The sequence below is a fragment of the Rosa chinensis genome, chromosome 5 (assembly GCF_002994745.2).
Source record: "Rosa chinensis cultivar Old Blush chromosome 5, RchiOBHm-V2, whole genome shotgun sequence".
Taxonomy (NCBI): domain Eukaryota; kingdom Viridiplantae; phylum Streptophyta; class Magnoliopsida; order Rosales; family Rosaceae; genus Rosa; species Rosa chinensis.
Window position 1 is genome coordinate 19642735 of NC_037092.1, and position 62273 is coordinate 19705007.

At 38.1% G+C, this 62273-nt stretch overlaps 3 protein-coding genes, 1 long non-coding RNA gene, 1 other non-coding gene and 1 pseudogene across 7 annotated transcripts; 4 read left to right on the forward strand and 2 right to left on the reverse strand.

Annotated features, from left to right (window-relative positions):
• Positions 1-1248: 1248 nt before the first annotated feature.
• On the forward strand, positions 1249-3404 carry LOC121049063. The gene is made up of 4 exons (XR_005799235.1): positions 1249-1441; positions 1537-1646; positions 2324-2444; positions 3361-3404. It is a non-coding gene; the product is annotated as an uncharacterized LOC121049063 (long non-coding RNA).
• A 9940-nt stretch (positions 3405-13344) lies between these two features.
• LOC112203381 lies at positions 13345-14672 on the reverse strand. Its single transcript, XM_024344357.1, has 2 exons — positions 13886-14672; positions 13345-13799 (listed from the first exon to the last, which is right to left on the reverse strand). Exons 1-2 carry the CDS (start codon positions 14670-14672, stop codon positions 13345-13347), a joined length of 1242 nt encoding a protein of 413 aa, XP_024200125.1.
• Positions 14673-29843: 15171 nt separating this feature from the next.
• On the forward strand, positions 29844-29950 carry LOC112168527. The gene has a single exon (XR_002924288.1). It is a non-coding gene; the product is annotated as a small nucleolar RNA R71 (small nucleolar RNA).
• A 2625-nt stretch (positions 29951-32575) lies between these two features.
• LOC112203382 lies at positions 32576-47096 on the forward strand (annotated as a pseudogene).
• Positions 47097-47532: 436 nt separating this feature from the next.
• On the forward strand, positions 47533-50753 carry LOC112203383 (transcription factor DYT1). The gene is made up of 4 exons (XM_024344358.1): positions 47533-47772; positions 47871-48044; positions 48163-48339; positions 50586-50753. Exons 1-4 carry the CDS (start codon positions 47533-47535, stop codon positions 50751-50753), a joined length of 759 nt encoding a protein of 252 aa, XP_024200126.1.
• Positions 50754-50935: 182 nt separating this feature from the next.
• LOC112165186 lies at positions 50936-60608 on the reverse strand. Of its 3 annotated transcripts, XM_024301620.2 has the most exons (17): positions 60190-60608; positions 59425-59623; positions 58576-58884; positions 58398-58487; positions 57764-58222; positions 57527-57634; positions 56355-56485; positions 56120-56252; positions 55200-55560; positions 54576-55099; positions 54284-54463; positions 54034-54192; positions 53684-53758; positions 52986-53133; positions 52258-52409; positions 51832-52047; positions 50936-51627 (listed from the first exon to the last, which is right to left on the reverse strand). In XM_024301620.2, the coding sequence occupies exons 1-17, from the start codon at positions 60375-60377 to the stop codon at positions 50995-50997; spliced, it is 4065 nt and encodes a 1354-aa protein (XP_024157388.1). In that variant the 5' UTR covers positions 60378-60608; the 3' UTR covers positions 50936-50994. The 3 variants fall into 3 exon arrangements, with proteins under 3 accessions (XP_024157388.1, XP_040362088.1, XP_040362089.1); XM_040506154.1 differs by lacking the exon at positions 58398-58487; XM_040506155.1 differs by lacking the exon at positions 59425-59623 and having other exon boundaries at positions 60190-60298.
• Positions 60609-62273: the final 1665 nt, after the last annotated feature.

Consider the following 62273-nt stretch of genomic DNA (forward strand, 5'->3'; position numbering starts at 1 on the left):
ATATTCAATCATTTTGGGACATACTCATTTGGCCAAGGTGGATTCCTAGTTGCCTAAATCATTTCCAAGATGTTAAAATTGAGACAAAGAGTTTCGAAAGATATGAAGCAAGTTCTAGAGATGCAAAGCAAATGAGATGTTCACTCATGAAGAAATTAGTGCCACTACTACAAAAATTGAAACACACAACACTCATCACACAACAGAAGTAAAATCTGATGTTGTGTATTAACACAAACTCTATCATACAACGGAACAAATATGTTTCTGTTGTGTGAATGTAAGCAAATTGAAAACTTTTTTTTTAGGAAGATATTGCACAATTGATTTAAGAAGTTTCCGTTGTATGAATGTGAGACCTAGATGGAGGGAAATGAGCACATAATTCCCTCCCAGAAGGAGCTCAATTTGAACCATCCACACAACAGTTTTTTTGATATCTGTTGTATAATGAAATGTTGTATGAATTTTTAGAAATCCTCTAGGTACACCTAGTGCAAGATGCACAAATTTGTACAACAGATTATCATAGCTCTGTTGTCTGAGCATGAAAGCAAATTGCACAGCGCGCGGCAAAATTTCACTCAAATGAAACCTATAGTCAAGGGCGGCAAATTTTCCCTCTCAACCTTCTTTGTCATCATATACTCATACAACAGTCCATTAATTTTATGTTGTTGGAGAAACTTGAAGTCTCCCACTAAACAACTTAAGTAGTCTTTATTGAAACCAATAGTCTTGATCAGGGTTCACTCCACCTTTTTTCTGCCACCTCCCCTTCTTCTTCTACTACCTTTCTTCCGTTCCCAATATCCCTCCCCCCCCCCCCCCCCCAAATCTCCCCCAAATTTTCAATCTTTGGCCCTAAAGCTTCGACCTGTCTTGAATCAACCATGGATCTGGCCCCAGAAGAACTTTAATTTCTCTAATCCCAGACATTCTTCGAGAATCGACCTCCACCCCCAAACAGTCACCCAAGACCTTCTACCTCATAAGCCTAACCCTAATTTCCCTCTCTCCTTCGCAATCCTAGCCCACTCTCTCTGAAGGTAGTGTTCAATTGGAGGGTTTTTCCCTGGAGGTTTAGCAATGGTGTATTTGTTCTAGGGTTTCTCGACACACTCAGTGAAACCTCCCTCCCATCCTCTGCACCACCACTGAAACCCTCGTCAACGACGCTAGAAACCTCTCTGTGGGCCCGCAAGCATCATCACCTGGTAGCGAATGGCGATGATGAGTCAGACTCTTCGTTCCAAGACGCTTCCTTTGCTCTTCCGCAGCCCCAAAGGTATTCTCTTTATCTATCTATCTATCTCACTTCTACACTCTGCGCTGTAAGGACAGTAAAATTGCTATGTGTGTAGTGAATCCATGTGAACTCTGGGCAGTTCCACCGCAAGCCCTTTTCTCCACACACATTGTTGGTGAAAAACCAGTTCTTGTAAGCCACTTTACTCACTCTTCCTATCATTTTCAATTTGGACTCTTCACTTTATGTAATTCAAGATAATAAAGCTCATGAATTCAATTGGGCAGGTTCGTGATTTCATTCATTCTACACTATATGACCCTAGACATGGTTATTTCGCTCAAAGATCGAGGCCAGTTGGAGTGCTTCAGAAAGCCACTAAGTTCAATCATTGAGGGTATATCTAGCTCAACCTTTTTGTTTAGTCTTTGATATTCTGTGTTGATTTTGATATGAGTTTGTTAATCATAACGATAATTATGTGGAAGTTTCAGAGGTTTTGGCTCTGTTTTTGTGATTATGCATTAACCATACTGGAAAATGACATTGGGAAAGATTGAATGTATTGTCGAGGATTCATTAATGGCTATTGAATCTTCACGTTTCTATATTAGGCATTAGCAGATATGTTCTATCCTTAGAAGAAACAATACTCCACCATTCTTCAGTTATTATCCAAGTAATCTCTCAGCTGAGTTGAACTCTATATATATGTAGCTGTTATATTGTTCTTCTCCACTTTTGTGTAAACACAAAACTTGTTGCATTATTTATTGTCTTGGTTGAAGTGGATATGTTATGAAGAAATACTTTCCATTTTTGTACTAATTGCAATATGAAGTATTTTTGATGTGTTGCGGTTATAATGATTAATTTCTTATTTAATTAGTTATGGCGGTCATTTTTGTAGATATTTGTATTATTGAAGGATTGACAACAAATTGACAGCTATATATATATATATATTTGTATATGTTCAAACTTTTGGTTGAAGGTCTATGTTCAAACTTGATGTTCTGTATATATATTTGTATATGCAGTGTCCCATTGTCACTGATTTGAATTACAATTTAGGTCTTTGATTTGAGGTTGGACTGCAGCTATCAACAATGTCGAATTCACGAAATCATGTAAGACCCAAGGCTCTGCATCCCAGTACAAGCATACCAGCAATGAGGAGTCATACCAATATATTGTAAGATCAAAACCTGTGCAAGATTCTGGTGCAGGTTATGATGAAAAATTGGTTGAAATGATAAATAGTGCCATAGTGGATAGAAGTCCATTAGTTAAATGGGAAGATGTTGGTGAGAAGATTATAGCATACTTTGATTTCTTGTGTGAAATCCTGAAACAAATTTTTTTCTTTTTCTTTTTTCTTAATCTGTTACTTATATATTTTACCTAAAGTTGTTTTTAGGATGAGTTCTTTTACCATGTTCTTTTACCTAAGGTTATTTTTTTGTTATTGATAAAGCTAGTTAGTTTTTAGATTAAGTTTATTTTTGTTTATTAAGCATCAGTGGATGCTAGCTTCACGTGTTTGACACCTAGAAGCCACCTAGCTCAAGGTCTTATCTCTTTCACCGTTTGACTTTCACCTTTTCTTCTTCTTCTTCTTCTTTTTTTTTTTTTTCTGTTTTTCTTCCCCATCGAGATACTTATTTGGGATGAGTACCTCTTAGTTCTGTTTTTTTTTTTTTTTGAGATTGCGGATTGAAGAGAAAACAAGGAGAAGAACTAAACTTCTTTCCGATTTGGGTTTTAAGAAGCTCGGTTATTAAGTTGAGGTGAGGGTTACAAGTTGCTACTTTGTGGTATTCTACATCTATTTTCGTACTTTGATAATCTCCTTATTGATTGCTCCTTTAGATTATTAGGTTGAAGTTTCTAGTATTGAATATATGTTCTGTTTTCGTCAAATCAGTAGGGATATGAATTGTGAATTTGCTCGATTTATTGTGCTGCAATTGTTTTTTGTTCATGATTTGAGAATTGCCTTAATTGTGTTTTAGAATCCTCTAGCCAACAAGAGAGTGGCTGATGCATAGTTGTAATTAGGTATCGAGCTTCTTTCATTGTTTGTAACTAAATTACTATTCCTTTTGTAGGTAGGTAGGGCTTGAAAGGAGTTCTGTTGGGCATTGGTGGCTGGATTGTTGGAAAGATTTTCAAATTATAAAGAAGATAAATTGAATTGTGACTGATATTCATCACAATTCAAATTTCAAAAAGGATCTCAGATATAGGAAGCAGCTGGACAGTTATATTGGTGAAGCATTGTGTTGCTTCACAAGCACCAATCTGTTGTTTAAATTAAGCAAACGTTGTTAACTTGTTAATTTCTACTGGTGACTTCTTGGGATATTAATTACATGGTTTAATCATCATCTTTCTTATATGAAAGGTTGCCACCCTTACGGAAGGGTTATCCCAATTAATTGAAGAGGCATATACATCCCTATATAAAGGGGTGATACCTGCAGATTAAAAAGATAACTTAATTCCTATATCTTGAGATACTCTCTGCTTTATTCTTTTAGTTCCTCCAATCCATTACTTCCCTGCTTTACAAAACAAATCTGGAAACTATAAACTGCAGTTTTAGTTCCAGAAACCTTGAGCCTCTTGTAACTTTCAATTGAGTGTTTGGCTGATCTTCGTAAGTGCAAGACGTCGATCAACAATAGCAGGACTGCTAGGCTTCATTGTATCCTAAAGGCTTATTTGATCAAACCCCTTTGCACACTTGTTGTGGGGCAAATAAAGTCTAAAGGAAAGCGTAAATTCATACGTGCCTTTGAAGCATTTTCCTTCACTAGCCATAACCCACAGAAACAGAAACTCAACAATCTTTAGACTTTATTTTCTGCTATGGCATCTTTGAAGGAGTTTACTGCAAACTTTGTTAAACTTGATCGTTTTGATGGAGCAAATTTCAGACGATGGCAAAAGAAATTGCATTTCCTACTTTCAAGCCTGAAGGTGGTCTATGTGCTTACTGCTCCAAAACCTCAAGAAATAGAAGATGAAACCCTTGCTGCACAGCGTGAACGAGTTAAGTGGGAACAAGATGATTATATTTGCAAGGGCCATATTTGCAACTCCATGTCTGATGCATTATTTGATATCTACCATGAGATGACTACTGCAAAAGAAATATGGGATGCACTTGAGGCTAAGTATATCTCACATGATGCTACCAGTAAGAAATTTCTTGTCTCAAAGTTTTTCAATTATAAGATGACTGATGATAGATCAATTGTTGAACAATTCCATGAGATTATGCATATATACAATCAGTTCAATCAATTTAAAATGCATATGGATGATTCTATAATTGTATCTGCAATTATGGATAAACTTCCACCATCTTGGAAGGATTGCAAAAAGAGCCTCAAACATAAGAAGGAGGACATGTCCATAGAGCAATTGGGGACTCATCTTCGCATTGAAGAAGAATGCAGAGCCCGTGAGAAAACTGATGAAGCTAATCCCTCCTCCAAAATTCATATGGTTGATGAAGGGCCTAAAAACCCAAAAATCAACCATGAGAATAATAAGAGGAAGGAAAATTTTTCCAAGAAAAACTCCCAAGGTCAGAGGGCAAACAAAAAGAAAAAAGGAGGATGTTTCTTTTGTGGAAAGACTGGTCACTTCAAGAAAGATTGTCGTCATCTTAAGAACAAACAAGGAATCAACAATGAAAAATTTGTGGCAATGATTTCTGAAATTAATATGATGGAAGATGCTGAAGCTTGGTGGATAGATTCTGGTGCTACAAAGCATGTTTGCAAGAACAAAAATATGTTCAAAACATATGAACCAAGTGGAGATGACAACGTACTCTACATGGGAAATTCTTCTACTTCAAATATCAAAGGCAAAGGGACAATTGAATTAGAATTCACATCAGGAAAAATCCTTACTCTTACTGATGTCTACCATGTTCCAGAAGTTAGAAAGAATTTAGTCTCTACAAGTCTCTTGAATAGGTTTGGTTTTAAGCTTGTCATTGAATCAGACAAGTTTATTCTAACCAAGGGTGGTACTTTTGCTGGGAAAGGGTATATGTGTGATGGAATGTTCAAACTTAATATTAATAAAGTATCTACCATTTCTGTTTACATGCTTGATTCTTTATCTTTATGGCATAATAGGCTAGGACATGTTAATACCAGAAAATTAAATAACATGGCAAATCTAGATTTAATTCCAAAACCTGTGAATGATATGCCTGATAAATGTTCTACTTGCTTGCAAACAAAACTGACTAGAAAGCCTTTTCCTAAGATTGAAAGAACATCTACTTTGCTACAGATTATTCATAGCGATGTTTGTGATTTGCATAGTACACCTACTAGAGGAGGAAAGAAATATTTTGTGACTTTCATAGATGACTTTAGTAGATTTTGTTATGTTTATCTTATACATTCCAAGGATGAAGTTCTGGAAAAATTTAAGATATATAAAAATGAAGTAGAGAATCTTTGTGAAACCAGAATAAAATATCTACGATCGGATAGAGGAGGAGAGTATCATTTTCCTTCGTATTGTGAATCAATAGGTGTTGTACATGAAACTTCAATAGCCTATACTCCACAGCAAAACGGAGTTGCTGAAAGGAAAAATAGGACCCTTGTAGAAATGGTTAATGCAATGCTTCAAAACTCTTACTTAAGTAAGGGATATTGGGGAGAAGCCTTGCTCACTGCTTGTTACATCCTAAATAGGGTACCTTCTAAGGTATTAAAAATCACACCTTATGAACTATGGCTTAAAAGAAAGCCCAACTTAAACTACCTTAAAATTTGGGGCTGTAGAGCTATAGTTAGATTACCTGAACCAAAGATCAAGAAGTTGGGACCAAAGGCAATAGAATGCATTTTCTTAGGATATGCAGAACATAGCAAGGGATATAGATTTCTTGTTATAGAACCCAATGATTCTATATCAGTTGACACTGTAATAGAGTCAAGAGATGCCGAATTTTATGAAAATAAGTTCACTTCTTTATCTAAAAATAACAATGAAGAGGTGGAGGTTTTGCCAAGAAATAATGATAGTGAATCAAATTCACCTAACATATCTAGACTCTGTAGTAAGTCTGATGAACATACAGAAATTAGAAGAAGTAAAAGAAGAAGGATAGAAAAATCCTTTGGACCAGATTTTATTGTGTACCTTGTAGAAGGTACAAGAGACTCACACAAAAGGCAAACAATGGTTACATCTAGTATAGAGTCTGATCCTCTCACTTATGAGGAAGCAATGAAATCACAAGATGCTTCTTTCTGGAAGGAAGCTATTAATGATGAGATGGATTCTATCATTGGAAACAAGACCTGGAAATTGGTAGATCTACCTCATGGTTCAAAAACAATAGGATGTAAGTGGATATTTAAAAAGAAAATGAAAGTTGATGGAACCATTGACAAGTTTAAAGCAAGGTTAGTAGCCAAGGGGTTTACACAAAAAGAAGGAATAGATTATTTTGACACCTATGCTCCAGTTGCTAGAATTTCCACCATAAGGGTACTTATAGCTCTAGCTTCTATCTATAAGTTTCATATACACCAAATGGATGTGAAGACGGCTTTCTTAAATGGTGAACTAGATGAGGAGATTTATATGCATCAACCCGAGGGGTTTGTCATGCCTGGACAAGAACAAAAAGTGTGCAAGTTAATTAAATCATTATATGGTTTAAAGCAAGCACCTAAACAATGGCATGAGAAGTTTGATAAGGTTATAATCTCTAATGGATTTAGAATTCATGAATCTGATAAGTGTGTCTACAGCAAGTTCCAAAATAACAAGGGTGTAATTATTTGCTTATATGTTGATGACATGCTTATATTTGGAACTGACATAGAAAGCATAGAATTAACTAAGAAATTCTTATCTTCTAGCTTTGATTTGAAAGATATGGGAGAAGCTGATGTTATCCTAGGTATAAGAATTACAAGATGTAATGATGGTTTGATATTAACTCAATCACATTACATAGAAAAGATACTTAGGAAGTTCAACCATTTTGATACAAAATCAGTTTCTACACCTTATGATCCAAACTTGAAGTTGTATCCAAATAATGGTAGAGCTGTAGATCAATTATCATATTCTAGAGTGATTGGATGCTTAATGTATACCATGTCTTGTACTAGACCCGACATAGCTTTTGCCGTAGGTAAGCTAAGTAGGTATACTAATAATCCTGGTTAATTACATTGGAATGCAATTTCTAGGATATTAAAATATTTGAAAGGTACCATTAATTATGGAATAAGGTACAGTGGATATCCTGCAGTTTTGGAAGGATATACTGATGCTAGTTGGATAGCATATCATGAGGATCATAAATCCACTACTGGCTGGATTTTCTCACTTGGTGGAGGAGCCATTTCTTGGGGCTCTAAGAAACAAACATGTATTGCATATTCCACCATGGCAGCAGAATTTATAGCCTTGGCTTCATGTAGCAAAGAAGCCGAATGGCTAAGAAATTTATTGATAGAGATACCAATATGGCCTAAGCCAATGCCTCCGATCTCTATTCATTGTGATTGTCAAGCAACACTATCACAGGCCTATTGTCAAGTATATAATGGCAAATCAAGGCATATTGGCTTGAGATATAGCTCTGTGAGGCAACTAATAACTGATGGTGTAATAACCATTGATTTTGTAAGGTCATGCCATAATTTGGCTGATCCATTAACAAAAGGACTTGCAAGGAATTTGGTGTGGAAAACATCAAAGGGGATGGGGCTAAAGTCCATTTCTAATAATCACCAATGATGGAAACTCAACTCGACACTTGAAACATCAAGTCCTTGAGTTCAATGAGCAAAGTACATCATATGTAGTGATTGCAAGCACTAATATAAATTGATTATATATTTATACATACATATATATATATATATATATATGATATATCTATCCCAAGGTAAGAGTGCTTGGTACCTGTAATGAATTAATGGTGGAGGTTGAGTTTATAAAACTCTTAATAGGCATGATGGAAAGTACTTTAGTTACAGGGGTGCTACATGCTTACCTATATGAGTGTGAAGGTGGTGACGCCTGCTATGCAACTTGGACTAGTGTCTAGAGCACTCATGAAAAGGATACAAGACACAAGGCCAATCCACGTGTCGGTTTTTAGAACACTCGAAAGAAGTAGAAAACTAGTGTGTGAAATATGTCCGGTTAAGTCACAATAGGATCACAAGTTCAAAGCAATGCTACTTCGCCATCTTGATTTAACTTTGATGTATTCTCACTAAGCTAAGGTTCAAGTCCACAAGACACCTTAGTTTATGCATTATGTTTTCCAAGATTTTGTTCAAGGTTTTTCCAAAAACATTTTAAACTTATATACTTTTATATTTTGAAAATGGTGGAGGATTGTTGGAAAGATTTTCAAATTATAAAGAAGATAAATTGAATTGTGACTGATCATCACAATTCAAATTTCAAAAAGGATCTCAGATATAGGAAGCAGCTGGACAGTTATATTGGTGAAGCATTGTGTTGCTTCACAAGCACCAATCTGTTGTTTAAATTAAGCAAACGTTGTTAACTTGTTAATTTCTACTGGTGACTTCTTGGGATATTAATTACATGATTTAATCATCATCTTTCTTATATGAAAGGTTGCCACCCTTACGGAAGGGTTATCCCAATTAATTGAAGAGGCATATACATCCCTATATAAAGGGGTGATACCTGCAGATTAAAAAGATAACTTAATTCCTATATCTTGAGATACTCTCTGCTTTATTCTTTCAGTTCCTCCAATCCATTACTTCCTTGCTTTACAAAACAAATCTGGAAACTATAAACTGCAGTTTTAGTTCCAGAAACCTTTAGCCTCTTGTAACTTTCAATTGAGTGTTTGGTTGATCTTCGTAAGTGCAAGACGTCGATCAACAATAGCAGGACTGCTAGGCTTCATTGTATCCTAAAGGCTTATTTGATCAAACCCCTTTGCACACTTGTTGTGGGGCAAATAAAGTCTAAAGGAAAGTGTAAATTCATACGTGCCTTTGAAGCATTTTCCTTCACTAGCCATAACCCACAGAAACAAAAACTCAACATAGATAATATAGGAAAGGCTTTTCAAGAAGGAAAACTCATGAATTTATGGGTTCTAGGAAGCTAGCAGGCTTGTTCATATCTCTTTGGTAAGTGATTAGTGTGAACTAAACTCTAGGAATTAGACTTTCACCTAATATAATAAGCCTGCAGTTCGTTGGCTTGTTTATTTAACCTTACTAATCATGTCCAGGCTCTATGAGAATCAGAGTCCATGATTAGATAATGTGCTCTGTGAACTGTCACTTGGCTACACATTTGGAAGTTGTCAATCAACGCAATGCTGATTTGATCACATGTATCGAAATATGGTCTTCAAATCGGTCATCTCTACTTAACACAAGAGTTGGTATGATACTCTTACCTGTTTTAGCAAGTCAACACCTTTCTCTATACTAATACAAATTAATCATTAGTAGTAGGTTGTGTATTAGCAGTTTCCCTTCTTGTTCTAAGCTTCCATCAATGATTGTAGTGAACTAGTGATGAACAAAAGAAGATAATTTTTGTTCTTTATTTTTCTTAGGCATAGGAACTTGTCTTGGAATTTTTTTTTTTTTATTTAGTTTTTCTCTACTCAGTGAGCAGGTTGTTAAAGCTTCAGGTCTGAAGATGCTCAGACTTTGACATTACAAACCTTAAGTTTTCTCTGACCTATATGTAGCCAATAAACTTATAGAGAGTTTGATGTAAACTGACTGGTCTTTGAGGTAGGATTAGATCTTTGTTTGAAATGTACATTTACCCTCACGATCTTGTCTTTCATGTATTTACATTTCCCAAATTTTCTAAAGTTTTATATGTTCTAGTTTATCTGGACAGGCCTCGTACTAGCAGTCTTGTGAATGCCTTTAGAAGGAACTTGAAGGATGCTGGTTTAATCATATCCCAGAGGTCATGAGAAATGAATGGGCAGGCTGTAAAGTAGGTACTTTTGTCATATCTCAGTTATTTAGATATGGATGCATCATTTGTTTCTTTTGGGGACAGTGTTGGTATCGTTGTCTCTTAAATTTTTCTAACAGTTTATCTATTAATCCTCTGTCTGCAGGCGTATGTTAAGAACTCCTTGTTTCCACACTCTCTTTCTTCTTGTCTCATGTATGAATCTTAGGTTTTTCTTGTTACTTTTTTTTCTGGTGAACTAATTGCTTCAGTACGTAGTTATCTTATATTGATATTCGTTTTGGGTATCAAAAGAATTATTAGCTTGTATGATATCTATTTGTTTCATGGATTCTTTTAAGAAAGAGTTTAATCTATTTGATTGAAAGCGTCTATTAGTTGGAATTTGCATGAATAGAATGATGAAGCATAAGGAATTGCATTAATATAGGACTAACAGAATTTGATCAAGCCCTTGATGCTGCGTTTTCTGTTACACATTTATATAGGACTAAAGGAAATGAGGTATTGAAACCAATTAAGAATCTGATACTTTGTTGGATTTTTGAGAGAAACAAAAAATGAAGGATTTTCCTGGGACTTTGACTGGGCTTCTTCTAAGGATTTCACAATGCGTCTTTACTGGTGCCTCTATTGCTTCCATGGCCACCACTTCCACCTCTTTTTTTATATTTTTTTAATGCAGAAATATGATGTTGACACAGCAACAAAGGCAACTGTCCTTGGCATCCAAGTTGGGTGTGGATTCAGGCCTAAGATTCCATGTAGGAGATGAATCTAGAGCTAATGCTGCACAAGATAATGAACTTTTCCATCAGAATCCTCAAGCATATGCTGCACAAGATGGAAATTGGATTGCTCGTATTGCAACATTGCTTGTGGGTGAGGATCGAACACAGTCTTGTATAGCTTATGAAATTGGAAGGCTTCATTCAATGAAATGTTTAAATGCTTATAAAATTGTATATAGTGAATCGATTGGAGTTTGTTTTTAGTATCTAAGTTACTTTTAGCATTAATATAAAATTATTGTTCATTGGTAATAATCTCTAGCATTGATTTTGTATGATTTCACCTAGCATTGTTCTCATACAACACAATACAAAACAATGTATTATATGATTGTAAACGAGTTTAAAATTAAGGCTTCTCCTACAACAATAATTGGCTATTAGCCAATCTGATTACAATATTCACACCACAGCTAACCAAATATATTGGTTGTGTGAACTAACAACCAACAACAAAAGAAAACAAAGTTCTGTTGTGTGAGATTCATAACACACAACAGAAATGAAATCATCTCTGTTGTCTATGTAATCAACAGACAAGGGAGATCATTTCACTTCAGTTGTGTGTTATTAATCTCAGACAACAAAGAATGAGTAATATTTGTTATGTGTTATATATCTCAGACAACAAAGAATGAGTTATATCTGTTGTGTGTTATGAATCTCAGACAACGGCAAATTCCTTCTTCTGTTGTCTGAATGTGTCGACACATCCCCTCGCATGTCATGGCAGGAACATGCCTGCGCAGAATTCACACAACGGAAACAGGTATTCTGTTGAGCAAAGTATTGTCACACAACGGTGAAATCACCGTTGTGTGATTTTTCAATCACACAACACTCGTTTAGACCACAGTGAGGCTGGTCATCACACAACACAAAATGTCTGTCGTCTGATTAACTTATTGTAGTAGTGTGCTTATAAGGATGCATGCACTTCAATTAAACTCAAATCTCACTATATGGCATGGAATAGCTCCCACAAGTCTCACTATGCTTTTCCAGCTCAATATATTGATATGACAAATATGGATATAAATGAAAGCAAACACTTGATCCATAATGATTTATTTTGAAAAATAAAGCTCGTAAGACCCAAACATGCTTTCTAGCCCACATTTATATTAAGCTCAAGTTCATCATTGGTGTTGGAAGGAACCTAAAATAAACACAAAAATACTAGAAAAGAATAAACTAATATATATATATATATATATATATATTTTTTTTTTTCAATTGAATACTAAACACTAACAAAACTTCCCCCCACACTTGAACTTAACATTGTCCCCAATGTTACAAAGTATTTTCTTGAAAGCAATTTCAATGAAAAGTCCAAGTATGAAAGAAAGAAACAAGCTATTTCTAAAACAAAAACCAACTAAACAATCACAAATTGCAAAAAAAAAAAATTGACGAGAGTAAGTTAGAAATTTCTCCCCCTTGAAGTCCATGAATTCCAAGCAAGACACCAACATATAACCAACAAGGCAAGGGCCTTGCAATCCAACTCCAATAGTGCCAAGCATCATCATTGAGCAAGAAATTCTCCATCAAAAATCAACATCAAACCCAACATTATTCAAACATTAAGGTGAAAAAGAAAACAAAAGTACCATCATGCATTGAGGATACGAAAGTGAATGAACAAATGCTTAGCCATAAAAATTTGCAAAAAGAATGGCTAAAAGCATCATGAAGGTATAACTACAATGAACTCTCCCTAAAAACATTAGGGATTACAAAATAAAACAGAATTTTTTTTTATTCTCAATCGATCGTCCATAAAAGAGATCAATCGTTTTTTTTATTTTTTATTTATTTATTTTTTAAATTTTGAGATCGATCGTTTGGAAGTGAAGATCGATCGTTTCTGATTTCAAAACTCTCTGTGACTCTAAACGATGAATCGTTCGAAATGATGAGATCGATCGATTGCTCTGTTTTTTTTTCAAAAACACTCACCAATCGTAAACTTTTAACACAACAAACAACAAAGTAAACATGAAAATGCAAGATGCAAGTCAAGGATTAAGAGAAACTCCCCTTGAAGACTATGGTCTTCAATATAAACACCTCCAGTCACCAATGAACAAGGTTGTAGCCTTGCTATCAAGCTTGTCATCCTTGGTGCTATTCCAAGAGTTTTCTTTCTCCTTCATCTTGCATCAAGAGCATGGCTACCTCCAAGTAGGCCTTTCCTTTAAGGACATCTTGCTGATCCATTAACCCTTGATTTACTCAAGGGGGCTTCTTGAGACAACCATCTCCCTTGTTCACCTTCTTTGAACTTCCAAATCAAGCTCCCATGTCAACAAGTGCTCCTTTGAGCAATCCTCCAATTTGTTTCTTCTTCTTAATAGGGGTGAGGAGTGACTCAAAGCCTTGTGAACATGGTAAGACCGAAAAGGGTGCGCAAGCTTCTTTCTTACTTTTCTCATCTCCCCTTACTCTTGCCTCTCCATAGTAACCCAAAAAGTAGCATTCATTCATGTCATCCGAAATTTGAAGTGGAGGAAATATTTGGAACTTGATTTTGTCTCCATGCACCTTCATGCTCATGGTGCCTTTCTTCACATTGATCTTGACACCGGTGGTGGCCATGAAAGCTCTCCCAAAGATGATAGGAAGCTCATTGCCAACCATGGGGGCTTCCTCCATGTCTAAGACTATAAAATCCATCGATATCACAAACTTTGCTACATTGACAAGCACATTCTCCAATATACCTCTAGGATACCTCACACTTCTATCTGCCAATTGGAGAATGATTGAAGTTGGTTCAAAGCTCCATCAAGACCAAGCTTCTTCAAAGCCGAATAGGGCATTAAATTGATACTTGCCCCAAGATCCATCAAGCACTTGTCAAAAGTAGTTTCTCCAATCTTGCTTGGAATAGTGAAGCTTCCCAGATCTTTGAGCTTTGGTGGAAGCTTTCTTTGAATGATAGCACTCACTTCTTCACAAAGAGCCACTTGCTCATGTTCTTTGAACTTCTTCTTCTTCATGCACATCTCCTTCAATAACTTAGCATAAGATGGGATTGTCTTCACGGCTTCAAGGAGTGGAATGTTTATATGAACCTTCTTGAACAAATCAATCATCTCCCTCAATTGGCTCTCTTTCTTGAGTTTTTTCTCTTGTTGCCATAAAGCTTGAGGGTAAGGGAGAGACACTTCTTCTTCTTGCACAATCTTCAAAGGAGGATTAAAAGTGATACCTCTTTGGAATGGTCTCTCGATTGGATGATCATTGGACACTTCTTTTTCATGGTTGGCCTTGGAATTTGAGTTGTTCTTCAAGACCTCACCTTGTTCTTCATTGTAGTCCAACACAACTTGCTCATGCTTTGATCTCCTTTCAAAACCCGGTGGCTCTCTCAGAGTTACAACTTCTTCACTAGTAGGAATGTACACATGATTCTCAACTTGCCTTCCACTTCTCAAAATAGTGATGGCTTTGGCTTCATGCCTTGGATTGTTGACCACTTGGCTTGGAAACACTCCTTGCTTCCTTTGGCTCAACTCATGAGCTAGTTGCCCCATTTGTCTTTCCAGCTTGCTCATGCTTTGGTGAAGGACATTGATCTTCTCGTCTTGCTTTGCTTGAGTACCCTTGTTCTCCATAAAGAAATTCATCAACATTAGGCTTCTTCAATGACTCTTGAGGTGGCACTATAGGTTGTGGTTGAGGTGGAGGTTGATAAGGTGCCATTTAGAATTGATTGTTGACTTCTTGATTGTTGTAGTTGGAGGAGATTGCACCTTGATAGCCACCACTAGACCTTTGAAAACCTTGGCCTTGCTCACTATTCCTTGGTTTTGGTTGCCTCCCCACCCAAAGTTAGGGTGGTTTCTCCATCCGAGATTGTAGGTGTTACTATATGGATCATTTCTTGGCCTTGGTTGGAAACCAACTTGGTTGCATTGCTCCATATCAACTTGAAGTGTACCTCCTCTTGGACAAAGCATTGTCTCATGTTGATCACTCTCACAAATTAAGCACACTTGCTCAACCATCTTGCTTGACATAGGTTGGAGTTGCTCCCGGTTTCCTTGAGCATTAAGAATCAAGTCTAGCTTCTTATTCATGTTGGCCTCAATACTCTTCAACTCAATTTGCATTTGAGTATTTGGTGGATCCACCTCATACATACCTCCTCTTCTTTGTTGATCCTTCAAAATGACATTGGCTTCTTTAACCGGTCTTCTATCACTTTGATTATCATAGAGTTGGGATGACTCGACTAATGAGTCAAGAACACTTTCCGCTTCAATCTCATTCCTATCCATGAAGCTCCCTTGACAAGCATTGTCAATTCTTCTTTTGGTATCTTAGCTTGACCCATTGTAGAAAGTGATCAATAACAACTACTTCTTGACACCATGATTAGGGCAATTTTGCTCCATGTCTTTGAATCTCTCCCAAGACTCATGGAACAACTCCGATGGAAACTCTTGGAAAGTCATGAGTGAGTTCCTTAATGCATTGCTCTTTGATGGTGGAAAGTACTTCTTGAGGAATGTGGCCTTCATGTTATCCCATGAGTTGATACTTGCCGCCGGAATCTTGTACAACCAATCTTTGGCCTTATCCTTCAATGAGAAGGGAAAAAGCCTTAGCCTAAGGTTGTCTTCATCAATACCATTGAGTTGGACCGTTGAGAAAACTTCATTGAATAACTTGATGTGCCTAAATGGATCACTGGTGAAGCCACCATCAAAAGCCGGTAGAAGTTACAAGGTACTTGGCATAATGGAAAAGGCATGAGCACATGCTTGCAAGACAATTCAACTTGGATGATTTGTGAAAGTAGGAATGGTGTAGTCCTTTAATGGCCTTGGTTCATCACTCATCTTTAGTTTAGGACGCTCCTCCCTTAGTTGCCTTAGCAATCAATTTGCTCTTCTATCAACGTATTGAAGTAGAGTAAGTGGACCGATGGGATGAGGTTCTTTTTCACCACTATCCTCTTGAATGATATGATCTTGATCGTCACTCGGTGTGCTTGGAGGAGATGGATGATTTTCACTTGATTGAACAATAAGATTCATACACACCTATAAGCATTCAAAACAAAGGTAAGTACACAAGTTGCAACACAAAAGAAGACAAAAAAAAAATGCCGAAACAGGGCAAACGACGATCGTTTATACACTGAGATTGATCATTTTTGGTATTTTTCCTCTCTGACCCTTGAAAAGATCAATCGTTTTCTGGGAAATTTCAACAACAACAAAAATTTCAAAGAAAAGTAAAGTTTCTAGCTTCCCCGACGGCAAACTGAGCTAGGAATCGGATTTTACTCCAATCCCCGGCAATGGCGCGAAAAACTTGTTAGCCAAATAGCCACCCTCAAATATAAGGGCCAAGTTATAGTGTAGAGCTTATGAGTAGGGGATATTGTACCCAAGGGATTGGAAAATCCACTCTAGCTAAGGAAAACCTAAAAGGTGCTAGATAAATATGCAAATGTACAAATCACAAACAAGGGCACAAAAGTGAACCAAAGTTCATGGTGAATATATGCAAGATGGTGTAGTGATTTTGGTGTTAGACATGGTTTAAACTCAAATGAACACACAAGAAAAACTTGAAATGTAAACTAGGCTATGTTAAACTAGATGTGATAGAATGGATGGAAGTTAGAGCTTTGGGTTGTTCACCATAGCCTCCCTTACATGCATTGAAGTTAAAACTATAAGTAATGCAATCCCAAGTATCCAATTACCCTCTTAGCATCCGGATAAGACTACTAAGACCTAAACTCCTTTGATTTTTTCAATTCCCACTGGATAAGTGCGAAACTAACTATCAAAGAACAAGTTATATTACCAGATAAGTATCAATTCCTTGCTCCTAGATGCATAAAGGTTTGAGTTTAGATAATCAAGCAAGCAAACAAATCCTAGGTCTAGGTGATTTTAACTTACTACCTTCACATACACACCTAGTGTGCTATCATGCTATTAATGTTCAAAGCTAGCTACTCTCTAAACATTGTTCCTATAATGACAAATGCAAAGTATTCAAATTAGCTAGATTCAAATACAAGCATTCACTTCTTGAATTAGCATGTGAAGATGATCATGGAAATTGCATCAAATAAGATTCAAACATCAATTCATTACAAGTTTGGCTAGGGCTTTCAACCCTAGCCCTAACAATAGACTACTCACACATATCTACATAGACTAGCATTAACATAGTGGAAAACATTAAGCTATCAAAGAATAGAGTTTATAAATGACTAGGGATGATCACAAGTGAAGAATAATGAAGTGGTTGATCATGGAAACTTTGTCATTGAGATGATGTGGTGGCTCCTCTTGTGCTCTAGCTTCTTTCTTGAACTCCTTCTTCAAGACAATAGATGATGATGATGCTTGATATATGTAAGATGTTATGAGTAGGGTGGTAGTTGGGAAATGAAGTGGTGGAGATGGATGTTTTGTGGAGGAGATGGTGGTGGATTGAGTAGAGAAAAGAGAGAGAAAATGATGTAGTGGCTAAGTGTGGGTGATGCCCTCTTCCTTGAGAGAATGGATCCTTAAATAGATGAAGAGAGAGGTGTCAAATGGTGTTGTGAAGCAAAATGGAGCAGCTCACAACTTGCAAGGAGCATGGAGGTGGAATAGAAAAGTGGTAATAGATCCCAATTTCAAGGGAAAATGGCATGGGAGTGATGGTGTAGGTTGGAGTAGGAAATGATGAGTGAGGGATGTTGATTAAACCTAAAACATGATGGATATTGGAGTGTTGATGATGATGAACTCTTGGGTAATAGAGAGTGTTTGGTTGAATTGAAACCAAAAGGGTTGGAATTTGGTTGAGATAGAATGATGGTGAATGGATGTAATGGAATAGATGTTATGGTACTCATCCTTCATGCTCCTCCATGAATGTGGCCGGAAAATACATGGCACCACCGTGAGTGGTGGTGCGCCGCCTCTTGTGCCGCCAAAAGTGGTGGTTCACATTTCACTTTTTTCTCCTCTTGTCAAGATTTTCTACAAAACTTGGAATTGGATTAGTCAACATTAAATTGGACTTTAGAACAAGTAATTTTCATGTTTTAGGGCACAAATATGTATATGAATTATGATCTAACAATCTTCGGATCCCCTAGATTGACCTTATATGGTCGTTATGATCTTTTCGATCACTGGAATATATTCCATTTCCCTCAACAACAAAAAAAAAGGTTATTATCACAAATGATACCTGAACTTATCCTCTATTTTATCGATGGTACCTGAACTTCAATTTTGATCACAACCAGTACCTGAACTTTTCGATTTCATTTTAAATGGTACCTAAGGCCACATTTCGTCACTATTCAGGCCAAAAAAGCCAAATCTAAGAAAATAAAAGACAAAAAAACAAGTTCAAGGCAAATCTATTACCAAAAAATCATCACTATATATGATCGCAACCCTCAAAATCATCACTATGATGGCCTCCCATGCCGTTTTTAGTTAGAATAGTGACCGGAGGTGGCTCTAGGTACCATTTAAAATGAAATCGAAAAGTTCGATACTAGTTGTGATCAAAATTAAAGATTAGGTATCATCGATAAGATTGATGTATAGTTCAGGTACCATTTGTGATAATAACCAAAAAAAAAATGCATCGTATTAAATACAGATAAGGGTTTTTGTCCATTTACCCCATTTCTAAGGGGTTTTTCCCCACCTACCCCATTAAGTTTTTTTAATTCCTCCTTACCCAAAACACTCTAAAGAAGTCTTCCCTAATACCCCATTAAGTTTTTTTTTTTTTTTTAAAGACTATTTTACCCTCACCCCTTTGTTACTGAGAGAGAGAGAGAGAGAAATAGAGAGACCACAAGAGACTTCGCCAGAGCCCGGTCATTTGCCGCAGGATTCCAGCCAACTTTCGCCGAAATTCAGTCACCGGTCTCCAGGATTCCGACCACCGGCCGCCGCCAACCAGACTTTTCTAAAAACCTCACCAGAGATTCCATAGGTCACCGGAAATGTTTATTGCCCCCCAATAGACATCTATTGCCCCTCAAATAAAAGTTTGATTAAAAATAAACGAAGAGATTATATCAATTCAAAATGTCTATTACCCTCCAATGACGTCTATTGCCCCGAATAGACATTCAAAACTTTTTTTTTTTTTTCCTTTCCTTCTATCCCATTCAAAAGTTTTGTGCACCCAAAAAATGCCTCTAGCACCCATGTCTTTCTTCGTCGGTGCACGTCATCTTTGCCGGTTGCAGACCTAGATTGTGAGAGTCCAACGACCGTATAATAGGCGGAAGGCGAAGTCATGGACGGCGTACGACGGCTCAGATTCATGAGTCACGGTCCAGAACTCGGCGTAGGGCATCCTTGCGACTTTGGATTTGTGGCCAAGAATCCTCCAATCAGAGTTCTTGACTGAGCATCGAACTTCCAGTTGGGATTAACAAATCAATATTAGCAGGAACAATCAACTTTCCCAGTCTAACTTCCCTTCCAGCTTTCTTTACAAGTTGAATTACAGGAGGATACAGCCTTAGAGACTTATTGATGATCATGTTCATCTGCATTAAGAAGATCGTAACAAAATGAGACAGAAAACAAATCTGACAATATCTACTGCTTACACAAGTAATGTAATTGTCATTGACATTCTTAAAGTTTTTAGTTTGGAAATGCCATCGGAATTTGGATTTTGTGTTCCAAATAATGTAAGACTTACTTTCTTCTTGCCAATCCTGATGGAGTGCCAGAAGAAAGACGTTCCAAGCCAGCAAATTAAACCATTAGTGGTTTCTTGTCTTGATCAGTACAATGCCTTGCACTGATCAATTATATCATCTATTGTGATTCTATATATGTCATTATTGTCATTATGATGAGTCTTCAGAAGTAATCCAAGAAAATCACCCCCAAAGTTGTGTTCATCCTACTAAGTACTCCTATGTTTTCTCTTTCATTTACAATCTCTCGTATCAAGTCACGTATTTTCTTCTCAAACTTCTCTGCTTCAATTTCATCACTAGTTTCGAAAAGTTTTATGCAATATATGGAATCTGACTTGATGCATATGCTCTCGCAAGCGTACGAATCGTTGTCAAATAAGGGAAGTATTTAGACCTTAGTTTATCGTACCTCAGGGATTAGGTGTTGGACCTAACCAAGATAATTGGCGTTAGGATACTAAAAGCACAAAAGAAAAATAAAAGTAAAATAAAAACTATAAACAATCAAGGCACAAGCCTTGGCAATGCTCGGCTTAGCTCACACCAAGCCTATTCAAAACCACTAACTTGTAGCCTCAAGGTGAATATGCACAATGAGTCGATGGATTCAATTATTGAGAGTTGATTTGAACTTAACAAAAAGTAATAAAATGCAAAGCGATTAATAAAAATGCAAGGAAATTAAACTAGAAAAGTGTGAACAATATAATGAGAATGTCGGGTGCTAGGGGGGTTCCTTCACCCAAATCTCATGTGTCGGAAGCTAATCTAATATAGATGCAAATTTCCTACTTTGGCGGTAGTGGTATCCAAGACGATTCAAGGCTCAAGAACCGAAATTCCCTTTCATGGTATTCCTACTCCGGTTCAAGGGTCGTATGAACTCACTTGACATGAATTAGAGCCGGTTCAAGGGTCTCTAATTCACATCAAGAGGCCTAAAGATAGAAGAATTAGACTACTAAGCGACCCGCCCGTACATTCACGCAACGGGTGTAAATCACCATGCTTATAACCCATCAAATACGAAATTGAAGGTTTCTAGCTTAGGAATTAGAGGGGGTCAAGCCTCTAACTCCATCCTAGACATGCTCAAAATACACACCCTAGAGTTGACTAGGCTCCTAGACATGCATTAACCCAACAAAAATAGATATAAGCATCCATCATATGAAAATTGCATCATTACATTAAAATAAGCATCTTTTACACAAGATTTGGACTAGGGCACACAACCCTAGCCCCCAACAACAAATCTATTCACTACCCATCATTAAATAAACATTACTATACATAATTTAAAGAGGAACAAAGTGAAGAGAAGTAGGAGTAACAAGAACATGCCACAAATTGCTATAAAGCAATTATGGCTAGCCTTGATTTATGGCTCCCCACTTTTACCCAAATTTAAAGGTGATGAAATTTTTGATGCTTGGGCTTCCTCTTTGAAATTTGTGGAATTGATGAGAAGATGAAATCTTAGTGAGGTAGATCTTGGTGAGGGGAAGTGGATCTTGGTGAGGAAGTGTGAATCTTGGTAAGGTGGATCTTGGTGAGGTATATCTTGGTGAGGTGAAGAAAAGATGAGAAGGAGGAAAAGATGAGATGAATTAGAGGTGGGGTGGTTTCGGTGTTAGAGAGAAGAAGGAAGGCTGAAATGGGGTTGGTAAGAGAGAGGTCTGATGGGATCTTTTTTTGTGCAGCGGAATTGTGACTGAGGTTAGAGAGATAATAGGCCGTGTATATATATATGGAAGAGAGAGGAGAGAATTGTGGAGACTGATCAGCACATAAGAGGAAAGAATGGATAGGGCCACGTGTTAGCATTTTGTGGTATGTGATCAAGGAAGAATAAACAGCTGCATGTGCATGTCTACTTAGAGTTAGGCTTAATTAAGCTTAATTAGAGTTAGGCTTGATTAAGCAATTAAGCTTAATTAAGTAATTAACAAATCCACAATTTCATCCTCTTATCGAAAACTCAAATCTTCACCATTTTCGCGTCATTCTATCTCGTTTTCGCAACTCCGTTTATTTTCTATAATAAAAATAAAAATAAATTAATTACATAATAATTACTTTGGATATTAGCTTAATTCTAGTGTTTAGAATGTAATTACGCGCATAAAAATGCGTGTAATCACACCCCACACTTGAACTTTGCTTGTCCCCAAGCAAACTAAATGAGACAAAATCTGAAAATCTACAAACTCACAAACATAAAGATAGTGTAGTATTAGCTTTTTCAACCATAACCCTCGGAGAACTAATTATGTAAATGATCATGCGGTCGACAATGCATAACATAGGAATTATGAATTTGTAAGGCAATTAAGATGCACATGTGAGAAATGCTCAAGTATATGCATGTGTTGACCATGTGTCAAATCAATCCACCACAATCAAATAGGCATATAGAAGACCCGACATAACCCACTAAACTCACATAGGTTCACTAAATATTACTGCTCAAGTGTTTAGAGGCTATATGTGTTTCACTCAAAAACAATTTCACAATACGCGCCGCCAGATGGTTGCTTTTCGATCTCATCTCCGCTAGGTAGCTCACAAGATTCAAGATCAAGAGGTCTTTTATTTGATTGTAATGGGGTTAAGGGCAAGTGGCTAATAGAAATGAAGGATAAGGAAATACAAAGTTCATAGAAATCGGTGAAGCAACTCTCTCTTGTAGAGATATATGACTTTGTTTTCAAATGCTAACTCACTAACTCTAAACCCGATATACAACCTCCTAACTAAACTATGTAGTACTATTTCAGTTATTTATTTATTTTTTTTGAACTCTTTTTCTCTTTCTTTTTTTTTTTCTTTACACAATTTTTTTTTTCTTCTACTCTTCTTTTCCTTGAACTTTCTTTCTATTTTCACAAACCTTTTTTTTTTTTTTTAAGAACTTTCTTTTCTAAATAAATCACTCACCCCACACTTTATCTTTTGTAACCTCATACTTTTGACTTCTTTTTTTTCTTTTCTTCTGCAGCACTCAAACATAAAGTCATTCTCTCGAATCGCTTCACCAACTACCATGGAAGGGTATGATAAAAATGTATAGGCTAGGTAGGAATTTGTGGTGCTAATGAACAAAAAGGCTAAATATATAAATAGGCTCAAAGTGGCAATCTAGTGGTAAATATTTTTTTGGGCACATGCTTCTTTGGCCATGGTGGTATTAACCTAATTGCCTCAATCCTTTCTATCCCGTCGCAAGCTAAAAGTAGCCTCGAGAGGTCTCAAGCAAGTTCTAGATACGCAATGTCATGAAATTGTACACACATGAAATAAAAAGTGAATGAACAATGCATACACTATATTAGGCTCAAAAGCTCACAAATAAGGCATGCAAGTTAATCAAATAATCTATATGCTTCTCTAACTATAATGAACCAACCTAACCATAGGCTATGTGCAAACATGTAGTCAAGCATAGATCACATATACACTTAATTACAAAACAAATTCAAAGTCCTAGATCGTGCTTAGTCTATCCACAACCATAACAAGCTAAGTCCATGTCTCGTCATTGGGGTTGGAAAAAGGCATTAACCACTAAAATATAATTACAAAAAGCTAATCTAATATTTTTTTTTAGTGACGAAAATAGGGCCCCCGAGTCCTCACCCCCACACTTAAAACCAACATTGTCCTCAATGTTGTAAAGTGAGCTCGAAAGCTAAATCCGTGTCGGAGTTAGGCATAAGAGTGAAGTCATGGTGAAAGCACAAAAATTAACTATGAAAATAGAAATCTAAGGGCGGAGTAAAGTTATGGAAAACCCCCTTTGTCGACCCTCCATTGCTCACGACCCTTGGAGAAGACTAATATGAAACACAAACCTTAAGGCACAAGGCCTTGACTTCCTTGTCATATGTTCCATAATAGCTCTAGGTGCTCATGAAAAGATCAACCCCATTGAGAAATGTGTAGTGTTCAAGAGCAATGCATCATAAATAGCTCATCAAGGAAAAAGGACAAGGGTCCTCCATTAAGCTCGTGATCTTAATCCCATCAACTCACAACCCAAAATCATCCTCCATGAACTCCACATAAGAATTGTAGCTCAAAATATCTCCTTATTCTCCACACTCCAAGCACCTCCCAACCTCCCAAAAAGATGGCTAAATAGCCTTCTTGATGCAAAATGAACAAGAGAGAACATCACAAGTAATGCTAGGATTGCCTCCCTAGCGAGCGCTTTGTTTAAGGACTTCATTGCCGGTCCATATGTTAAGGGTGAGTCAAGGGACATCTTGAAAGGTGATCTCCTCCTCTTGAGTGTCAAATGTGGTGTCTAAGTAAGGTTTCAATCGATGCCCATTTACCTTGAAGGGTTCCCCACCATGAAGATTCTTGATTGTGATAGTACCATGAGGGAAAACTTCAACTACCTCAAAAGGTCCGCTCCACCAAGATCTCAACTTTCCGGAAAATAACTTGAGCCTAGAATTGTATAGGAGAACTTTTTGCTTGGGAAGAAATGTCTTCTTCACCAATTTTCGATCATGGATCACCTTAGTCTTCTCCTTAAACAATTTGGCACTTTCATATGCCTCTTCCCGGATCTCCTCCAACTCACAAAGATCAAGCTTCCGCTTCTCACCACTTGCTTCCAAGTCAAAATTCAAAAATTTGATAGCCCACATAGCTTTGTGCTCAAGCTCGACCGGATGGTGACAATTCTTTCCATAGCATAAGCGGAAAGGAGACATGCCAATAGGAGTCTTATATGCGGTCCGATAGGCCCATAAAGCATCATCAAGTTTAATGGCCCAATCCTTCCTAGAAGAGTTTACCGTCTTTTCTAAAATTCTCTTAATCTCCCTATTTGACACCTCTACTTGACCGGAGGTTTGAGGGTGGTAAGGTGTGGCAACCTTATGCTTGACTCCGTATTTCCTCAACAAAGCATCAAAAGTTCGGTTGATAAAATGTGTGCCGCCATCACTAATAATAATCCTAGGAGTCCCAAATCGAGAGAAAATATGCTCTTTCAAGAACTTGGTGACTACCTTAGAATCATTCTTCCTTGTGGCCTTAGCTTCAACCCACTTCGAAACATAATCAACCGCGACTATGATATACTCATTCCCATGAGATTTTGGAAATGGTCCCATAAAGTCTATCCCCCAACAATCAAAAATCTCAACCTCCATAATATTGGTGAGAGGCATTTGGTCCTTGGAGGATATATTCCCGGTCCTTTGACATCTATAAGAATGACAATCTCGAAACAAAGTAGGCCAAAAGAAACCGGACTGAAGAATCTTGAAAGTTGTCCTCCTCCCACCAAAATGACCTCCACACAAAGATGAGTGGCACAATGAAATAATCTCTGGGACCTCCCATTGAGGAATACATATTCTAATCACCTGGTCCTTACCCATCTTCCATAGGTATGGGTCATCCCAAATATATGACCGAGCATCTCTAAGAAACTTCTTTCTGGCCTGTGCATTATAGTTATCAGGAATGAAAGTACAATTGCTAGCCCAATAATTCACTAAGTCCACAAACCAAGGCATCTCAGTGTCAACATGGAATAAGTACTTATCCGGAAAATGCTCAATCAAGGGTATATCAGAAGAGTCTCCGCCATACTCAAGTCTAGATAAATGATCTGCAACAAGGTTCTCTCTACCCGGCTTGTCCTTGATCTCTATATCAAACTCCTGGAGTAATAACACCCAACGAATCAAACAAGGCTTGGCATCCTTCTTGCTCAACAAATATCTCAATGCCACATGATCCGTGTGAACAATCACCTTACTCCCAAGAAGATAACTCCGAAACTTCTCCAATGCAAAAATAATAGCAAGAAGCTCCTTCTCGGTCGTAGTGTAATGGACTTGTGCATCATTTAGAGTCCGGGAAGCATAATATATCACATGGAGTGCTCGCACAATCCTTTGACCCAAAACAGCACCCATAGCAAAATCTGAAGCGTCGCACATCAACTCAAATGTTCTATTCCAATCATGTGCAATCATGATAGGTGCGTGAGTCAACTTCTCCTTAAGTAGCTCAAAAGCCTGTAAACACTCTGAAGTGAAATCAAATGGCACATCCTTGCCTAGCAAGTCACACAATGGCTTGGTGATCTTAGAGAAATCTGGAATAAAGCGTCTATAAAAGCCAGCATGCCCAAGGAAACTCCTAACTCCTTTCACATTCTTCGGTGGTGGTAAACTAGAAATCAACTCAATCTTCGTCTTATCCACCTCAATGCCACGTGATGATACTACATGCCCTAACACAATACCCTCTTCCACCATAAAGTGGCACTTCTCCCAATTGAGGACCAAATTGGTCTCCTCACACCGTTTGAGAACAAGGGTCAAGTGTTGGAGACAATCATCAAAAGTATCTCCATGAATCGAGAAATCATCCATAAAGATCTCCATAAAGCGATCAGTCATGTCATGGAACAATGCCATCATACACCTCTGAAAAGTAGCAAGTGCATTGCAAAGTCCAAAAGGCATCCTCCTATATGCAAAAGTACCAAATGGGCATGTGAAAGTAGTCTTCTCCTGGTCTTCCTTAGCAATAGCAATCTGATTATACCCTGAATAGCCATCTAAGAAACAATAGTGGCTATGACCTGCTAGTCTCTCTAACATGTGATCAATGAAAGGTAATGGAAAATAATCATTCCTTGTTGCTCCATTAAGCTTTCTATAATCAATACAAACCCTTCATCCATTCTGAACTTGCTGTGGCACATCTTCACCCTTTTCATTCTGCAGTATTACTGTAATTCCTCCCTTTTTAGGGACAACTTGAACTGGTGAAACCCATGGAGAATCAGAAATCGGGAAAATAACTCCAACATCTAGAAGCTTAATAATCTCCTTCTTCACTACCTCCATCATGGGAGGATTCAACCTCCTCTGAGCTTCCCTAGTGGGCTTACACCCCTCCTCCAAGTAAATGTGATGCTGACACTTGGATGGACTAATGCCTTTGATATCGGCAATGGTCCAACCAATAGCTCTCTTATGCTCACGTAATACCAGCAAAAGTTTTATCTTCCTCAACTTTACTCAACTTTGATGAGATAATCACAGTTAATGTACTCCCCTCTCGTAAAAATGCATATCTCAAAGTCGAAGGTAATGTCTTTAGCTCCAAATCTGGTGGGGTCTCATATGAAGGAATAGGTGGTGTAGTAGAAGGTGGCAAAGGTAAAACTGGTGGAACACGTCTAGGCAAATATGGTGTCAATACCTCTAAGTGTGCAATAGCCTCAACATGCTCCTTACTCTCAAATTCGGTTCCACATTGAGCAATGCAAGTCTCCATGTAATCCGTCGATGAATGCTTAATAAAATTCTTCCCAACAATATCATCCATAACATCAATCCAGAAGCACTCATCAAGATGATATAACGGGCTCCTCATAGCATCAAAAATTCGAAACCCAATAGTAGTGTCAAAGACTGTCATGGTGAGTAAACCCTTCTTAACATCAATCTTGACCCCGACAGTCGCCATAAATGCTCTACCAAAAATTATAGGTAACTCATCATCATCATCCTCATAAGGAGGGTCCATGTCAAGTACAACAAAATCGGTCGGCACATAGAGCTCATTTACCTTGACAAGAACGTCCTCCACCACTCCACGAGGGTACTTGATACTCCTATCCGCCATCTTAAGCTTGATCTTTAGAGGCTTGATCGACTTCAATGACAAAGTCTTGTACACATCATAAGGCATAAGGTTGATGCTAGCCCTCAAATCTAACAATGCTCGATCAAAGCTTCGTGACCCAATGGTACAAGGAATAGTAAAAGACCCAGGGTCACTAAGCTTAGGAGGCAACCTCCTTTGAAGTACGGCCGACACATGCTCACTCAAGTACACATCCTCATTCTCCACAAACTTCCTCTTATTAGTGCACATGTCCTTCAAGCACTTTGCATAGACCGGAACTTTCTTGATGGCATCAAGTAATGGGATATTGATGTTAACGGACTTGAATAGCTCAATGAACTCTTGCTTTTGTATCTCCCTCCTCTTCTTTTGATCTTGAGCCCTCTTAACTTGTGGATACGGAAGTCTAGGCTCCAATGGAGTCAAATCAAAAGGTGGAGAAAAAGTGAGACTCCTCCTTGAACCCCTAAGGGTGGTAACCGTCCTACTAGGGTTCTTAGCCCTCAAGGCCTCGCCTAGTGTAGAATGGATTGGTCCACTCCTATCCCTAGAATCCAAAGGTATATGAGAATAGTCTTCCTCCTTATTACTTCCCCCTTGATGTTGTTCCCGATGCTTACTAGATGATGAAATAGGCGGTGAATCATTAGAACTCAAATTTGAAAATGTAGCCCGACTAGTAGAATGATCCCTAGAGGTGTTTTCGGCCAAGCTAGGATCCGTAGCCTTCACGGCCTCACCTTGCTTAGTAGGGCTGAAACCTTCCTCATCCCTAGAACTCAATCGTGAAGACAAACCATGTGTATCAGTATAAGTAGATGAAGTAGCTTCCGCCTTATTCCTCCCCCCTTGATGAAGATCCCTAGGTGATGATAAAAGAATAGTGGGGCCAAAATGCACATGCTTAGGCGGTGCGGATGAAGAATTAGAAGCTTGAGACTTTGAAGATGTAGAATGAGATAAAGAGGTCTTCCTTCCTGGTGCACCTCCGGGAAGTACATTTTTTTCCTCCCCGGCTTCCTTACCCACCCCCTTATTTCTTCCTTTTGTATACAAAGTCACATCACCCACTCCAATTCCCGAGGGTACATTTTCTTCCCCCCAGTTCCCATCCTCCTTTGAAATAAAAGTACGATGCATATGCGCATTATCATTAGCAACATGACCAAGAGGTACATTTTCTTCCCCGTTGGCCCATATGAATGCAACAAATTGTCATCATCACTATCAATGCAATCCTCTACTAACACATGATCATCATCATTAGAATATGAAAGTGAAGAGTGGGGATCATGTATAGGAGTGGGAACATATGTATCATAAGAATGTGATATGGTAGAAGTGGGAGCATACATATCATCATACACATTAAAATGGGAGTTGGCAAGTGTAGGCATGCGTACCTTATTGTCATAAATCCTCCCACTTCGAAGTGTAGTAATAGCCTTAGCTTGCTCATATCTCGGATTTGGATCTGGTTGTATAGGTAATGCACCTTGTGGGCATGCTCCAAGCTCTCTAGCTAATTGACCCATTTGAACTTCTAACTTTCCCATACTTTGAGCAAGAGAACTTTGACTTTGTGTAAGAACCAAAATATTTTGCTCCGTCTTCACTTGAGATTTGGTCAATGCGGTTAGTAACTCTTCCATATGGTTCTTTGTAGGCTCTTGGGTAGCATTAGGCACCCCTTGAAGAACTTGCCTATTTTGGAATCTGGGAGGTGCATTTTGTGCATGAGAACCATAAGAAACTCCATGAGAAGTACCAAATGAAGACCCTTGGCCATGAGAGAAATGAAGAATATGGTCCTTGTTGCCCTCCATAAGAATAAACACCACCTTGTTGTGCACTAGAAGATCCTCCACTATCTCTCCATGAGAAGTTTGGGTGATTTCTCCACCCCGGATTATAAGTACTTGAATAGGGATCATTCCTTGGTCGGTTAGGAAAACTACCAACCACTTTAGCATGCTCATCAACAAAATCCGAATAGCTAAAGGCAAAATGACACTCACTAGTAGCATGTGTAGGCGACTCACAAAGTAGACATAAGGATGAAGGCATAGAGGCGGCCTTTACATGATGTGTAGGTGCACCATGCTCTTGAGCTTGAAGAAGTAGATCAAGCTTCCTCTCAAGCTTTCTATAATCCGCACTAGAGCTCTCTTGGGCAACCCGTGTCTCATGAGTGCTCTTGGTGTCATAATATGGATCTTTCCTCAATCTTTCTCTCCTAGAGTCATGATCATCCCATTGCCTAGATTGTCGACCCAAGTGCTCAAGTATATCCCATGCCTCGGTTTGACCATGACTATGAAATGAACCTTGTGCGGCAACATCAACCCTCCTCCTCTCATGTGGTAACAAACCACCATAGAAGCCATCAATCATCATTGACTTAGTCAAACCATGATGGGGACATGCATTGCAAATATCCTTGTACCTATCTCATGCCTCCCAAAATGTCTCATGATCGCGTTGAGCGAAGAGTAAGAGCTCATGTCTCATGCTAGTGGTCTTGTGTGGTGGATAGTAAGCATCCAAGAAAGTATCTGTCAACTCATCCCATGATCGTATACTCCTTGGTTGTAGCTTCAAAAACCATCCCTTTTCATCATGAAAGGAAATAACCGCATCTTGAACTCACCTTCCGGAAGTCCACCCTTTGACATAGTGCTCACAATCGCCTCAAAATCTTGCATGTGGTTGATGGCCTTCTCGGATGGCATCCCACCGAAAATAGGCAAGATGCTCAATTGTTGTGGCTTGATCTCAAAGTCCACATCTCTATCTGGAAGTACTAAGCATGATGCCGTATTGGTCATAGAAGGTCTAGAGAACTCCCGAATAGGTCTCTCCGCCATCTCTCTAACCGGTGATCTAATCGGACTCGGTGAGGGATCTCTTGGAGGTACTCTTGGCCTTGGAGGTGTTTGTGAACGATGTCTTGGCCTTTGTCTAGGTAATCTTTGAAAAGTGTGACCACTTCTCAAATTGATAGGTAGTAACGTGTTGCTCATACACCTATAAAGAAACACTAGAAAATTAAGCACCTCAATAACCAAATAAACACAAAATATTCACCAAGTTTACTAACCACAAAATTTGATAATTAATTAGAGGGTGAGAAAAGAAGGAGACTTAACAAGTAGTGAAAAATAAAGTTAGAAACTAAACAACTAAACAAGGAAACAAGAAATAAAAATAAAAGTATGCTAAAAGTGACCCTAAATGCCAATTACCAAAGGATTAAGATCCAAAGACCCTAATCCCCGGCAACGGTGCCATTGACTTGATGCATATTCTCTCGCAAGCGTACAAATCGTTGTCAAGTAAGGGAAGTAGTATTTGGACCTTAGTTTATCATACCTCGGGGATTAGGTGTTGGACCTAACCAAGATAATTGGCGGTAGGATACTAAAAGCACAAAAGAAAAATAAAAGTAAAAACTATAAACAATCTAGGCACCAAGCCTTGGCAATGCTCGGCTTAACTCACACCAAGCCTATTCAAAGCCACTAACTTGTAGCCTCAAGGTGAATATGCACAATGAGTGGATGGATTCAATGATTGAGAGTTGATTTGAACTTAACAAAAAGTAATAAAATGCAAAGCGATTAATAAAAATGCAAGGAAATTAAACTAGAAAAGTGTGAACAATATAATGAGAATGTCAGGTGCTAGGGAGGTTCCTTCACCCAAATCTCATGTGTCAGAAGCTAATCTAATGTAGATGCAAATTTCCTACTTTGGCGGTAGTCGTATCTAAGGCGGTTCAAGGCTCAAGGACCGAAGTTCTCTTTCATGGTATTCCTACTCCTATTCAAGGGTCGTAGGAACTCACTTGGCATGAATTAGAGCCGGTTCAAGGGTCTCTAATTCACATCAAGAGGCGTAAAGATCGAAGAATTAGACTACTAAGCGACCCGCCCGCGCATTCACGCAACGGATGTAAATCACCATGCTTATAACCCCTCGAATACGAAATTGAAGGTTTCTAGCTTAGGAATTAGAGGGGGTCAAGCCTCTAACTCCATCCTAGACATGCTCAAAATACACACCCTAGAGTTAACTAGGCTCCTAGACATGCATTTAACCCAACAAAAATACATATAAGCATCCATCATATGAAAATTGCATCATTACATTAAAATAAGCATCTTTTACACAAGATTTGGACTATGGCACACAACCCTAGGCCCCAACAACAAATCTACTCACTACCCATCATTAAGCAAACATCAATATACATAATTTCAAGAGGAACAAAGTGAAGAGAAGTAGGAGTAACAAGAACAAGCCACAAATTGCTATAAAGCAATTATGGCTAGCCTTGATTTATGGCTCCCTACTTTTATCCAAATTTAATGGTGATGAAATTCTTGATGCTTGGGCTTACTCTTTGAAATTTGTGGAATTGATGAGAAGATGAAATCTTAGTGAGGTAGATCTTGGTGAGGAAGTGTGAATCTTGGTGAGGAAGTGTGAATTTTGGTGACGTGGATCTTGGTGAGGTATATCTTGGTGAGGTGAAGAAAAGATGAGGATAGTAAACTGTCGTGTACTCAATCTCTTGTTTGTTGTCATTGTAACTAGATGTAAAGTATACATAACTTGAACCAAACACCATAGTTCGAGATGTTATTAAATCGCCGAGCCCATCAATCTCGTTACGTACATGCTCAAACATACTATCAGTGAACATAGTACCTGCATGATGTTCCATGTTTAAAAAAAATAATTAAAAAAAAAAAAAAGGACATGAATAAAGTTATGTGTCCTAAAATCTTTAAGTAGATGCTAAATCTTCAAGTGAAAATAATACCTGCATGATCTTCCAATTTTCGAAGTGAAAAAGTAAGGACATGACTAGAGTTATTGGACTTAAAATCCTCTTCCACAACCTTGTTCCTAAGCCGTAACAATGCCCTATCAAGTGCCGGAATAAGTTCAAATAATTTCGCACCGCTTTTCAGATAACCCTTCATATAGCTGTTCATACCCTCACATCTCTAAGTGCTTCTCATACGGGCAAAAAAATGGCCACTAATAAATGCCTCTGCCCATATTTGCCTCTTGATCTATCAACAATGTATTCATATGTATGACAAGGCTTAACAAACACTCTCTGCATAGATGTGGCCAGTGCTAAATGATGATCTTCAACTGATCTGTGTGATCGAAGAAGATGCGACTCATGTGCTTGTGCAAGCTGATGTGAGTGGTTCGTTATGAAATAATCAACAATATAGGCATTAATATTCGAACGGTACCTTACTTTGAACAAACATGGACAATTGAATCTTGTTTCTTTCTTTGGCATGCGAAGTCTTTTCTTGTTACTCATGTACTCTTCTCTTCTTTTCCCTTGAGCAGAACAAACCAACCACAATGAAGTGACTCTCCCTGTTATGCGTATACTTAATCTCTTGTAATCGCTTCTAACATCAAAACTCATAGCCTTTGCATAAGCATTGTAAAAGGACTCAGCTTCCTCCACAATCATAAACTCCTGCCCTTTAAGATCTTCTGTAGACAACTTGCATAAGCATTTCATTACAGTCACTTCCATTTATCGAACTTTGGGAAACCAAACCAATTTCAGATATTGAAGGTTCATACGATCCATCCATGCCTGAAACAAAGAAAATATTACCCAAGTATTAACAAACCATAATCAATTGCTCATCCATCCATTACTCATCAGCTTTTCCCTTTTTGACTAATCCACTCAACATTCCTCACTTTTTCATATAAATAGAAGCTGCACATTTTCTAACTCACTCAGCTTGACAAATGCTGAAACCATCAAAAACTTTTTTTTTTTTTTATACAAAGCAATCTATTGAACCACGAACAGTACAAGGAAAACCAGAAACACACTCCAAACCTTACATACAAGGTGGAATACGTTTGGCATCAAACAACATAACAAAAACACAAAGCCAACAAACCAAAGAAACAAACAGCAAAAGGCCCAAACAAACAAAAAGAACAAGACCAGAACAACAACACGGAAACTCACTTGACAAATGTTGAAACCATCACATTTTAAAACATAGAGAACAATATAAATCCAACTAGTAATTAATAGAGTAAAACAGAGGACCAATTAAAGAGATGAAAGCAATGTAAAACTAGTAAAAACTTCATATATATTAGAGCATATTCTTAAAATCATATGAACTTAACGTAGAACTTTACAAAAAGTGAGAAACAAAAGACTACTAAAATAAAATAAAAACATTAAAAAAAAAAAAAGAAGGAGAGGACAATAAAACACAAAAAAAACGTATCCAGAAGAATGCATATTAATTGCCACAATGGTTTCTGGTATTTGGATCCCTTTCGTAATTGTTAAAGAATTTGAATGTTCATTCAGAACTACAAAGAATTAATTTGACTGAAGCATTATAGGAAATCACAGTGTCAGTATTCATGTTTATTTTGTCAACGGATGGATGGAATACCTTAGATATTACAGGCCAAGCTAATTTCGAAGTGCAGCGACCTTTTGGTGCCATTTACATAGTGGTAGGGTTGTGTAGATCTTAGGTTAAAAAATTGCAACTAAAAACATGACAATGAAATTGAGCAGAGCTGGAACAAATAAAAGACACCCACTTCAGTCAATATGGTAACCTCATCTAGTCTGGCTTACTAGCTACTGATTTTTGTTGCTGTTCCTATAGAGTTCAAAACTTACAATGACAAACTTGATATTTAATTTGACTACAGCTGGAAACAGATAAAACCAGGTAAAATAATGCAGTTCAGAGGACTTGATGCACTATTAACATATCAACTTAATTCTTCTGTTTGGTATCATGATTGGTGATCAAACTATAACAAGACATCAATCAGTTAAGATTCACAATGGAGGAGTCCTAAAAGTGATCATAATGTGTTATTAAAAAAAAAAATCCCTCATGTCATTAACGATGCTAGTTTCAACAGATCACCTACATATTAGAGAAATTATATACTAATGAAACAACTTCCAACCAAACAATAGCACAGATTTACCAAACATATAAACACAGCCATTCAACACTTACGAGCAATTACATAGAGTTTTTCGTCTATCAGAAAATTACTAATTAGAGAATGTCATTATTGTTAGATTTCTGTTATCTTCTGTTTGTAGATTTAATGTAGGTATAAATAGGAGCATTATAGTTCTGTTATATATAAATATATATGCTCATGAGTACATCAAGACAATAACTAGCTAGAGGTTTACATCAGATACATTAGTCTATTATAAGACATTAAGTCTTTAATTGATAGATAGTTGATCAAAACCTCGGTAATAGTTCTTAATATATATATATATATATATATAGTGAATGTTGTGTGCAGGTACATATATTACATGATGTAGTCAGATACCTTAGGTTCACAACAACACAAATCAAGAAGCATAAAACAAATAAGCCTACAAGAAGTGGGCAAAAGAAAGAGATACCGTTTAAGCCTATAAATGCTTAACTGACACTATAACATACTAGGCAGTGAGTCCTAAACTATAGCAGAAATACAAGATTAACGGGCTTTCAAATCTTTATCGCAAACAATAGATATTGCTTAGACTATTATCTCCCCCTAAATATGATATAAACATGAGGTCAATAAGTTCTATGTTTGCCAAGGATGGGACTATGATGTCCACTAGCAGATGCCATTGCCTCCGGCACAGAAGGGGAAAAAAAAAAAAGTCAAGCTAAGGCCCCTGATATACATGAACTAAAAGCCACCAAGATGTCTTATTCTTCAATCAAGTCAACAAGAACTGATCACCATTATCATCTAAATGATAATGGCGCAACCTACCAGCTAAACTTTAAAGTCTTATATTCGAATATACTGAACGCAAAATCGAAGCAAACAAGGTTAATGAATCAAGATTAATTGAACATTGAAAATAGGAATCAAAGCACTGGGATGGACTCAGATTTGTCTTTGTATTCAAATCAAAGGGTGTAGGTATGTGTTGATATCCAAATCTCGCTAGAGAGTCAATTGTAAAACAAAGTTATCAGGCTAGGAAGATATACTGCCTTGGATTCGAGTAGAAAACAATCCTGTGTTTGTTGGAACTAGTTGTGTGTATCCAATGTTCCAATCCACCTCTATGCGGATTGTAGTTTGTTGTTAAAAAAAAAAAAAAAAAAAAAAAGAGAGAGAGAGAGAACAGTGCAAAGAAAACCAGAAACACACTCCAAACCTTACATAGAAGGTGGAATTTGTCTAGCATCAAACAACATAAAAGGAGAAGACGAACAAACAGAAAAGGATTCTACTTACCTAAGTATTGATTGAAACATCCAGTTGTAGTGGTTGTTCTTTCTCGCTAGATTGTTCCTCTTTTTCTCGTCTTCTCCTATCTAGTGGTCGTTCTTTCTCGCTTTGTACATGAACAAACTGTCGTTCTTCCTCTTTTCCTCGTCTTCTCCTCTTTTTCAATTTAGGGTTTTTTTTATAAAAAAATTTCATTGTAGATATGTAATTCAGAATTTTGAAAAAGAAAAAAAAAAGTTTATAAAAGCTACCTGGTAAGCAGGTCATCACTATTGAATATTTCTGACCATAAGATATATTCAACTTTTAATTAAATCTAACAGTCTAAAATATTCAAAAAACTTGATGTATGGCATACGTCAACATATGCTAGAATTTTCCATATATATATATATATATATATATATATATATATATATCAATCAAAGATAGACCCAGCAACTACAAAAAAGATAGTTCTTTTATTTCATTTCTTCAAATGCCATGCACATTAGTTAAAAGCTACCAAATACCAGGAAGCCTGATCTTATAAGAATTTTTTAACAATAGCGAGGATATCTTCGTCAACATGTCAAAAATGTTCTTCCCTTCTAAGTTGTTGCTGCTGAAATCTGAATGCTGTTCTGGAAATCACTTCTGAAGTAAACAACTTAAATTCTTGACACACCTCGATCTCTTTGCCCTCGCTATTTTACCACCTCTGCAACACCTTCTTAGCACTAGCTATCATTTCTGGAACCATATTCTGGTAAAAGAAAAAAACCCACTGTAGTTATAAATTAAATCTCCTTCAGGTCATTCTTCTATGAATAACGCTATGGACGACTAATGGAGACAAGATGCGGAACTTTTAAAACCGGAGCGATTCTCATAAAGCGTTGCTAAAGCTACCAAGGATAAAATGGCTGTGTTCATACCCTTTGGAATGGGACCTAGAATTTGTGTGAGTTTCAATTTTTCTACCACTGAAACTAAGATTTCTCTGTCAATAATTCTGCAAAGCTACGCCTTCACTCTTTCCCTAGGTTACGTTCACTCTTGTCTTCATTTTCTTATAGTTCGCCCGCAGCATGGAGTTCTAGTAATGCTGCACTCCCTGTGAAATGTTGAAGACGAGACTTAATTGCTCTCTATGTCTAGGATTCATGGATGGGCTAAATAGATGGAGTCCTATAATAATGTATGTGGGGTTTAGTGATTCTTAACATGAAAAGCCTTTTCAATACACAAACTCACATAGTGTTCAAATTTTTATCCCTATTTTTCTCTTTACACCCTTCTTCACACCTCACTCACCTCTACATTCATAATAATCTAACGCCCGCACCTCCACGTACACCACTCATCCCTACCTTCATACTACCCACATCTAGTATTCTTACTCACCTCCACTGTCACCTACTTTCGGTTAAGCAGTTACTCGTGAACTACAATGAAATCACACATTAGATTTTTCGTTGTCACCTCACTATATGATCCTTTTTCTTTTCTTTTTTTTTCAAAAAGAGGGATTAGAGAGGCAAAAAAACCTCCATACCACCCCATGTTATTAAAGAAAAAAGAGATACAAAAAGAGGGGGACGAAGCCAAGACCTCCATAGTAGAACACACCATACATTAAAGAACAACTAGCTAATGAAAACGAAATTGTGGAAGACCTAAACAGTCACTGTTGCAAGTCGAAACAATGAAAGGAGGAGTCACGTCCCACCAAACTAAACTTGTTAATTAAAGTAGTACCATGATTTGCCAAGATGTCAGCAACTCTGTTACCATGTGAGGACCGGAAATGTATCTGAGAAATGCGGTGCTAGCAATTCATCCACTCTACTCTAAGTTGCCATGCATGCCTCACTATATGATCTTCAATTCACTGAAAATAAATGCAAAAATTTTGGAGCAGCTGAATCTTACGTTTCTCATAACTCCATATTAAATTGTTGCATAATTGTTTGTGGGAATTAGTGAAACTCTCTCATCTAAGGATTCAAATTTGCTCACCACTTTTATTTTGTGGTGATATCACCACTCTATTAAAATTTGACACGTCATTTAGAATTAATTGAATACTTAAATTATACTTTTGTTTTAAATGATAATGTCTCAAAACTCTATCACCTTATCTCTTTGTAAAAGATTTCACATTTTTCTTCGCACCACCCTTTATTCAAAAAATAAAAAATAAAAAACTTAAGTTCAGAGTGGTTATTTTTCCCCCCACAAAGTCTCCTTTGTCGCTATACCTTTCGTCACCTCTAACCCTATCACATTTACCAGATAGCAAACAGAAAGCAAAGCTAAACAAAGAAAAGTCCAGTTTTTCAGGAAAGACGAAAGTCAAGTGAGGATACAAAGACACCTTTGTTTGCCCTCTTCTTTTTCAAACTTGATTGCTTTTTTTTCTTCTTTTTTTTTTGTTCTTCATCGGACTTTGTTTACCGAGTTACCGTAGCTAGTATGCTGTATGCCTAAGAAGATGTCACTCTTGACGTACTATTGTATTTCATTCTTTTTACTTGTCCTGGTATGCCTTTGAAGATGCATGCCATTCTTGACTTTTGTACTTTGTTAATCAGGTATCGTACAACTTCCTTCTCTAAAGTAAAAAGAAAAAAGAAAAAAAAAAAGCCTTCAAATTAACCCACCTGGGTTGAAATTATCCAAAAGTCTCTACATAGTGAAAGAAACATCTAAATATGATGACATTTCTGTGCAGAGAGTTTAGTGTGTTGTAGGAGAATAGAATTGTGTTTATTATTGATAATAGGAGCCCTTTATATAGGGAGTTTACAGAGTACACAAAAGGTAACAGAATCGGAATACAATTAGTATACCTAGGGTACTTTCCTATTACAACTCTAAACCCTAGTTTGTAGAGGCACACATTATGTCGATATCCTTCAACACTCCCCCTTGTGCCGCTCAAACTTGGTGATGACGCTTTAATTGTTGCCTCGTTAAAAACCTTGCCAGGTAACAAAAACCCTGTGGGACAAAAATAACCCTGGTCGAAGGACAAAAAGAGCACAACACGTCCTTCACTCTTCGAGATCGAACATGTAGACATCATGCCTCCCCCTGATGTTAATATCTCCCCCTGATTGCTACAATCATGGGAGTTCGGATAACTTTTTCAATCCGATGCTCTTCACATGTTTCTCGAAGGTGGATTTTGGTAACAACTTAGTAAATAAGTCCGCTACATTATCCTCTTATCGGATTTGGTTCACTTCAGTATTTAGAAGTGCTTGTTGTCATTTTGATGGAGGGCAGGAGGAGCACGGAAGGCGGCATTCTGCCTTGTGGGGTCCGATCCCACACTTCCGTCATCTCTTTTCTCTGTAGGGATAGAACAAGCCCATATCAATCGTACCTCTCAAATATCGAAAGATTGTCTTTATACCAATCTAATGGCGTTGCGTTGGCGCGGGGCTATGTCTAGCCAACAAGTTCATAATAATTGAGGTGTCCGGTCTTGTATTGTGCTAAGTACAATAATGCGCCTATTGTACATAAGTAAGCACTTCTGCTATTAACACGTCTTCGTCATCATCCCTGGGACGAAACGGATCCCTTTTTAGGGCCAAGACTACGAACGACCATGGTGCATCTTTGACTTTATCAAAAATGTCTCTTGACACGGTATACAAGTTCTGAATTTAGACAAAACCGTGTTCTCCCAAGGTCATTCCTCTCAAACTTGGATTTCAGGTGTTCAGCGGTTTCCCTAAACTCTCAAGGGTTCCAATTATGTTTATCAACATAAACCGCGACAATTGCAAATCCGGAACTTGTCATGGAAACGCATGGGCATAGTTCATCATATCCCTTCCCAATCAAGTAGTCATTTTAGTGAGCATTTCAACCTCGTTGCAAATGCGCTCCGTGGTGTAGAGCCAGTTGACTTGGGTAAATGAAGTCCACAAGAACCTTCATTGTATTCCGTATCTAGATCCCCATAAAGATACGTAGTGACCATATTCGTAAGCTGCATGTTCAGTTATTTGGAAACTACCAAACTGATAAGGTAGTGGAGTGCAATGACATCCATTACGAGAGAATATGTCTTCTCGTAGTCGATTCCAGGGCGTTGTGAGAAACCTTGCGCCATAAGGTGAGATTGCGATCTCTTTTTCTCATCATGCTATCTAACGAAGACCTATTAATGTCAATAGGTTTTATGTTAGGAGGTGTTGGCATCTCAGGCCCGAATCCTTCCTCTTCGTTAGTGAATCCAATTCAACCTGGATCGCATCTTTCCATTTAGGCCAATTTTCTCTACGTTGGCATTCTTCAACGGAGTAAGGTTCGATGTCATTGGTCTCAATAATTCCACGTCCTCATGTACACTAGTGTAGTTCGTAGAGATCTCTATATTTTCAGGAATTGGTTCTAACATTGAGGCGTCCCCCAACGATGTCTCTTGGACATAACCACAATCCAAAATATTCTCATGAGACGGATTATGAGTATCAATGATCAATGGATCAAGTTGTGCCAAACTCGCTCTCTTCTTAGGACGAGAATCCATCGAACCTATGGGTCTCCTACTCTCTCTAGCGGAACCCATGGCCTATGACGCCATTATGCCACTTTTGTGGCGTCACCATACTACCATCCATGGTAGTGGTGCAGTACCCATCTTCTCTGGGTGGCACCATGTCCTCTTGTGGGGACATCAATCCTTGCAGGCATGTTTGCAGCAGGTATATGTGATCTCGTCACTTTTAGGGGATCAAGATGAGACATGGTGGGGACAGACCACGACAATTCCTGTCGTTCCTGTTGAACATTGACGTTCTAATCTCCCCCTAACGACGGGAAGACTGTCTCATCAAAGTGACAATTCGCAAATCCAGCGAAATAGAGATCGCCTGTCAAGGGTTCTACATAGCGGACTTATAGTTGGAGACTCATGTCCAACAAATATATATATGCATTCGTTGCAATGACTCATGTTGATGCGCTGTGGCGACGCAATTGGCACATGAACTGCACACTCAAATATGCATAAATACGAGATATTAAACTCGAACCCAGTCACTAGCTGTAACGCAAATAAAAGTTGAGTGGCGGCTATGAGTCGTAGACGAATTAGCATAGCTGCATGCGTTATTGCATAACCCAAGCGAAAATATTGGTGCGCATTACCAATGTCCGGGCTACCATTGTAGTCGTTTAATGGTGGCTTTTCCGCGAGACCAATTGGGTGTGTACATGGGAATATGATACTTGATATCAATACCCAATGATATGCAATAGTCATCGAAAACTTTCGATGTAAACTCTCTAGCATTATCAAGTCAAATTGACTGAATGGGATGATCTGGGTAGTGAGCCCGTAGCCATATGTTATGTGCTAGGAGTGTAGTATAAGCAGCATTACAAGTGGATAATGGCACAACACGTGACCAGCGTGTTTGCGTATCAACCAACACCATAAAACATCTATATGGTCCGCAAGTTGGTTGATCAAATCCATAGAATTCCCTTAGATTCTTTGTGAGAATGGAATTATTTCCTCAATCTCCTTTGCATAGGATGGTCTCAATCCTAAATAACAGGCTTTACAGAACAAAACATGGGCTTTATAATCAACCAATAAAGGTTTTGGTGAAGCCATAGTGTCACAATAGACTTGAGAAGTAGAGAGAGGAGTTTATGGCGTCAATGCCATGTATTTGCCGCAGGGGGTAGGCGGCACTGGCCATGTATGGCCTGTCTTTGCACAATCATGGCGCCATGAGGCACATGTGCAGCTCCTCGAACCAATTCTTGGTTCTTACTTTTCTTCGTTCTGAAAGTGGATGTCCGTGTAAGTCTTTAATACACGGATCATCATGTCAAAGCCTATATGTGCCAAAAATCCCATAAGTCGTCTCTCATGACATAGTTGGATTCAATAACTCAAATAGTGGTTGCATACAACCCACTAGAGCGACACATAAGTTTCTCTAATACTCGTTTATGTCCGTAGTCATTAGAGGTGATGCAAAGGAACTTTGTCCATTCTCATAATGTGTTTCCACATGAAAACCATTGGCTCTATAAAGTTCGAATTAAGGTATGTCCAAGACATTAAGTAAAAGAATTGACACTTTATTAATAGCCAATGATCACATCAAAGTTTCCAAAGTCTAATCCAAAATAAAACCAAAGTAAGACACATTGTAGTCACTCTATCCGTTTGGTAACTCCAATCAAATATGACCAGGAAAGTAGAGAGAGATGTTGGTGGAGCGAGGCTCTCTTAAGTACCAAGAATCTCAATGACTTTCCTAGACATCACATTTGATTGGGTCTGCCACATAAGAAAGAGTTAATACAATTGTCATTTATTGACTAAGGCAAATTGCCATTACAAAAGTTCTTGGAAAAATAAAAGGACTAATCGAATCAAAGTCTGTTGCATCCATGTGCACTTCAGCTTTGAAGTCCTCTATGGTGAGATTGACATCTCCACCATCTTCTTCTTCTTCTGCAAGGTACACTTCTTGCTCTCTCAGGTCCCTATATGCCTTGTAGCTTGCAGCTAGTTCCTCGCTTGCCTTGCATTGCTTGAACCAATGCTCACTTGATCCACATCGATGACACTTATCATTGCGGTTGCCTCCCTTTAATTGAGGTGCACGTTGTGCACGTTGCGGGCGTTCCCTAGGAGGGTTGGTGCCACCACCACGACCCATTGAGCCACCATTACGGCTAGGGATACCACAGCCCCCTCTCCCACGTGTGGCATTACCACCACGTGTATCCGCACCAAACTTGCGGTTTCCTTCCTAGTTAGGGCGGTTATATGGGCCCATACGTCCCTCTTGTCCCCCATTCTTAGGGTACCGCTCCTTGCGCCCTCCTTTGGGTGCATTATAATTCGCCTCATGAACGCTCTTAGTTCCAATGGGCCTTGAATTATAATTCCTCACGAGTATGTTATCATGTTTCTCAGCTACAGATATAATATTGATAAGCTGATGAAACCTCGTGATCCGTCCAGCATTGACTTCAGTACGGTATTGCTTTGATACCACAATGGCTGAAACGGGGAAGGTGGAGAGAGTTTTCTCAATTAGCTCTTGCTCTGTGACAGGTTGTCCACAAAACCTCAACATGGACTGTATGCGACGAGCTTCTGAATTATATTCAGCAACAGACTTGAAGTCAGCAAAGCGCAGATTATTCCATTGAACCTTCAAGTCAGGGAGGAGGGAATCTTGGACATTGCCAAAGCGCTCTTCTAGCGCTACCCATAGCTCTCTTGCATTCTTGATCGACATATACTCCAATCTGAGTGCCTTATCCATATGGCGTCGCATCAAGATAACTGCTTGAGCATGCTTTGTAGATGTTCGGTTGAACTCAATATCCGGGTTAGGTGCCTGGATTATGGGTAATATTCCCTTTGAAGTGAGATGGTTCTCAACATCGGTTACCCAACTGTGGTAATCCGAGCCTGTTGAGTCAAGCATAGGAAAGTCGAGTCTAGGTTCATTCAACATCCTGAAAATAAGAAGAGAAGATATATATTAGTTTCGGAGCTAAACTTCCACGAAAACTAAATTAATAAGATTTCTGAGCTATGCTACCAAGAAATCAATTTCCAAGAATCTCTTTTGGATTAGACCAACAATGATGTTTTAACATGGTCACAATTTGATGCTTACGGACGCTCTTAGTCCAAGCATTGTGAACGCTCTTAGTTCACACGAACACTCTTAGTTCGTTTAATTATGAACACTCTTAGTTCATACGAACACTCTTAGTTCGTTAAGCGTGAATCCCCACAATTCCGCTTTGTTAAGTACTCAAAATCATTTGGCAACATATATTCTAATATTTGCAGAAAATAAAAGGAATTTAAATACAAGAAAGCAACAACCTTAATTATAAAAACTTACGTGATTTTACTTGAGGATACGCGCGTGTTGGAGCAGGCGTGTTTTTTCTTTTTTTTCTGGGCTTTCCTCCCTCTTTTTTCTGGGCTTTCCTCCTTTTTTTTTCTGGGCTTTCCTCCCTTTTTTTTTTTCTCTAGCCGGCCGGGTCCCCTCTCTTTCGCTTTTTTTTCTTTTCCCCTTTTTTTTTTTCGGCCTGGTCCTTTCTGCTTTTTTTTTCTTTCTTTCTCTTTTTTTTTCGGTCTTCCTCCCCCTTCTTTTTCGCGACTATTTCTTCCTCTGGTTCGTCTGCAGTTCGCCGGTGTGCAGGGGCTGGTGCGCAGGCTATGCTGCTGCAGGTCGGAGGCAGGCTGATCGGAGGCTTAGGCTGCTGCAGGGACGCAAAGCCAGGTGGGCTGGTGCGCGGGGGACGGAGGTGTTGGCGTCGCCGGCCGGGCTGGACTGCTGCAGGCAGGTCGAGTTCGGGTCGGATGCTGCAGGCTGCGATTGTGCGAGGTTTGCGGGGGAGCGTCGCCGGCCAGGCTGGGCTGTTGCAGGCAGGTCGAGTTCGGGTCGGATGCTGCAGGCTTGCGGCTTGCGGCTTCTGCTGCTGCTGCTGCTCGGCCTCTTTTTTTTTTTGTTTTTTTTTTTTTTGTTTTGTTTTGGGTTGGCGGCAGTGAAGAAGTTCTAGGGTTTTTTCTTCTTAAGCTAGGGTTAGAACTCGTGCTGATAACGTGTTGTAGGAGAATAGAATTGTGTTTATTATTGATAATAGGAGCCCTTTATATAGGGAGTTTACAGAGTACACAAAAGGTAACAGAATCGGAATACAATTAGTATACCTAGGGTACTTTCCTATTACAACTCTAAACCCTAGTTTGTAGAGGCACACATTATGTCGATATCCTTCAACATAGTGTATATATATTACAGTATTCCCCACTCACATTGGTAGACTGAGTTTTGCGGTCGAGAGCTAGAGCCAAACAGCTAAATCACTGAAAATATGAGTACTACTGGATTCCCAGTATTCATTATTGTTTCAAGCTTTGTGTTCTGTTCCTTCTGATCTTCAAGATCTTTCACACACAATGGTGGACTCCAACTCGCCTACAGAAACTGATGGGTCTGCAGGGAATCAAAGGCCCTTCTTACAAACTTGTCGATGGAAACGCCAAAGAAATCTTGAACATGAAGAAGGAAGCCATGAGCAGAACCAAAAGTTTATCACACGACATATTTCCTGTAGTTCAACCTCAGTATCACTCGTGGCTCAAGACATATGGTAACAAATTATGAACTCGATCGATCTCAAATCTTCGTTATTTCTAATTAACGCAAGTGTTGTTGTGTTTTGTGACAGGGAAGATTTTTCTTCAGTGGTTAGGTACCGAAGCTCAGTTGGTAGTTATGGAACCGGAGTTGTGCAAAGAGATACTGAATAACAAAGACAAAGTTTATCTGCAAATGAAACAACAAGGGTTTGGGAAGAAGCTGTTAGGAAACAGCCTCGCGACTTCTGAAGGAGAACAATGGCTAAAACTGCGAAAGCTGGCTAACCATGCCTTCCATAGAGAAAGTTTAAAAGTAAGCTTTAGTTATTCATCGCAATTATTTCAAAATAAGAGTGTAGAGATAGTTCTATCAATTAACTCTTTAATTATACGGAAGGAGGACAGGAAACTTCGACAATATATGGCGTACATGTAATTATCACTTTTAAAATTCAATTACTCGATCAAGAAACTATTTTTACTCTTGCTTACCTCAGCGAACACTATTTCTTAGTTACCACATGAGTTGTCAAAGTCGAAGCATAAGTTGTCAAGTGTTGAAATTTTACATGAAAAATGCGCATGACAGCCTTATTTAGAAAATAATGAGTTGAAGGATATTTAGTTTACTACAATCAGATTTTTTTTGTACCAGAGTATGGTTCCAGATATGATAGCTAGTACTGAGAAGATGGTGCAAAGGTGGCAAAATAGCAAGGGCAAAGAGATCGAGATGTATCAAGAATTTAAGTTGTTTACTTCAGAAGTGATTTCCAGGACAGCATTTGGCAGCAGCTATTTAGAAGGGAAGAAAATTTTTGACATGTTGACGGATTTATCCTCGTTATTGGTCAAAAATTCTTTTAAGATCAGGCTTCCTGGTATCCGGTAACTTTCTTTAACTAATTAATGTCCGTTGCATTTGAAGAAATGATCCCAAAGAACCTATGTTTCTTGTGGTTGCTGGTTCTATCTTAGATTGATCAATATATATATGATATGTGACTACTCTTATATATTTGATATTTGGTTTGGACAGTACTAACTGTGCATTCCCATATGCTACGTGGCAGAGAACAATTCAATGCAATATTGTAGGAGGATTGTGTATGTTCCCATTTCTCATGTTTAATACATTCCATATTACAGAAAGCTTTTCAAAACTAGTGATGAAATTGAAGCAGAGAAGCTTGAGAAGGAAATACGCGACACGATACTGGAGATTGTAAAGAAAAGAGAAAACAAGGCAGTGACTCAGCAGGATGAACACAACTTTGGGGGTGATTTTCTTTGATTTTCATGATGACAGTAATGACGGATATAGGATCACGATAGATGATATAATTGATCAGTGCAAGGCATTGTACTTTGCTGGACAAGAAACCACTAATGGTTTGCTGGTTTGGACCGTCTTTCTTCTAGCACTCCATCAGGATTGGCAAGAGGAAGCAAGAAAAGAAGTCCTGCAATTATTCGGAAAACAGAATCCAAATTCTGATGGCATTTCCAGACTAAAAACTGTAAGAATGTCAATAACAGTTACACTGATTGTGTAAGTGGGTTAAATATGAAATCCTGATTTGTTTTCTGTCTCATTTTGTTTCGATCTTCTTAATGCAGATGAATATGATCATCAATGAGTCTCTAAGGTTATATCCTCCTGTTATTCAACTTGTAAAGAAAGCTGAAAGGGAAAGTAGGCTTGGGAAGTTGATTGTTCCTGCTAATATTGATTTGGTCATCCCAAATTTAGCACTTCACCATGACCCTCAAATATGGGGACAAGACGCGGAACTTTTCAAACCAGAACGATTCTCAGAAGGGGTTGCTAAGGCTACTAAGGATAACATGGCTGCATTCATACCCTTTGGAATGGGACCTAGAATTTGTGTGGGTTACAACTTTGCCACCACTGAAACTAAGATTGCTCTGTCAATGATTCTGCAACGGTATGCCTTGACTCTTTCCCCGGGCTACGTCCACGCTCCTCTTCATTTTCTTACTGTTCGCCCACAGCATGGAGTTCAAGTAATGCTGCACTCCCTGTGAAATGTTGAAGACGAGGCTTGCTCTCTATGCCTAGGATTCATGGAGTGGCTAAATAGATGGAGTCTTATAATAATGTATGTTAGTTGCTGTGCATGGTATCTAGGATCCATATGGTTGGCTAGATACATGGTTCTCTAGTAATGAATAATGCTTCACTGAATAAATAGCCAGCTTAATTAGCTAGTACAAGTTTTGTGTACCTCACCATAGGTATTTGAGTGAATCTACAGAATTTCCAGCAAGTTCAGAGCATAGAAGTTTCGAAATTAAAATTAGGTGGTCCTAAAACAATCTCCCACAATGAAAAATCTCACACTTTTTTCGCACATTTTTGTGTGCCATACTTATTACTTGCAGAATAGTTAGTTGTCAACTTGGTGCAGAAAATGTGTACTAACTTCCTGGTCCTTAGGGAATCAGGAAGAAGAATATGACTGCTCAAACAAACCTCAATTGTTCTGTACTTTTTCAGTCAACAAGAGACCAAAGACCATGACATGGATATTAAACAAAAATCAAATGCCCAAAATGGCATGATACCCTTTTTCAGACTGCAGACCAAGTGTATGAATAGCCCAAAAGCTTCTCCCACTTGCTGAAAATGGACTACTGCAATCAATATCTGAATGATATGGAATTTGTAGGTTCTGCATTAAGTGAATTAGGCACAACTGATCAACAAAAACCAGGCTGCAGAGGAGGCAGGATGTGGGGTCGAAGGAGACACCAAGAAGACGATTCATCATTCAAATCGAAAAACCTCCACGCCGAGAGGAGGAGAAGGCAGAAGCTCGGTGATAGGCTACTAATACTGCGTTCATTAGTCCCAATAATTACAAATGTAAGTACTCAATCCCCTTAATGAGCTCACTTGAACTAGAAACCACCCACATGCAAATTTCTAAGTTATATATATGTGCTTTTCTTGCCTTGTTGTAGATGACTAAAGAAACCATTATTGAGGATTCCATCACTTACATTAAGGAGCTGCAGACGAATGTGAATATCTTGCAGGAGCAGCTATTCAAGATGGAAGCATCAGCGCAAGAGGCGCTAGAGCTGAGGAAAGATGAAGTTGATGCTGCAGAAGAGATGAAGAAATTTGGGATTCAGGTTTATATTTAACAATTTGACCAGCTAATGATTCTGCATATGGTTTGTATCGATCCCTTGGAATATGGGGATTCTTATGCTTGTAAATAATGTTTACTATTGTTGCTGGTGTGCTCAGATAGGGGTTGATGTGGCTCAGATTGATGGGAATAAACTTTGGGTAAAGGCGATTATTGAGAAGAAAAGAGGTGGCTTCACTAAACTGGTGGAGGCCATGACGTACTTTGGCTTTGAACTCACTGATACCAATATCATAACCTCCAATGGAGCAATGGTTGTTTCATCCGTTCTAACAGTAAGTCCTGAAAAACCGAAGTACATCTATTATACGGTGATGCTAAGTAAGTACAAATGCATATATAGTCATAGTCTCATAGATGGAGTATACTTTGGTTGAAAGGTTCTAGTACTGAACTGATAACGAGCATTAAAATGAAGTTTAATTATTTCAGGGATTTCATTGTGATACGCTTCAGGTCGAGCAAACCAGGGAACTTATCCTAGAGATCGTTAACGGCATATAAATAGAGGAAATGGTAGTTCCATAATTCCATTTACTTCCATAATCTGAAGGTTTAGTGCATGTTTAGTCATTTTGGCATTTGGCAATCAAGGACATTATATATGATAAATGCGCCATCCTTATATAAATGTGCCATTGTAATATTAAAGAAGAAACAAACTGTTCGTGAACCATCTGTAAATGCCCTTCAAGGTCTTGCATCTGTTGACCCTGATCTTATATGGCTTCTTATGGCTGATTTTTATCTATGAAGACCAAAGATATACCATCCTCCTACACCAGATATGTATACAAGCAGTCTCCCAAATCAACTCTACCCCCACCTTCATGTCCAAAAGAGTACCTTTATTTTCAGTATGAAGGTCAGAGTTATGGTTTCCAATTTATTTTATTATTTTTTTGGAAAATAAAAAAAGAAATCTAAAATCTATGTTCTAAAATCAATATTAAAATTTGAAATCGGTGACATGTGGCATGTTAGTTAGCTAACCTAACAAACACCGTGGAGGTCACGGGTTCAAATCTCACTATCACCAGGAATAGTGTGGAATGGAAAGTTACATTGTCAGGGAAAAAAAAAAAAAAACCTTAGCCCACCCACCCTTACATGCCAGTGAGAATCCACCTCATAACCTTTACAATATTAGATTTATAACTTACCAATAAGTCACAGCTCACCGGCTCATTTTGGTAAAGTTAAATGTAAATTTATATACTATTGAGAATCGAATTATATGTCAATTAATTAGAATCATTGGATCGTTTATATACTATGATCTAATGTTGGATGATTTAGCATCATTGTTATAATTGAAGGATTGTGATTTGTTCCATCACATCCAAGGGTTTCTAATCGTCCATACAGTACCTGACGTTTTGCCCATTCTAAATTTTAGTACCTCCAGTTTCAAAAATATTGCAACGGTACCTAAGAACTTTAAGTACCTGAAGACGTTAACTCTGTTACGGCGATTGTCAGCTGGCATATTTTGAAGGATACTTTTATCCTTTCATATTTTAATCCATTATTTTCTTTTATTTTTCTTTGATATTTTTTTCTCCCTCTTTCCAGATCAAAGAAAAATCTCTCTCTCTCATTCTTTCTTCTCTTCTTTCTCCCTCTTTCCAGATCTTTCCACGTGATATGATTATACAAGTTAGCCAGAGTCCACAGGTTCTCGAAGCTTTTGAACACGATGCCAGGTTCTTTGTTTGCTGATTCAATGCCAAGTAACCAGGTTCTCGAAGCTTTTGAACACGATGCTAGGTTGCCATAAACATCTAAGGTACCTAAGTATTTTCAAATCAATTCATTAGTCATCGATCTCTCATAAACAGATCTGATCTCCAAAAAGAAAACAATGCAAGTTTTGGATACCAATAATTAACCAGACCTTGCCAAGGGGGAAGAACTGCGCTTGCTTTTAAACTGAAGAGGTTCCAGTTAGATGGTTCCTACTAGCCCATCCACCAGATCCCAAAAGGATTTATCGTTTCTAATTTTCATTTTTAATTTTAAAACAGAGAAATATGCATAAAATTTCAAAGGACGTACGTATTATTAGTGTAAAGAGCAGGGGCGGAACCACGTTGAAGGCTTTATGGGCTCAAGCCTAGACAATTTTTTGGACTTAAAACCCTTAAGTATACATATATCTCTCAGCCCATACCAGCCCAAAGGAAAAAAAAAAAATTATAGGTTTGATTCATTCGCGTCCAGCGTCATCGACTCATCGCGTGTATTCCCAGAAGTCCAAAATCCCAGCTGATTCGCGTCATCGACTCATCCCAGCTCCCAGCCCAGTAGCCCACAGCAGCTGACAGCCTCACGCGGTCACGCCCTCAGTCCCTCACTGCCTCACTGTCTCTAGTGTTTCGAACTTTCGATGGAGCCATGGAGGATTGGAGGTTATCCCTAAATCGATTGAAACAACTCAAACAAGGTATGAAGCTCTAAACCTATCGATCTCCCCTGTTTTGAATTTGTGAAGCTCTAAATCCCAGATCTGAAATCCCAGATCTTTCTGAGTTGGGCTTTGCCGATTCTGTTTCTTACCACTAAGGGAGGGAGGGAGGGAGAACCCGGTGGTTACTGGTTAGCTGAGGCGGTGAGGCCTGAGGAAGTGAGGATCTTGATTGAGTTGATTCTTGAGCTGTTGAATGTTGATTACTTGATCATGGTCTGAATGTCTGATGGTCAGTCCACTGGGTTCCAAACCTCCAAAAAAAAAAAAAAATTATTGTGCCCTTCTAATTAGCCTAGACAGGAATTTGATCCTGGTTCCGCCACTGGTAAAGAGTATACTTTAAAGAGTATTTGTCGATATGATCTGGTCTTCCCCAACCCACAATAAGCTAGAGCACAAGATGTGAACAATAACTAGTATATAAATTATCGTAAAGTGAATGTTTTAACTGTACATTAGATTAACAAAAGCTAGAGTGAAGTTTGTTGAAAACAGTTTCGACAGAAGCAAAGTCAACATCAAAACCATAACTCTGACCACCATACTGAACATAAAGGTACTCTTTAGGACATGACGGTGGAGGTAGAATTTGGGAGATGGCTGGTATATCTGGTGTTGGGGGTGAAGGTATATCCTTTTTCTTCATAGAATAGTAAACATCAGCCATAAGAAGCCATATAAGATCAGGATCAACAGACGCAAGACCTTGAAGGGCATTTACAGATGATTCACGTAGACCAACAACACCACTGCAACCTATCCCTACCACAAGACCACTGATCTTCTTGAGGACAATGTCCAATGCTGAAGCACTCCTTTTGTTTCGGGACAATTCAGCGATCATGTTGAGCACCGCAACCTGGACTTTCAGATTAGAAGTTTCAGCCATTGAACTCTCTGAAGAACTGGATGTGCTTCTGTAGGGAAGTTGCAGAGGGATTCTTTCTTCTTTGAAGTTGGGTTTTCTATGGAATGGGGATGTGGATAAAAGTTTCCAGAAGTGGGAGCCATCAGTATGGAAACGTCGTGAAAAGAAATCTCCCCCACAAATTTGCACTACATTGCTTACTACAGATAAACACCTTCGAACAGCCTGCGACCAAACATACAGACAAGTTAAAATCCAACAAAAGGAGGCATATTATCAATTCGGCAAATATCTTGGTCAAGAACTCAGAGAAAGAAAAACATCAATTCCAACTAATTAATGTAGTGGGAAACACTAGTCAGTAATCGCATAAAGCCAATACTAAAACACTGAATTAAGATTAGAAAGGGGAAAAGATCAACTACGCACCACTGGATTTTTATTTCGAATACAAACAACCAGGAAAGGCCATATTTTATTCATTGCTGGAAGCAACCTGTTCTCATCAGCCCCTTCATCGGCAGCATCTAAATTATCTTGAAGATGATAGAGTGAATATGACTGAATTACTTCTTCAATTGCTTCCTTAGTATCTCTCTCATGGCGATAAGCCTCTTCCACTTTCGCCAATGATGTAACACCATCCTATATATAGAGAGAACGCAGGTATGAAAATGTTTATCAACATCAAAATTAACACCAGTAGCGTATCATAGGTTAGAAGAAAGAATGAGCTTGGGACAGCATAATATATAGTTACAGAACAGCACAATAAAGGCCCAAGATCTCTCACAATACACATTATCACTTCAATTACATAAAGTGATACATGACAAGAAGGCAGTAAAAAGTTACCTCAACTATATCCAAGGCTACCAAACAAGCTGCTTGATTTTCTGAAGCCAGAAGAGGGGTTGCAGCCATAATACATGAACTGGCAATAGCACCAACTGTTCGTCTATATCTCTTTGAATCATTCAGCTTAAACAAAATGCTCTCCCATTTCTCTGCATGCATAACATCATCAATTAAACAAGATACAGTTTAATATATCTCAAAACTGATATATCTCACATCCTGTGATTTATCTGAAATATAAAGAACATATATAAATGAAAATGGCTCCGATGCCAAGACAAATATATTTCCAAGAATGACAATGCTTATAGTAAAGAAGTCTACTTTTAGTGTCTTTCAGATGCTACCCCTATTGTAAAACTAATGCAGGGTTCAGCTCACCCTCTTTAATAAATTAACATAAGAATACAAAATTAATAAATGTAAATTTTATTATTGTTCAAATTAAAAGCAAAAACCTTCATATAGATGCCCCATCATATTCTGTCAAAGAAAAGATTCATTGTTGGATAACTCAACCCATCAGTCAATTATTAGCTGATTTGAAAACTTAGTGCACTAAGTTTCACAACCACATAAAAATAACAATAAATAAATAAACAAATTCCATTAAATAGAAATAGTTAGATCAGAAACCTCAAATCTAATGCCACAAAACAAGAACATAAATTCAATGATTCAATTCCATTCTAAATAAGCACACATGCAAATAGCAAATTGTTCACCTGATTCCACATGAGACATATTAATGTCATCCTCATCTTTCCTTTCCGTATCAGATATTTTAGCCTTGACATCCAACATGTAAGACTCTGCATGGGTTGGCAATGAACAAGCCTCACGTTTTGATGCCTTGGCGATTTCTGCTACAGCCTACAGGACATAGAATAAGCATTATAAAATTTCTGCCTGAATAAATAAACAAATACATGGAGAAAAATAACTATAGCTCAACACATTTTGTAATACTTATGCTCATGCAGTGGCTTCTATACTACGTTTTACTTGATTGAAGAAATTGGACCAAAATATCATCTTCCAATTCATTACACTCCCATCTCACCCATTCTCAAATGGCTTTATAACCCCCTATTTAGCTAGCTGGATTTGGGTTCCAGGAACAAAAGCACTGCATCAAATAAATGGAAAGAAAAAGACTACAATAGCATTACAGATGCCCACTTTGTGCAAAACTATTCAATTTTTTCCAATGAGTTCCTAACTTTTCATGTCTCAGATTAATGAATCAGAATATCAGAAATCTGCTTACATGAAATTAGAATAATAAAAATATCAATGTACCAAGAAAGTATCATTTTGATCAAATCAAGGATAGGGAAAAAAAATATCTAAAATGTAATTAATATCCTCTTCTTTCCTCCGGCTTTCCCAGTAACACAATGAAAACTAATGATAAGATTACCTTTAAAAAGGGAATCGTTAATTCAGGGTGCTGATGCCTGCCAAGAATCTCAAGCTCCAGAGAAACTGAGCGCATCTGCACAATCAGAGCCAGAGCATTAGCACCACAATTTCTCCAAATACCAAAACAAAATGAAGGAAACAGAAAGGGAAAGGACTGAAATAACTTGCTGCAGAAACCTCTATGTGTAGCAATGAGGAACATTACTCTCTAAAATGAGCATGCTAAAAACAAAAAACAAAAAACAAAAAATCTAAATTAAATGGAGAAGAATGTGATTTCAAGATGCATCAGAAAATTGAAAATTAGTGCCCTAAGCATCGATTAACATCAAGGACTCATAGGCTTACCGGCTCCTCAAATAAAGGCAATATCTTGTAAGCTACTCCAATATAAGATAGCATTGCAGCAAGCACACTTGGTACATGGGGGTTAATCTCCAAATGGCGTAATTGTCTGCATATTGAATCTATCACATAATCTGCATTCCCCAATACCAGATGCCCAACCTACAAAGAAAATTAAAATGGATAGGTCAGACAAAAAAGTAAAATCCCCTAAATCATAACAACTTTGAGATTATGTATTGCACTGACTCACTGTCAGATAACCAGATGTAGCAGCCAGAATATGCAATACAGCATCAGAAGCGCTTCTAACATGATAGTTTGAAGAAATGAGATTCTCGAGCAACAAATAAAGTGACTGATGAAGAAATCCGCTAGAGGCAAAATCACCTCCAAGGCAGATACTGATGATGCCTATTCCTTCAATAATAACCTGTTTCAAGAAAAGAAAGCTACATGAGTTTAATGTGCATCTGCTAACGCAAAATGGTTGATGCAACATAACCAAATTACATGCACAATAGGGGGGAGCAGATTTTATATACTTGCTGTAGCATAGCTGTGTCACGAAACAAGTTTATGCTAATATCCTCAGCGTCATAGTCATGAAGTATAATCGAAGATCTATTTTCTGTTGGAAGATCCCATACTTCATGAGATAGATACTCATGTAAAATTCTACCAATACAATCAATCAAGTGACTCCTTAAACCCTCATCCTGTAAAACTTTCCACCTAGATTCACCGAACATGGATAATTCGGTTTTGAAAGGTTGGCCACCAACAAATTCTGCATCAGATTCCTGAAATTCTTGCCTTCTTTTTCTCGAATTCTGAAACCTCCTTCTGAAATATTCAGTGGCTTGATCTGATATACCAAATATCATCTCGTTCAGAATACATACAGCAGTGCTTGCCTGGCGTAGCAACTGTCCTGAACCAGTTCTTTTATACCATGAGTGCCAACTTGTTTCATTATAATCCTTCATGCGGACCTCAGAAACTAATTTTCGCAAGTAACCCAGTGGAATGTCAGTGACAAGTGCCAAATGCTGTCCATTTTTTTTATCTAGCAACAAAACATGAAATAACTTCATAAGTACAGAGCACTAAGATGACAAAAACAAAAAAAGAAAACCCAAAAATTCAATTTGAAGACTTGAAATGACCTGTCATCAAGGATAGACCCACAAGTCTGAGAATCCCTGAAAGAGATTGGTATAGTTTTCGACCCCCGATGTAAACAAACCAAGGAGGCATGTGTGGAAGCTCATAATTCTTCTGGGCATTATCTGATGTATAGGGTGTATCTTTCTCCTGGATGGCCGTAATCTTTGGATTTTGAGGGGTAGCAGCCATGTTTATCAGGCAATCACTGGTAAGCTTAATTCCAGCTTTCAACTCAGAAACAGAGTCTAGGTATATTACTGAGGATGGCCTCGATGTAATTAGCTTATCAAGAGATCCAGCAAATACCGAATTTTGACTCATACAAATAGCAAAAATGTCCAAGAAACGAGTAGCTGTTACCTAGGAATCCCCAAGGAGAAAATGTCATAGGCAAGAACAAAATAAACAAAAAAAAGAGAGAAGATAATAATAATAATACTAAAACTTGGAACTGAAACAATAAGAACTATAAGAACATAGTAACAAAAAAGAATAAAAAAATATCAGTATTGTGAACACAGTATAGCTATGACCGGCAATTTTCTGTCATAATGGAATCCTTATTTCCGTCACATGGACGGTCAATAATTCTTCCAAGACTGACCTAAGTAGTTTATTTATCTTCTTTCTTCAAATTACATAATAGTGATAATACATTTCTATACTACCAAGCATGCAGTTTTTTCTAAAAACATAATAATAAATACAAATAGAAATTTTATCAAGCATGCACAAAAGATTTGTTATGCTGTCCATGGGAGACAGAGAATCTTGGTCTTCTACTACGTATATATCTTTTTATAAGAGGTCTTATCTTATATTAATGTAAAAGTGGCCAGTAATAGAGATATGAACTAGTTAAACCTCATTTGTGACTCAAAATATACATGTTAAAGTTACAAAGAAAGTGGAAACATACAGGAGACTGAAGGATGTGATCCACCACAAATTGAGGACCAGAATAGTACATGATTACAAGTAACTGCTGAGCGTGTGACAGTGCAACTGATTCCTCACTCCCAAGCACCACTTTTGGAAGCTTATCAATGAGCCTGGTAACATAAGAAAGTGTCTATGAAGGTTGAACTTTCCCTTACAAAAGTCAAGGACCAACTATGCGCAATATTTTGTCCAGTATCAAGTGAAGCACAAACCTGCTAAAAATCTGAGCAACATCTTGTTCCAATTGATATTTTCCAACCAATGAGAATAAATTTTCAAGAAATTCCTGTGCACCTGCAGACACCTCTTCAGAGTCATCGATAACCAAAACACATAAGCACTCCTGCATGAGTAGTAGCCAAAGAAGAGTTAGCCTGAAATGGAAGTTCAATGTTCACACTATACCACATCAAGAGATTAGGAACCCAGATGCATATATTGCGTCTGTCAAACATACCATTGATGTCATACGAAATTGAACTTCATGAAATATCTTTCCTGGTTGTAGGAACCAAGAATGCACTATGCCTATCATTTAGGACAAAATAAGAAACATTGACCAAAAGTAATACAGCGAATACAGAATTTTAGGTAAATAAACTAATCTCAAGAATGAACTCTCACGCCAGACATGCTCCTCTTCCTGCTGAGCCCCTGTTTCTCAAGCAAGGGATTCTTATGTGGGGCTTTCTCTAGTGAGGACCTTACAAGAAGGACTAAATAAGGACTACAAATGAAGGATTGGATGAGTTTTTTAAATTTTAGTTGATAGCTTAAAATTTCAACAAGCATGTCATCTAACCGTACATTTAAAAATCCTCACTTGGTCCTTAAGGTCCTCATCAGAGACTCCCACTCTTATGATATGTTGGAATCTTCTTGTGATAATCATCATGTCAAAACAACCAGAGATCAGCTAACAACATTATTAAAGGAGCCTAAAAATTAAAAGTTGAATTCCATGAAGCTCATTTTTCAACTATACTGAGGTCAAGACAGAAAAATAAAATTAGAAGTTACAAAATAGAAACAACTAAAGACATACTTGAACCAACATATTTATTTATTAGCTAAAAAAACTTATGTTTACATCAGACAACATCAATAATGATTTCACAAAAGGCCAATGAGTTGAGGAAAACAATTGCAGTCCCTCACAAATTCATTTTGAGATGAAGTACTTGTGTGATTAATTTTTATCCAGAGGGGAATATTTCTTGTCTTGTGTGATTAAATAAGGGGGTTTTATGGGAAGGAAACAATGGTTGAAGTATAAATTCAAAGGTATTGAAATCATGCAATGGAAATTCATCTACTTAGGCAGATATGTAATGAGAACCCACAGATTAAAAACAGAAAAACACAAATACACTTCTCAGCTTACCAGAAACATTTGTCTACTCTGCCTCAGCGTATAAGTGCACTTTGACAACAGTCCTCGTATAGAAGCCAGGAGCCCTTGTCTCACTTTTTTTGCTGGATGAATGCAAATCTAAGAAGTAATTGAAGGATTTACTAATTGAATAAGAGAAGTAGAAGTACAAGAATAAAGCATTGACCAACTGTACAGGATGCAAATAGCCTATGTACAACTGGTAGAAAATGAAATAAAAGAACCTACATGTCGAAAAGTTGTGCCCAAAAGTTTATCCACATGAACAGAAGTTTTCTCAATCCAATCATCCGTACGATTCACATGAAAAGATGCATCAACCTTGCCAGAATTAGTTTTCCTCTCAGATTTGGAAGTAGCTGTAATCATTTGACCACTTGAATCATCCAGTAAAATTTTACTTTGAGCATGCACCTTAGTAGGCAATTGACGAAGCTCATCCATAAAAGATTGTGTAGACTCATACTTTTTGTCAGAAGTAACAGTTATTGACATATCACATCCGGATAAATTAGCATCATCCAGCAGAACTATCATCAGATACTCAGCCAAACCTCTAACTGCTTGATCAATTGCATCCCCACTTCCAGCAGCTCCACTGGTCATCATTTTGGAGGCATGCAAAACTTTGGCAAACTGACTAACAACGCCAGGTAAAAAGAAGGCCAATGCGTCAGCAGTACCAACCTGTAGGGAGAAAATGTAATGAATAAAACTAACCTAAAGATACTGACCACAAGATTCTAATTTGCATTAAAGAATGTTTCATTATACGTGCAAAATTAAAAGAATCTATCTGAGCTATGTGCAAGAGTGTGTGAATGATAATAAATTTAAAAACTAAAATAAACCGCATGACAACCTTAGCAACAAGCACACGAAGAGTCAGAAACGCTTCAACACGAATCTTTGCACTGCCTAGATGTCCTCGTGCAGCCTCATTGTCTGCAGCCTTTTCAGAAACCACAAAGGAAATAAACAACATAGCAATATTAAATGCTATTCAATAATCAGTTGTTACAGGAAAGAAGTTGACATACTTTGAGAAGAAGAGATAGCCAGTGTCCAACAGCTGCAGAAGCAGCTTGTGACTGTAGAAATGAAAGTAAACATTCATCTGATGCTGAAGCGTACTTTGGAGAGCGAATGGGTGGAGATATGAAATCTCTCTTTTCTAAAAGCATAGGCAGACCAAAGATTTGATTACATGTGCAGGACTTATCAGAGCATGGAAATAAATTCAGAAGCAGTGCCCTGAAACACTTAATAACTCCTTCACGAAACTCTTCTGAGGCATCAGATGGTGAAAGCAAAGCCCCATAAGTCAACTTCTTGAGCACAACAACCATCTGTAGAAGGATGTCATACAGTTCAATTGTTAACACCAGCTTGAAAATTTATTCAAGAATTCCAAAACACATTTTCTAGGATTGACAATTCACATGAGGAAACTAGTTGAATCATCAAATAAGCCAATACTGCAAGAAAGACCATAATCTAGTTTTTAGGAAATAAAACATTTTGTTAAGTAGAAGAAGGGTCTGGATTTGAAAAGAAAATGATACAAACAAGAGGATAACAGGGATAAGCATTACAATAAATTCATAACTCCAGTGCAATTCATTCACTTGTAAAAGAATCATAGATCACACCCAATAAACCTAAAAGGAATATCCCTACCCTACAGTGGTTGACCATGAAACCCATAAAGACACTACAATCTACAGCTCCCCCATAGAAAAATCAATTCCTCCACCTATTCTGCATCTCCCATCTTGAAGGAGTGGGTACCTTGGTTTGTTTCGTTGAAGAAAAACACCAACCATTTAAGGTTTTCCTAGTAAATCTACATGGAACATGTCCAAGAATATGTCAATCAATAAGATTACCTGATCTACAGATCCTAAGAGACACTTCGCGAGGAGTTCCTCCAGACACTGAAGCACACCTTCAGCCACACTGTCACTCACTTTTTGAGGAACTTTTGTGATATTAGCACTCACAACTTTTTCTTCAGAACCAAGCTTCTTTGGGGATCTACAATCCACAGATGCATCCAATAGAAGTAGCAATGGAAACAACGTATAGCTGAAAAAGAGATAAAGAAGTCAGTAAAGCCAACTAATTCTTACGCAACTACAGACACACATATACACATTTCGAATTTCCCTCTGAGGTACACAAGTCAAAAACAAATAACTGGCTTCCTTGAGTGTGGATCACTAGTTTCTTCACTATCAAGCACCACCACATTCACCATGGTATTATCATAACATTACAACACCTAACCAAATTCAACATTCCATATAACAACAAAAAAATTCGAGCTTTAATTGCAAATTATTAAGGAAACAAACTCGATCCAAGTCACGAATCATTCACCAAAGCTCAGCTCACTGCTAAATACTTGTACAACAAGCAAATGTACTTACACCCTATCCATAAACACAAACTTACATATACAAAAACAGAAACAAGCATCATCAAACACCTCTATACACACACACACATTCAAATTTTTAAGATACAATTTCAGAAGCTTTCAACTAATTCCAGCCAAACAAAAAATTAAATAAAAAAATGGTAATGTTTCTGCTAATGAGGGAATTAAAGCACAGTAAAGAACGAAAATTGAAGCAAAGATGAGTGCTTACTCGAAGAAGGGCTGGAGAGCATGAGAAGGAGTCTGGCGCAGAAATTGAAGCAGAGAAGAGATTGATGAGGAGCTCTTCTTAGGGCTTTGAACAAGCTCCAGAAGCTCGAAGCAGTACGACTTTAGCTGCGTAAACACTCTGCTTCTTCCTTCGTCGGCCGAGACTGCAAATTCGTCGTTCTCCTCCATGGCGGAGAGTGAGAACCGCGAAATTGAGAGGCGGTGATTGGAGGAGTCGTTTTTGAGAAAAGAGAGTGGAACGGTTGAAGTGAAATAAGGCCTGAAAACGTCGTGTTCGGTGGGGAAGATGGCCGAGTCGGTGACGGACGTTAGTGGCGGTAAAGCTGGGAGTGACGAAGAGTCGGTGAAGAACCCAGACTCTTCAGGTTCTACGGATACTATGTGACGGGCTTATGGGCATTCGTTTTGACCCGGCCTGATCTGGTTAAGAACTTGGTGCTTAACGTTCGGGTACGGGTTCGGGTTCGGGTTTGTCAAATCTCTATATTGTTGCACGTTGCACACAATATCATACTTATATCTGTTTTTTACGGCTCTTTCTTTTTCTTATGGTGATCCTATTTATACCTCCTAAAGTAGTATTTAGACCTTCATTAAATTTTTTTTCTCCATAATTTTCAGTTTTGCCCCCTTTAGTTGTTCTCTATACACCTCCTTTCTTTTCACTGTTCAACATCTTTTCTATCTCCGGCAACCCCCTTGAAACTACCGTTGTCAAGAGGAGATAACATCATCAATATCTCATAAAATTAGATAATCGTTTCCAGACTCTCTCGGTGAGGAAACCTGATTCCCTCTTGCAAGTTGCAATGGAGGTTCAAGAATTATTCTGAAAAACTCCTTTTTTTTTTTTTTTTTTTTTTTTTTTTTGAATAAAGGGCTGGTGCGGCTGCCCTCAAGCCTTGATTAATGAAACTGTCGAATACAAGGGGGGACATTGAGCCTAAACCCCTGATTACAAAAAGCACCTAGAGAACATCCTGACATAATATCATGACTCTCTACTAAACAATTGTATTCAAATACGCACCAACTAGCAAAGAGCGCTCTACAGGCGACTCTATTTGCTTTACAGCGGTGACACAACGGAAAGATAACTCGATCTGCAACTCGATTACAGCATAGCATAATGTCCATACTCACAGCTTTCCCATCATGTTGCCACTGGAAAATACATCCAGTGACCCTAAGTTTCACCCTACCACTAGGAGGCAGCGACCATTTGACTAAGCAAGGAACTCGCCGCCTACCTAGAGCAGACATATTACTGCCACTAGGAGTTTGCGACCATTTGCTAATGCAAGGAACTCGCCATGTACCTAGAGCAGACAAGACACACAAGGTGCAAACACCGAGACCAAGCCCACTACATCCTACCAAAAAATGGTAGTAACTTATTAAAACAACTACTACTAGGAAAGCCAAATAACTAAATATGTTAAAATAAAAAACAAACCCTCTTAGACCTGGAGAAGTACCCCAGGCCCAAGAACTATCAGACCTGAAAAACTCCATTTAGTACCCATGTATTGTGAGAATGTTTGAATCTTGTGTGGACACAATGAAGAATCAAATAGAGATGATGGGTCAATCACCCAATTGACCCACTGATGTTGATTGCTAATTGGTATATTGGATAATTAAGATGAAGATGTTATTGATAGTAACTTAATCCAACACTCACTGACGACTAGATTAAGATCAAGATGAAAATGAAGATGTTACTTATAGTAATGTAATCCACCCTTGAAGATGTTTCTCCCCAACTCATCTCCCTCCCTCTTGCCGTCGCCAACAACATCCACATCCCCAACGTACGTACCCACCCGCTCCGACATCCCGTCTTTCTTAACTCTCCAAAAAAAAAAAAAAGACTTGTAAAGTGATTCATCAAGTGTAAAATTTCAACCTGAGGAAGACTGGGTTTTTCATGGTCTGGTGGGTATTGGGGGATTAAAGAAATTTGTAGGGTTGAGGAGGACATATGAAGAGGTTGATCATCTCTGTTGAAGAAATAGGCGAAATGAAATCTGGAAGGGTGCGACTATTGCCACCCCACAATTT

What these genes read in the sequence shown, in the direction of transcription:
- LOC112203381 (XM_024344357.1), bottom strand. Translation starts at nt 14,672, where the DNA reads ATGGAGAACAAGGGTACTCAAGCAAAGCAAGACGAGAAGATCAATGTC. An exon ending in CTTGATGGATCTTGGGGCAA is followed by an intron (nt 13,800 to 13,885) that starts GTATCAATTTAA and finishes TCCAATTGGCAG; the next exon opens with ATAGAAGTGTGAGGTATCCT.
- LOC112203383 (XM_024344358.1), top strand. Translation starts at nt 47,533, where the DNA reads ATGGACTACTGCAATCAATATCTGAATGATATGGAATTTGTAGGTTCT. An exon ending in TAGTCCCAATAATTACAAAT is followed by an intron (nt 47,773 to 47,870) that starts GTAAGTACTCAA and finishes GCCTTGTTGTAG; the next exon opens with ATGACTAAAGAAACCATTAT. An exon ending in TGAAGAAATTTGGGATTCAG is followed by an intron (nt 48,045 to 48,162) that starts GTTTATATTTAA and finishes TGGTGTGCTCAG; the next exon opens with ATAGGGGTTGATGTGGCTCA.
- LOC112165186 (XM_024301620.2), bottom strand. Translation starts at nt 60,377, where the DNA reads ATGGAGGAGAACGACGAATTTGCAGTCTCGGCCGACGAAGGAAGAAGC. An exon ending in TGGGCACAACTTTTCGACAT is followed by an intron (nt 57,635 to 57,763) that starts GTAGGTTCTTTT and finishes ATTACTTCTTAG; the next exon opens with ATTTGCATTCATCCAGCAAA. An exon ending in TAGCCTTGGATATAGTTGAG is followed by an intron (nt 52,048 to 52,257) that starts GTAACTTTTTAC and finishes CTCTATATATAG; the next exon opens with GATGGTGTTACATCATTGGC.